The 72089-nt window shown below is 38.0% G+C and overlaps 1 protein-coding gene and 2 long non-coding RNA genes across 5 annotated transcripts; 2 read left to right on the plus strand and 1 right to left on the minus strand.

Annotated features, from left to right (window-relative positions):
* Positions 1–7418: 7418 nt before the first annotated feature.
* Positions 7419–10874, plus strand: LOC121983978. 3 transcript variants are annotated; one of them, XR_006112748.1, is made up of 3 exons: positions 7419–7924; positions 8276–9725; positions 9835–10874. It is a non-coding gene; the product is annotated as an uncharacterized LOC121983978 (long non-coding RNA). The 3 variants fall into 3 exon arrangements; XR_006112747.1 differs by having other exon boundaries at positions 8276–8566; positions 8755–10874; XR_006112749.1 differs by having other exon boundaries at positions 8276–9878; positions 10479–10872.
* A 15875-nt stretch (positions 10875–26749) lies between these two features.
* LOC121987220 lies at positions 26750–27408 on the minus strand. The gene is made up of 3 exons (XR_006113443.1): positions 27208–27408; positions 26911–27114; positions 26750–26833 (listed from the first exon to the last, which is right to left on the minus strand). It is a non-coding gene; the product is annotated as an uncharacterized LOC121987220 (long non-coding RNA).
* Positions 27409–27788: 380 nt separating this feature from the next.
* On the plus strand, positions 27789–28397 carry LOC121987985 (U-box domain-containing protein 4-like). The gene has a single exon (XM_042541686.1). The coding sequence runs from the start codon at positions 27789–27791 to the stop codon at positions 28395–28397; it is 609 nt and encodes a 202-aa protein (XP_042397620.1).
* The last annotated feature ends 43692 nt before the right edge of the window (positions 28398–72089 follow it).

Below are 72089 nucleotides of genomic sequence, written 5' to 3' on the forward strand. Positions count from 1 at the left end.
CCATCAAAACCCAAGGGAGGGGGTGAGTTTCATCCATACCCAAGTTTTTGGATTTCATTCCAAAATCTTGATTTCATTCCCATCAACCAAACACAAGGTTTGGGAATGAATCCATTCCCTCATTTCCAAACCTCTAAACCAAATGTCACCTAAGTGTTGAATATCCATACAACATCTGGATTAAATGAATCCATTACCAAAACCATTCAACACAAAGGCATTAGACAAAAATCATTACTTTAAACAATGGCGAGGAGAAAGCATGTCGGGAGAATTCTACCCAATGTCATCGTGCAAGTTCTGAACTTGCCCATCACAAAAGCCCCAAAAAGTGATTTTTTTAACAGATAAGCGTGCTAACACTACACCAAATAAGTCCTGTTTTCTTTCTTTGACCGGCCCAGTGTCTGGTCGGACGTGGAGCTCGTGCTGAGCCACGCTTGGGGAGATGTCGGGTAACTCATATATCGACCAGGCGAACACACCGTGGTTTTTCCTAAGGCAGACGATCAGCTCTGCCTTCTTCTTCTCTTCTAGGTCGGCAACCATAAAAGTCGTGGCTTCCGATTGGCTGGGGTGGATCTGAACCTCCTTTTTTTCTTTATACATAAAGGTGGGGGATTTCTCGGTAATAGCATTTACCTCTAGCCGTGGAGCCTTCCGCGCTGCTTTGGCCTCGGTTTTGACCATTTCCACATAGCAGCGCCTAACGGCCAGTTGGTCGCCCTTGACTTCGCTCACCTGATCATCCACTGGGAACTTTATTTTCTTGCAGTAATTGGATACTGCCGCCCGAAATTCATTGAGGGTCGGTCGGCCTAAGATGACGTTGTAAGCCGATGGCGCGTCCACAACTATGAAGTTGGTGGTCCGGGTCCTCCTCAACGGCTCCTCTCCCAGTGAGATGGTCAATCTTGCCTGGCCGATCAGCAGGACTTCATTGCCCGTGAATCCGTAAAGCGAGGTCGCCATGGGTAGCAGCTCGTTGCAATCGATTTGCAGCTGGTCGAATGCCTTCTTAAAAATGATGTTCACCGAACTTCCTGTGTCGATGAAGGTTCAATGAATGGTGTAGTTGGCAATTACCGCTCGGATGATCAAAGCATCATCATGAGGGATTTCGACCCCTTCCAGATCTCTAGGGCCAAAGTTGATCTGAAGCCCTTGGGCCTTCTCCTTGCTGCACCCGACGGCGTGAAACTCCAACCGCCGAATGTTTGATTTCCTGGCCTGGTTGGAGTCTCCATCGGTCGGCCCTCCGACAATTATGCCTATCTCTCCCCGGGAAGTGTTGTTTATGTTTTCGTCTTTCCGGGTGGACGACCTATTCCGTTCGGTCGAAATTCTAGAGGGATTGATTTCCTCCCTCTGCAGACGGCGATGGTGCTCGGGCTCCCTTCTCTCTTCTCGTCGCTCGGTCGAGCGGCGACGATCCCGTCGATCAGGAGATGGAGAGCGATGGCGATATCCCTTGGGGGTCATTCGACTGACAATTGGCGTCAGTTCTCGGCAGTCCCATGTGTTGTGCGTTATCGACTGGTGGAACGAACAAAACATAAACGTCCCTACCTTGCCCTTGAGCGCCTTTGGCCGACCAGACACCACGTGCTGTACGACGTGTGCCCTGGTCTCTTGGTGCAGCCGTGCTCCTTCAACCCTCGGTCCTTTGGGCGGCATATAGTTGCTAGTCGGTCGACGCTCGATCGGCGCTGAATGCTCGATCGACGCCTCCTTCCTTCTATATGCTTGGGCCTCTTCCACGTTTATATATTCGTTGGTCTTTTTCTGCATGTGGTCAAAGTCTCGGAGCGGCTTCCGAATGAGCGACCGAAAGAAGTCCCCTTCGGCAAGGCCCTGGGTGAAGACATTCATCATGGTCTCGGACGAGACCGAGGGGATATCCATGACCACCTGGTTGAAGCGCTGGATGTACGCTCGGAGCGCTTCCTTGGGCCCTTGTTTCAAGGTGAAGAGGCTGACGCTTGTCTTCTGGTAGCGTTGACTGCTGGCGAAGTGATGCTGGAATGTGGCTCGAAAGTCTTTGAAACTTCGTATCAAGCTGTCCGGCAACCTTCTGAATCATCGCTGTGCTGATCCGGAGAAAGTCATGAGAAAGACTGTACTTTGCTCCATCTGTGTACTGGTGCAACGTAGCCTCATTGTTGAACTGATCCAGATGATCATCTGGGTCGTCTCCCCGTTGTACATCCCGATCGCCAACGGGGTGTAGTGCCGAGGCAGAGGGTCTTATAAGATCTACTCTAAGAACTGTCTATTGATTCGTTCGGGGGATGCGGTGCTCCAGGGCGCTTTTACTTTCCTTGCATCCCGCACGGATGCCTCGTCAGAAGATGCCCCCACTCCTGATGCGCTTGAGCTATCTTCGAGGGGGTTTGGAACAGAGCCCGATGGAAGGGGATCGGCGTGGGCGGCGCTTCCCCTTGGGTGTCGGTAGGCCTACGGTTCTGTCCCCATACGGAGAGTTGCTCCGCTGGGTCTTCTTACCTCGCTCGCCTATCGGCCACCGAGGTTGCCGGTTGCGGTGCTGGCCGATCGGTTATTGCTTGTTGTTGTTGTTGCTTCATCATTTTTGCTGCCCATGCTTGCACGAGCATCTCAAACTTCTCTTGCTTGAGTGTCATGGAGGTTAGCCGTCCAGCGTCTTCGATTTCCTCGGCTCAGATTCAGGTGACGTTCTCACAGACGGTGCCAAATATGATCCTATCCGAAAGTCGAGGAGACGGGTGTTGGGGACATGGCGCTTCTGCTGACCTCCGATGGACTTCGCTCCCACCTACAAGACAAACAACGTCAGTGTCGAGCCAGGGAAGGGGTCCCCGGCGATGACCCTCTGACGCTTAAGTCAGTCTTTGGTGAGGCAAGAAGCAAAGAACTGTAGCACAACAGTGGAAATCACGAGAAAAGCCTACCTTCGCCGATGCCGGGACCCCCTTTATATAGGACTCCTGTAGCGTGTGCACACGCTTCTCAAAACTGGCACACTATCTATCCCAAGCTTTTCCCTGAAGGAACATGTCAGTAAAGTGTCCCTGACACAGTACCTTAATGGGCCGAGCATATCTTTGAAGTGACAGTGGAAGCTTCCGTCGTACGATCCTCTATCTGACCATGCCACCTATCGACGACACTAACTTTCAAAAGGATGTAGAATGATATCCTGCTGTGTTTATTGCTTGGCCGAACAGAATGACCGCTCGGCTAAAAGTCCCTTGTAGTGTCATCCGTTGTTGGGCCGAGCGAGATGACTGCTCAGCCGGAAGCCCATTGTTGCGCCGATCGGGAAAGTCGCTCGGCTAATTGGCCTTGATCCATATTGTCAGCCGTTGCACTGAGCGGAAGAGCCGCTCGGCTTGGCTTCTATGCGTCCTTTGACCATCAATTTGATTACTACATGTCGGAGATGGTGGGTTGGCGTTTAACCTCCGGTCAGGCTATGTCCCGCCCAACTGGCCAAGACCCTCCGTCCGTCGACCGTCTTGACTCTGACCTTCGCTGACCTCAACCATGGCAGCGGGGCGGGGCGGGGCCCTTCTTTATCACCACATCAGGCAAGATGTCCTTCTTTACTTTCCCCATAGTTGGCCTATGATCATTAAAAATTGATATATTTCATAACTCATCAAAATGTAATAAGCATAAGTGAATTATTTGTATCATCCTATTATCTCACATCTATGTTTAGAAAATAATGTAAGTCATTGTAAGATGAAATAAAGGTAACCCCTACTTAGCCCTCTTTATCATGAATTTCTATCAAGGCTAAGTGCTTCCCCTTAAGGTCTCAAGTCAACCATAAAAAAATTAGAATTATGATTTCCATTGTTGACTTGACCTTAAATCTTCTAACCCTTGAGGATTGACTTTGACACCCAATAAAAATTCTTTCTAATTGGGTTAACCAAATATTGCTTGGGGATTCATTTTCTACCTATGGTCTTAGTTTTTTATTGCCCCCTAGCAAGTAGACAATGATAGGTCTTTTGAGTTTATTGTATCCTAACCCATTTTTTTTAAAATTTGCCCTTTAACTCCCAATGATCATATTTAAGATTTTGGATCCAATTTCAAATTTTCTAAGGGCATTGGTAAGGTATTATACCTTTTCCTTCAATTTCCTATTTTCTTCTTCTAAACATGAATCATTCGAATTAGTAAAAGAAGCATACATATCATTATCCCTAATAGGCATGGATTCTAATTTTTCCTTAAGCATGCAAATATCATTTTTCAAGGACTTATTTTTCCTTTTTACCTTGAACAAATCCTCATTTGTACTTTTAATAATTTTAATTAAAACACGAGAAGGAATATTGTATACCTCACATATCGAGACGCCTGAATCCGATGTTTGATCTCCTCCTTCACTTAAGCTCCCTTTTTCATCTTCACTTGATCTCTTTCCTTCTTCATTTTCGGATGAGGTGGATGCTATATCATCAATTTCCATTAGAGCAAAATGGGACACATGATGCTCTTCTTCCTCCGATGACGATGGATCATCCCATGTTGCTTTTAGGTTTTTGACCTTCTTGCCTTTTTCTTTTGACTTCTTCTTCTTCTCTTCCTTCTTATTTTCTTCTTTCTTCTTCAAGAGTGGGCATTCATCTCTCATATGTCCTTCTCCTTGGTAATTGTAACAAATGACCTTCCTTGTTCTACTCTTGCTTCTTGAATTTTTCCTAGCATGAGATTTGTTAGTAGAAAAAGTTTTAAAAGCTTTTCTCATCTTCCGTACCATATATGCCTCTTGATCGCTATCCATTGAGGCACTTGACTCCTCGAAATTGGATGATGGTGGAGATGGAGATTTCTTCTTCTTCCCCTTTCCCTTGTTTGCCACAAGGACTACTCCTCTTGATCTATTGACTTCTCCATCTAATCCTTCAATCCGAGTCTCATGGAGCTTCATTGTTGAGAAGAATTTATCTAGAGAAGATTTCTCTATATCCTTTGAAATGTAGAACGAGTCTACAATTGAGCTCCATGTCGAGGTTCTTGGAAAAGCATTGATAGCTTTCATTATAATGTCCCGGTTGAAAAGTTTCTCACCTACACTTGTTAGTCCACTTAAAATTTCTTTAATTTTAGCATGAAGTGAAGATACCTCTTCTCCTTTTTCAAGTTTGATGTTGTTGAGTCGAGTTCAGAGAAGATCTTTTCTTGCTAACTTTGCCTCCGATGTGCCTTCATGAAGCTCTATGAGCTTTTCCCACAAATCCTTGGCACTTGTGTAGTTCCCAATCCGAGTTACTTCTTGTTGAAGAAGAACATTTAAGAGATGGTGCATTGTTCTTGAGTTTGCTACGTGTTTTTCTCTTTGCTTCTTGCTCCATCTTACTTTCTCGATTAACTCATTATTTTGATCCCTATGCATCTCAAAACCATTTTCTATGATTAATATAATATTAAAATCGGTTTTGAAGAATACCTTCATTCTCTTCTTCCACCAAGAGAAGTCTCCTTCGAATTTGAGTGGATGGATGCTTGAACCGACCATTTTGATGAAGTGCTCTTCTTGGCGATTAGTCTGTTGAAGGGTGTCCTCGCTCTGATACCACTTGTAGGGGATCGGTGGCCGACTAGAAGGGGGGGTTGAATAGATAGGTCACCCCCAATTCCCTTTCTTCTCTACACGGTTAGTTTGCACAAGTGGAAATGAAACTAAAACAATGAAAGCAATAAGTAAGAACATAAATGCTAAAACGATTCCTTTACGTGGTTCGGAGATTGCTTGCTCCTACTCCACAGCATGCCCTTGAGGTGGATGAACCCTTGATCCTTCGATGGATTAGTCACCGACAATCTCCGACTAGAGCTTACTCCTTTTCGGTGGAGTACAACCTCTCACAAAGCACTCTTCTTCTTTTACAAGATGGAGATTAAGAGTAGGAAGAAGAGTATGACTTGAAAGCTTTGGACAATGACAAAAGAGTGATTCAACAATAATCAGTAATCTCCTTCAAGCCCCAAAGCTTCCTATAAATAAAAGGAGAGAGTTGATCATCATATCAACTCATCTCGGCACTAGTCGACTAATACTTCCATCAGTCGACTGGTGCTGCCGTTGGAGATAGCCAACTGCTACTTACCAGTCAACTGATAAAAGTACCAGTCGACTAGCCGTTTGCTGGCTAAGCGAACAGAATGCTTCTGTTCGCTCCCAGTCGACTGTTACTTCCAGCAGTCGACTGGTCCCGGTTACACATTCACACTCATCCTCTCCGTAGTCGTCCTTGAAGCCCTCTTCCTCGGCTTTCGTCCCTCAGATGCACCCGAGCCTATGACTCCTCTCCGTGCCATCCTTCACGTTGCCTTGAAGTTCGCTTCCTTCGGCTTCATTCCATTGCTCCTCGTCCGTGGTCCCTCGGTTGCACCATCCTTCATCGATCTCATGGACCCGAGCCATAGGATGAACTTCCCAAGCTTAGCCGCACCGAGCTCCTCATGTGTGTTTCACCAAGTTCTGTATGACTCAAACACATATCAAACTAATATGAAATCTAACTTAAACTCTTTGACACACACATCAAAATAATGATAGAACCCGGATCAATCCTAGGTCGATTGCACCAATAATTGTTGTTGCGATCAGTCGACCACCGTCGTCCATAGTGAGCTATTGTCGGTGATGAAACAATCGATTATCAAACCATTTTAATTTGAGTTTAATTAACCATTCTCTAATTAATTAAGATTCAAGATTTGGATAAACCTTGGATTGTTAGTTCACGTCTCATTTGGATAATTGAAGTATATATGTTAATAAATAGGGATTAACCATTTCGTTGATGGGTTAGATTGAATTAAAAAGTTGGTTAAATCTGGTTAGTTCCAATTAGCAGGGTAAATACATGATTAGTAGTTGATGATGATTAATTGTTCAATTAATGAGGGATTAGTGGATGAGTTGATCTATGGTAATGGGTTAATTGATTCATCATGTATAGTTGATTTAAAATATGAATTAAATGATTATTAAATTTGGTTACTTATCAAATTTGGTGGTTAGCAATTTATCATGATATTAATGTACAATAAATATAATTTTCCGTAGCACGTTATCAATAACGCACAGTTAAGGCGTGCCCAATAAAATGTACCACGAAAAGTATTATATTTATACCAATAACTATATATATATATATAAAAAAAAATATATTGTCAATAATTTTTTATATAAAATATAGAGTGTATTGTTAAAATTTAATATTAATGATGGTACATTATTAATATTATATATATATATATATATATATATATAAATAAATGATGACATATAAAAAATAAAATATTAACAGGTACAAAGCGCACTGCTAATAATTTTTAAAAATTTAATAATTTTTAAATTTTCTAAATCCTACCCAAACCTTAGCAGAATTATTTGTTTTCGCCAAAACCTCCGCTAAAAACCTTCCGCGACCTAACCTCCTCCGCCAAAAGCCTCCCTTTGCGAAAACATACCAAAACTTCTTCCGCCGAAACCCTCCTTCGCGTCGCCCGCGCCTAGCCTCCGCTCATTCTACTCACTCACTGCCTCCTCCGCTCATTCTACCCACTCACTGCCTCCTACTCGCTGTCGTACCCACTCGCTCCGCCATCGTTAGTTGCGGCCAAGAAGAAGGAATCTGGAGAAGACCCAATGGAACAGAGAAGTCGGTGTTGCCTCCCCTCTCGCCTCGAGTGATCCTCCCACAGCCAGCGGAGAAACCGACGTTAGTCTCCAAGGATTATGCTACATGCTGGAGAAGTGCTATCCATGACCTTCCCGCTGTGGGTGGGGAAAACGTGTTGTGTTGCCCTTTCATTCCTCTGGGTGGACAAGAACTTGGAAATATTTGGCCCTACCCTCACTCTGCTCGGTCTCTTCATCTCTCTTGGCATTCGTCCGATTACTAACGATTAGGTATTTTTTATTCGAGCTAATTGAGGGCTGCTTCATGTATGGGCATTACACTGACGCTACAAGATATTGTGATGTGTCTATTATTGAGATATCAAATTTAAACAAAGTCAAAGAGAGTTATACAGAAGACTTACTTCTGGTGATTTGTCTGCATAAACTCCTGATAATTTTAGTTATCTTTTGCTAGCACACATAATGATGCCTTTTAGATGTTTATGCTGCTGATAAAAGGAAAATAAACAATATTTTTTTGTATATGCTGGATGGATTCAGATGTTGATATATGATTATTAATTTGTTTCAACGAAAGCTCCTGACTTTAGTTTTTCTTGCCATTTTTGTATATTTTAGGATCCTAAAAGAAAGGTACACAAGCCTGTTAAAGGTGTATTGAAAATGGAGGTTGAAAAGCTTCATACTTCACTTGTTGATGTGGACAATATCTCTGACGGTGGAAGCATAATCATTGACTCAAATGATGATGGTGATCGTTTTACTGAAACTTCTCTAGGAAAGCATCATAGCAATGGTCCTGATATCCCCAGGAGTGGTAGTTTGAAGTTCATCAACATTAATCGAAAAGATATTTATAGGAATGTGTCAATTCCAGTCAGAGAAGATCATCCTGATTTTAGTGACCATGTAAGTAGTATTTTGTCTGCTATTTATCAACATTCAATCTGTAATCTTGCTTTAACACATCCTGAAGTTCAGCAGATTTGTCTATTCACTTTACTTAAAAGCATAATGTTTCTAAATTATAGGTGCTACTTTGCTAGTATTGTTGTCATATTTTCTTTATAAAACATTACTCTTCCTGATTCTTAAAGCTAGCTTCTCTGTGCCATCTCTTGGATTTTATTTGCGGGCACTTGTGAACATTCTCTATTGGCGATTCTGGTGGCTCTCTTAGGTAAAAAACACACTATAAGGTTATTCTTTCATGGATATGTAGTAATTTATAGGAAGTGTATCTTAGTCATTTCAAGTTGTAAGCTTATTATAGTTGTTTTGCATATTTGTTTGTTTGTTATTTTTTTTTTCTGTCACATGTTATTTTGGAAAATTAAATTAAAGTATCTACTATTTCTACTTGCATGCTATTGTTTAGCAGAACAATATATCATTAATTTCTTTTAAAATATCCTCTTGTATCCTTGCTAGGCAAATTGTGGAAACCTATATCTGCTTAGTTACCTCTCACTTATCAGAACTTCATGTACAAAGAAAACTTATCAGAACTTCATGTACAAAGAAAGTTTGTTGATTAGGGCACATAGACAATTAATTAGCCCATTTTGTTTTAGGCTACAAATTTTTTGATCTTTATAGCTCATGATTTTACAGTTTCAAGCTTTTGATTTTTGGAGGATGACTAGAAGCGAGCCATTCTGACAACTTTTCCATTGTCTTTATGTTTATCCTTTAACTGTTAGCTTGGGTCGTAAAAGAAATTTGTTCATAAGGATATAAATGTGAAAGGATGATGCTGACATCCAAAAGCAGCCATTAGAGGTTTGTGTTAATGAGAAGTGGTTAGGTTGTTGTTTATCACTTTCACTTTAGAATTCTTCAATCTGTTGAGTTTCTGGTTGTTTGGTTGCTCAAGCTGAGTTTCCAAAGGAACAAGGTCAAACTCTTGAAAAGTATACTCATACACAAATTGCAGTTGGAGCTAGAATGGCTTGCTACCATGATGAAGTTAAACTTTGCCTCCTTGCTATTTTGACACCCCAACACCATCTCTTGTTTACTTTTTTTTCGTGTCAAACTTCTGATGAAACTTGAAGCTTCCAAGCCTGTAAGTGCTAATCATGCTTTTGATTAGTTTAATAGGTGGATTCTGTATTTATGTTAAATCACACGTGTGGAACATCCTTTCCATTTTTAACTGATAGTTAAATATGTAGGTGATTATTGATTATGCTGCACTTCCTTTGACTTCCCACATTCAGTAAGTGCTGCATATCTAAATATGATGTCTTTTATATATTTCTGATCTTAACTTTGCTTTAAGCTAAATTAATCCTATTCATTTATTTAGTTTCTTTTGAAATTGACATACAATATATTTTTCCTATTACCTCAACATTCTTTTTTCTTTTAGATTTCTCTTGAGCTTTCTCTTTTTATGGTTTCCTAGAAGGAAGGCTTTGAACTTTATTAGTCTATTGTTAAGACACATTTTCCCTATTGTATCACTGATGTTTGTGTCAAGTCATTAAAATATACTGAAAGGTATATCTATAACAAGAATTTGATTATAGATCTCGGTATAAATATTCTCCTTGCTATACAATCATTTTAAAAGCCTATTTCCGTTTTTTACATTTACAAAATTTTAGTTATTTATTCTATGATGTTTTATAGATGTCACATAGGATGGACTGTTATCCTTTACCTTTGTCATTATCAAGTATTCTAGTTATGAGGGAGTTATACTTCAAGTTTATGAAAGCCCACAGTGAAAACCATATACAATATAGTGAATGTGCATTTTCATGTTTAACTTATGTTTTCTTTCCCATTTTCACATCCCTTTGTGGCTTCACAGGTTGTGCTTGCTCCTGTGCTAGTCGGTGCAATTCTGAACCAATATTGCAATAATCTTATTTGTTGTAACTAATAGCTATTACATCTGTAGCAGTACTTTGTGGCAGAGCAATTGCTCAAAATGCCTCGGCAATCCATTGACAGCGGTCCCTTGTGCCGTGTGTAGTGTTTACCAAGCGGTCTATGGCAGTATCTTGGCTGGGATATGGCGACGCATGACCCCCAAAACCAAAGAGAAGGATTGCTACATTTTATTGCCATCAGTCTCCAAGTCAGATTGGTGATAGTCCTTTCATCTATATTTCCGCCGTTCCAATATTATATTTGTATTTGACTTTAAATATAGTAAATTTTGAGTGCCTGAGGCCATGGCATGATTTCTTCCTCTACTGACGTAGAAGTTTTTTTTTCCTTGTGACATGCTTACTTTTTAATTTTAGGAAGAATATAAAAATCAGTTTTGGAGGAAAATATTATGTTATTATTATTAGCTTTTGGAGGAAAGTATAGTAAGTATTATGTTATTATGATATAGTATGCATTGATATTTTTTTATATGTTATTAATCACAGCGCGACCGTGCGGTGCAAATGCTATTAACCGCAGTTTGCGGTCGCGTGCTACGAATGCTATTAACCGCAGCGTGCGTCTACGCTTTGTGAATACTATTAATCACAACGTGCGACCGTGAGCTGCGAATGTCATTAATCACAATGCGTAGCTGTGTGCTATGAATGTTATTAATTGCAACGTGCGATCACGTGCTGTCAATGTGTTAGGACTTTTAACGGTTTTGATTTGTGCAGCATATGATGCGCGTTGTAAATAGAATAATTGTGTGCCGCGGAAAGTCAATTTTGTTGTAGCGTTTGTTGGATCAATTGAAAATGGATTTCTACATAGATCAATTAAGAAGTTGATGATGTTGGGTTGAACCTAACTCAATGGATAGATGAATCAAGGGTTAACCAATAATTGTTTTGATTAGGGTTTCCTAATAGAATTTGGATTTAGTTTAGCTAAATGATACATAATGGGATTTAGCTACTATACATTTTGATGCAGTACTTTGATTTTGGAGATAGACATCTCGATTTAGGATTAGTTTAAGACGATCTATATTTTGAGGCAGGTACTTCTTCCTTGACCTTTATAGTTTATTGAATTTAGTGCATAGTTTTTTTAATTGATGGATTATGTTACTTTACCTTAAATCTACTTGTATTTATCCATGCTTGATGCTTACGTGCTTGACTTTAGAGATGATCTAGCTCTTTTATATATAATCTTGGTTTTGGATATCTATACTCTGTAATGTATACACATGTAGATTATGTACTATAGGGGATATCTTGTTGACTGAGTTAACATACTGATTATTGCATATGATGTTGAGTGTGCACATATTTGGTATGTGCTATGAGAGTTACCATGTTGACTGTCCATTTACATGTTACGTGTGCACACATGTCTGATATGTACTATTAGAGGAATCATGTTGATTATACCTATGTTGTGTGTGCACACATGTCAGATGTGTACTATTAGAGGAATCATATTGATTATACTTATGTTAGGTGAGCACATGTGTTTGGTGTGATTATTGGAGATATCATTATGATTATACCTATGTTGTAGTGTGCATATGTGTATGGTTGTGCTATAGGTGTTGTTATTCACTATATTTGTTCTTTAGTAGACACTTGTTTGACCTATCCATATATATAAATATATGTAATTGATGGATCATGTACTTAGGTTTATTGTGTTGCATTGATGATGACTGTGCCAGTATTATGATTATTTACATCATGTTTATCATTGCATTGCATGTTGATAATCATTGATCCCTTATGGTATGAGCTAGTTGCCAGTCATTTTTAGCTGCCCATTCGACCACTCATGAGGAGTGGTAGCTTGAAATGGAGCTTGTCTTGTCGTGCCCACTCGGTCACTCAGTCATATATGTTGTCCGTCTCGGCCACTCGAGAGTAGTGGTATCTGGAGGGTAGTACATTTGTCAGTGGCGGCTAGAGTTACAGTAGTCAAAGACCCCGCCGTTATGTAGTGAGATCACTACTTAGCGGGTTCGCCTCGGCTACTCGAGAGTAGTGGTATCTGAAGGGTAGTACAGTTGTCATTGTCCTGGCCTCTTGGTTACATAGGGGTTGTGGTGTCTTGAGGGGTGGGAAGGAGTGACCATGTTGCAAGCATATTCATATGCATATAATGCACAGTGTATTTTTCAGAGATATACTTGCATTTTCTTGAGATATGATTGTTGCATTTGCCTGAGATATGATTGTTGCATTTGTCTGAGATATGATTGTTGCATATGGTTGTCATGATTCATATATGTTCGTTTATTATACATGTATATGTTGTCAGTTATATTACTCAGGTGTTACGAGTAATTCTGTTATTGATTCCTAGTGAGTCTACTGATCACTATATCATGCACATTAGATCCAGATTGGGTGTGTGCATTTATTATGTCAGTTATGATTATGTGCATTTATTATGTCATATATAATCATGTTCTTATTTCCCTACATAGAATGTATACTTTGAGCTCCATGTTTATATTGACCATGCATTGCCTATGTCTATTACCCGTTGAGTTACTCGGACTCACCACCCTGTTTGTTGGTTTTCTTTTCGTCAGGGAGTAGGTAGATCATTTATGGAGTTGCCTGGAGATCCTGTCGGCTAGTCCCATGTTACATTGAACGTCTTCTTCCACTATTGCTTTTACTCGTATTATTGATTTTTAGACTGGTTCATGTAGTGAATAATTTGTATGTGGATTTTTAGACTTGTGACATCCTTTTATTTGGTTATGTACTTGTTATATTTAAGCCGTAATCACACACAGTTTGTCATTTTGGTTTGGGTGACTTACCTTTTGTCTTCCACTATGTTTTTTTTTTATTACAGTTGTGTGGACTACTTATTATTCTACGTGGTTGTGTATGATACTAGTCGTGTGGGCTATTTATTATCCTATGTGATTATGTATAATTCTAGTCATGTGGGCTGTAGGTTATTATACTTGTACAGTCATATGATTATGTATCCAGGTTTCATATATTGTCATAAAGGGGGAGATGTTGTCCATTTACCGAATAAGAACTCCCTTGGGGCGTGACACCATGACTAGATCCTAGCCTTAGAAAGACAGAATCTAATTAATAATTCTATTTTATAAGTGTGCTAACTCTATTTTGTAGGTTACTCTTTATTATTGGGCTAACGTAAACTTGCAGAAGTGAAAAACTCAACGAACAGTTTGGGTGAACAGTGCTCGAAGCGCCTCTTATGTTGTTGGAGGCGCCTCGGCTGCCTTGGTCGAAGACCCACGTAGAAAGGCGCGAATGCGCCTCCCATGTGGTTGGAGGTGCCCTGGAGCGTGGCTCGGAGGTGCCTTGGAGCACTTGGAAAGATCCCTCGCACGGATAAATATCGCATGTTGTGCCGCTTATTGAGTTTGAAGCTCAAAGGATAACTTTTGCACTTGGAGGTGCCTTAGATGAGGTTGGAGGCACTCTTAATGCTCAATAAAAAAAGTATTCAACAAGTAGTAACAACTCATATACGTGATCTTTCGAGGTTCTTATTGGGATATGTCCGATGAAGTATGTGTTAAAACACATTTCATAAACATGCATAGTGAAAGACTAAACGTAAATAAATCTAATTTATTACAACACACACCGCACGCATATAGGATATAGTTACACTGGACAAGATCATAAAACAAAACGAAAATGAATAACAATTATTCTAGGTATACCTTACAGATAATCTGTAACGAGAAGAGCATCAACTATAGCGACGTTGTTGAACCTCACTTCTATTCGTATCCACATCGAGCTCCTCAATAAAACTCCTTAAGTACAAGTCTCTCATTCGAAAATTACTAGCTATAAGCGGAGAAGAGGAATCAAGAGGAGAAGAAGCACAACAAGGAAGTTCTCTTCCTTGCTTGGTGGTCACGACAACAAGGGGAGGCCCCTTTGCTGTTGGCGGCGGGAGAAAGAGAGAAGAGAAGGGAGAGAAAAAAAATTGGGCTAAGGTTTTCCAAAAACCTTATCCAGCCAACTAATGATCTCATGTGTATATTTCTCTCTTAACTATATCTTTATATAACTCTTATTAATGAGTTATATTAGAAAACTAAATCCAATCCATTATCCTTTAACCAAAAATTAACTTATTAACCCCTTGATTTAATTCACAACTAAACCAAGTTGGTTCATAGCTAATCCAAATAGGGTCTAACTCTTCCATAAGAGATGTAGTCTATCTACGCTCCCGATTCGATAAATATTTATATATTTGTCTTATGTATGGTCCAACTGAACATTTATCTCTTGATCTAAGAATTCTATTACTTAACTTATTTTACATCTTTTAGAGACTCGTAGTGGGTGTGACCTGGTAGGTTCTCGGTTTATCTTGGTCATTCATAATTAACTACTTAATTATAAAACGATCATGAGTGGTACCTAGTAGTACAACATGATCTCCAATTAGCTGGAAAATCATAGTTGATTTCAGAATTAATTCTGAGTCTTTCAGCAGCTATAGTGGGTCATACTTCGTTCCTTTCACTCGTCTTATACTCACTTAGTTCAGGAAATGATCTATGTGCTAGTTTTCACTAGGTTGACTACATCACACCTAGTCCAAGTAATACTTCCTCATTTTACGAATTCAAATTACTCGTACATGCGCCTAAGAGTTTCATATGCTTAACATGTGATGTTTTGTCTAAAGACCTTGCGTAATAATTCTAACGAGAAGCCATAGGGTATATGTCTCCTCGCAAGGAGCGGTAAATCGTCTGTGGGCTATCCAAACACCTTCGGACACTTCAACTTATACCCAAGCATCTCGGGTCCACACCTCGATGAGATGCTTACTTAAGTTGTCAAAGTATAAGTCTCCATGACCAAGATGACTTGTATACCTCAAGTCGAAGGAAACTTGCACTCGAGCTACAGTAAGAACTTCATAGACATATCCATATATGTAGATAACCATATGAAGTCTTGCAGCGAGTCACTCCAATGAACTAGTTACCATAACTAGCATCTACGTTTAAATCTCGACATCCCAATGTCTCCAGCCAGTGAAAAAATAACTGTTTGGTGAACCAAGGAGTATAACCCATGCCACTCTTACAGAATTGATGATGTCCGAATACATTAATTCGATGACAAGGGAAATTCTAATACGTTCATAATTGCACATGTAGAGATAATCACAAGTTGTGATCCAATCACAAATTATCTCATGCTATGAATTGTATTACGAATATTTAGTAAATTTTTAACATGATTAGCCTAATCGATTAAGATGTAGTAATCAACTAGCCTAGTCGATCATCATTTTTTATTTCTGAAATTGATTTCAACCGAATTTAAGAAATACCTTAAAAATTTTATAAAATTTTAAAAATCATAAAATTTTTTGTAGACATTATTTAAGGTATATACTATCATAGAAAAATAGTTTTACAAGAAAATACATTTTATTTTCAAAGGTAGACATAAAGTTAGAAACTCTTAAAAACTTCAATATTTCTTTCAAATTTGTGTCTAACTATACAATGGTGATTCCTATCAAAAAATAGCCTTCACCAAGGTTTTCCAAAGTATATTTGAAATCATTTTCAAAACTAAATTTTCAACCATGATCTTTGGGCTAAATGCACATAACTTATATATTTATTTTCCCCATGATTGAATAACACATAACTATGTGTTTTGATGAAATTAAAACTCAAAAAGATGCACTGAATAACATCTTGAGTTTTGTTCACCATCCTAACATCTCACTTGTATCTAATATGCACTAAAATACATACAAGTCAACTTATAGTCATTGTGAGATGTAAATATTGGTTTTGGTCATGATCTAAAGGATCATGCATATCTATCTAGGTATTGTAGAATTTGATTATTCTCCTAGGATGTCATTTGTTGATTAATGTCATTGTCCTTAATTATAAGGAATTAAAATAATGCATGATGAACTATAGCATACATCAAAATAAGTATTTTTCAAAAAAAAAACTATTATATCTACATGATGTATGCATGACAGGACATGATATTTTCCTTTTATTTTTCATAACAAAAATAAATACAAAATATGATATTATGACATATGATGAACAAACAATCATGATAATTTAGCATAAATAATTATCCCTAGATTATTTATCTGGGTATCTCTAAGTATTTGCTAAATTAAAATTAATCCTAGATCGCCCTCATCTCCCTAAGAAAATGCTAAAATCCCAACTTGGTATTGTTGGTGCCCCTTGGTGGCCAGCTATCAGAGGGTTGAATATTCCTACACAATATAAAATCAAAATACCTTTTTCAGACTTTAAAAGAACATTTGTGTAAATTAAATAAAGAAAGTAACTAAAAAGACGAGGCTCACGGATTTGACTTGGTTACAACCGGGAAGGTTGTTAATCCAACGAATGGATCGCACTAAGTATCTCCTTCAGGCGGAGAAGCCTCTTATAGCAATGAAAGCATAGAAATGAGAAGCTAACTAAAAGAAGAGCGCACAAGTGTTGTTACAGTGATTGCTTGATTGATTGAAAAGCTTCTGGACCAAGACTGTATTTATAGCCTTGGTCGGGGCGCCTGGAGGGTTCTAGGCGCTTGGAAGGGCATAAAACTTTATCTCCTTCGCAGTGGATCATGGTTAAACGTGATCTGGTCAAAAGTAGCATTCCGGGCGACCGAACCCTTAAAGTCAACTTTGTTGACTTTTTGCTGTCCGGACTCTCTGCTCCGATTCTGCTCACCTCGGTCCAGATCTTCCGCTCCATTCGCTTGGGTGATTTCGTCCAACCAAAATAAGGCTCACCCGAACCCAATTTCGACTTTCTCGAGCAATCTTCCGCTCTAGCTTCTCGTCCCTCGGAAACACCGCGCACTTCCTTCTCGTTCGCCCACGTACTCTTCCGCAGCACCTCGTCCCTCGGACGCACTGAGCCCGTCGGTTCTCTTCCGTGTCGTCCTTCTCGCTAGCTGCGTCTTTTGCTCGACTCCTTGTGTTCCTAAGCTTCTGCACACGACACAAGTTTAAAACACCACATGACTTAACCTAACTTGGTTGATCACATCAAAACAACCTTTAGGTTCTAACAATCTCCCCCTTTTTGATGTGAGAAACCCAAGTTAAGCTAGGGTAAAGAGACATAAAGTTAAAATAATAAATTCAGCAATAAAGTGAAAAGAATAAAAAAATTGAATCTACTCCCCCTAGACTTAATCTTTTCCTTCTCCCCATTTGATCACATAAAAATATGGTACAAAAAAAAAATCTAAGGGTAGAAAATTTTTGAGATAACTTTATCAAATTTTAAAAACTTTAAAAATTTTGATAATACTGAAAAATTTGTAAAAATTTCAAAGTAAAAACTTTCAAGCAAAAAGATATTTTTGACTAACTATTAAAAAAATATTTTTTTTGAGAAAATTTTTCTAAGTTTTTTTGGCCAGCAAAAAAAAATTTTTTTTGAGAATTTCCAAAAAAAATTCAACCCGAGAAGAAAATTTCTAAGTAAAAAAATAAGTTAGACATTTTTGCAAAATATTTTTGAGACATTTCCGAGTAAGAATTTTTTTTAAAGCATTAAGTAATTCCAATTTAATGTTTTATCAGTCAGTCAATTAAATATTTTATTTCAATATTTTGACTTCCAGGCTGTGGTGAGGTACTAGGCCTTCTTGATTATTGGATCATCAACTACTTCTAGACAAAGCCTCATACAGAAATTAAACGTTTAATTTTCTTGCTGAAATCGCTAAATCTAAATTAAGGTTCAAGTTAAACACGATTTCGGAACCCAATATAGGTTCCAGCTAACTAGGTTAATTAAGTATTTCTTAGAGACATATTTCTTTAAAATATTTCTAATTTGTCCCTTGTGATATTTAAAATACCAATTTAGATTATTGAATTTTCTAAAACTTGTATTAGATGAGCATGAAAGATTTTTTAAGTTATTTATTTCTTTTATCAAATGATCATTTTCTAATTTTACTTTGTCAAATCTTCTAACGGGCAAGATTTAACTAGAATTAATTTTAAAATTTTAATCTCTTTTTCTAATTTGCAGCAATCTTTAGTTAATATTTTAACAAACTTAAATAATTTATCGGGAGGAAGAGATCATACCTGACTTACCTTGTCGATATTGTTATCCGTGGCTCCCCCTGAACTGTTACTTTCTTTCGACGTAGCTCCCCCTTCATCGATGCTCTCAATGCTCATTTTGGATGAGCTTGAATCGTAGTTCTCGTCTTGATTACTTGCCATTAATGCAAGTCCGGAGAAGGCCTCGATTTCCAATTCGGAGGACATATCGTCCCACATCGCTTTTAGTGTCTTGAACCTTTTTGTTTGGACAGACTTCTTTCCTTTATCCTTGTCCTTGTTCCTTAGCTTGGGACAGTTGTCTTTGACGTGTCCTTCTTCGTTGCAGTGGTAGCACCTAATTGTCCTTTTCTTTCTACCCTGCGGATGGTTAGTTTTACTTGAATTAAACAACTTTTTAAAGCGTCTTACCATCATTACCATTTCCTCATCGTCGAGAGAAGATTCTGACTCATGTTCGTCTTTCGTTGCCTTGAGGGCAATGTTGTGCTTCGGCTCCTTCATACCTGCACATCTCGATTCATGCACTTCAAATGTAGAAAAAAATTTCTTCTAAGGTAATAGTTTCTAAGTCCTTAGAGATATAAAAAACATCTACTAGTGAAGCCCATTTCGTATTCCTAGGGAATGCATTTAATGCGTACCTTAGCAAATTTTAGTTACTTATCTTTTCTCCGAGATTCGATAGTCCGGTGATGAGCTCCTTAATTCTCGAGTGAAGATGCGCAATTATTTCGTCTTCTGCAAGACGTAGGTTGGTCAGCTGGTTGTGAAGTAAGTCCCATCTCGCGAGCTTGGCTTCAGACGTCCCTTCGTGTAGCTCAAGGAACTTCTCCCAAAGCTCCTTTGATGAATCGTAGTTGCTGATTCGGTTGACTTCTTGTGGCAGAAGAACACTCAACAGATGAAACTCTATTTTGTCGTTTGCCACGTACGTAGTCGGACTGCTCCTTTTTTGTCCACTGATATTTTTCCTTACCTTCCGGTACTATAAAATCAAATTTCATTATTAGAAGTAAATCGAAATTAGTTTTTTAAAAAAAATACCTGCATTCGCTTTTTCCAATTATCGAACTCCCCCTCGAACTTTGGCGGGTATATGCTTGGTCTGGCCATTGTCTTTGCTTCGATCGGTGGTTAATCCTCCTGAAGCATCCTTGCTATGATACCATTTGTTGGTGCCCCTTGGTGGTCGGCTATCGGAGGGTTGAATAACCCTACATAATATAAAACCAAAATACCCTTCTCGAACTTTAAAAGAACACTTGCGTAAATTAAATAAAGAAAGTAACTAAAAAGACGAGGCTCACGGATTTGACTTGGTTACAACCGGGGAGGCTGTTAATCCAAGAAATGGATTGCACTAAGTATCTCCTTTAGGAGGAGAAGCCTCTTACAGCAGTGAAAGCACAGAAATGAGAAGCTAAACTAATAGAAGAGTGCATAAGTGTTGTTACAGTGATTGATTGAAAAGCTTCTGGATCAAGACTGTATTTATAATATTGGTCGGGGCGCCTGGAGGGTTCTAGGCGCATGGAAGGGGATAAAACTTTATCCCCTTCGGAGCGGATCATGGTCAAATGTGAGCTGGTCAAAAGTCGCATTCCGGGCACTCGGATTGATTCTGGGCGCCCGGACCCTTAAAGTCAACTTTGTTGACTTTTTGTGGTCCGGGCTCTCTGCTCCGGTTATGCTCGCCTTGGTCTAGATCTTCCGCTCCGCTCGCTTGGATGATTTCGACCAACCGAAATAAGGCTCACCCGAACCCAATGTCGGCCTTCTCGAGCAACCTTTCGCTCCGACTTCTCGTCCCTCGGAAATGTTGCGTGCTTCCTTCTCGTCCACCCGCGTACTCTTCTGCAGCACCTCGTCCCTCAGACGTACCGAGCCCGTCAGCTCTCTCCCGCGTCGTCCTTCACGATAGCTGCGTCTTTTGCTCGACTCCTTGTGTTCCTAAGCTCCTGCACACTTAGACGCAAGGTTAAAACACCATAGGACCTAACCTAGCTTGGTTGATCACATCAAAACAATCTTGGGGTTCCAACAAGTATTTCTTTTGCTTTTCCTATTTGTGCCAATTTTAATTTAGTCCAATTTTTCAAATTTTGGCACATTTTACTCTTCCAAAGAGTAAGTACTTAATCCTTCTCATTTTCAAGGAGTACAACTACCTTGAAAATGTCCTCCAAGTGTCAACTTTTTCAAGATTGGGTTAACTACCTTTCCAATTAGAGTTGACACTCTCTAGACCCATCTAGGGTGTAGAGAACATACTCCTAAGAACCCAAAATCGATTGGTGTTCCTTAGGTGTTCTAGATACTCACTAGGGATAGCTTCCCTAGTTACCTTTCTAATGACCTTTATAGGCTTCTTAGAAACCTTAGTCATACTTGACTCCTCTAGGTCAACTATAGGGATAACTTCCCTTGTAACCTTCCTAGTGACTTTCTTAGGCTTTTTTGAAGCCTTAGTCACACTAGTCTTTGTAAGGTTAATTTTAGAAATGGTCTCCCTTGTAACCTTAGTTTGACCTCTAGACCTAGGATTAGTTCCATAACTATATGGAACCCTATGGTATGAGCCCACATACTTCTTGCTTTTTGGTTTGTACCCTAAACCTCTATGACCATTGAATGACTCTTGCCTATCTAAACGTATGTTATGCTCATTTTGCCCCTTAAAGATTTTTTCCATTCTTTTTAGGATATTTTTCAATTTATCAAATCTTGACCTCAAGACTTGATTTTTCTTCCATAAATCCATAGTTTTGGAATTTTCTTGATTCCCATGAGCATTTTTATTTTTAGGCATATATATAAAATTCTTAGAGTTCTTGCCTAATTTATTATCTACCTTCCTAACCTTAGGTGAGGTAGTTTTTGCATGATATGCTACATATTTTTCTTTAACATTATCATGCTTTCTATTTTCATGGTAAGTTGCATTAAAATAAAATAAATTATTTCTAACATGCTTTTTATCATTACTTAAAAGAATTACATTAATAAAAGATACTGTTGGAACCCCGTGGTAGTTTTGATGTGATCAACTAGGTTAAGTTAGGTCCTGTTATGTTTGATTCTTGTGTCTAAGTGTGCAAGAGCTTAGGAACACAAGAAGTCGAGCAGAAGACGTAGCTAGCGAGAAGAATGGCACGGGAAGGGAGCCGACGGGCTCGGTGCATCCGAGGGACGAGATGCTGCGGAAGAGTACACTAGTGGACGAGAAGGACATGCATGACGTTCCGAGGGACAAGAAGCCGGAGCGGAAGCCTGCTCGAGGAGAAAACTGGGAAATGGATTCGGGTGAGCCCTATCCTAGATGGCCACGATCACCCAGGTGATCGGAGCAGCCGAAGAGCAAAAGGTGGCAGTGAGTGTTGCTGGAGGCACCTTCAAAGGGAGTTGAAGATGAAGGCGCTGAAATTTCGTTCTGTTTAAATTTCCCTGTACAAAAATTGTACAAGAACAGAACTTTTCCTAGCAACCCGCATGTTCGATCAAACATGTGTTTGATCAATCAAGCAAGTTCTTGAATGATCAAAGCACACCTTGATCGAAGTACAAGATCGTCGGCCTCTTGTGTTGGTATTCAAAATTGATACAAAGAAAACTAAACTAATTATGCAGCGGAATTAAAGAACTAGTTGTACCTTTTCTTTGTAGCTAAAGACCTCTTGATCTTCTGCTGTATTCCTCTCCTCTTCCTGGACGTTGTGTGGGCAACGATCTACCAAGACAACAACCACCCTTCCTCTCGTTTCTCCAAACTGCCGGTTACAAAAGGAGGCTCTAGTATGAGGCACCTTCTAATCTTCTTCCTTCTCTTCTTCTTCTTCTCCAATTCGCCGGCCACCAAGGAGGATGGGGCGCCGACCACCAAGGAGGAGGGGGCACCGACCACCAAGGAGGAGAGGGGGCGCCGACCACCAAGGAAGAGGTGGGATGCCGCCAGCCCTAGGTAAGGAGAAGAGGAGGCTTGTGGGAAAATTAAGTTTTAGGGGGCACCACCTACTCCTTTTTATAACCTTTTCCGTCGGTTACAAAGAAAGAAAAATAGCAGAATTCTATTTAGAAAAAATCTCCCTTTCTATAACTTTGTCGCCGACCCTAGGAGGATGGAGAAAACCAAACCAAAACCTCAAGTTAAACCAAACCAAGTTAAATCAAACCAAGTTATGGATGAGTAAATACAAGGCTTTATATAGAGACTACAATAGGGACCTAGAGGAAGAATTGGTTTATGCCTCCTGATGGGCTTGTGCTTCCTGTGTTTGGCCCGAACACTCAACTCAAGTCCATCAATAATAACTCATACCACTAAAGAGTTATTATTGAACTACCGCACCAATCTCATATTACAATATGGACTCCTTATCATGAGTGCGTTAATCTCCTTGTGTTTAAGATATCATATGTCCGTTAATTAATTGGCCTAGCTTTTGTATGAATATCTATTTTGAAATATTTTGAAATGAGAATCACTTTGGTCAAATGTGTGCATTTTATATTTATATATATGTTAATGCAGTTGTCCATTTAATTTATATTGTAGATAACATGGTGTGTGGTGTCACATAGAAGATCATGTTGTCGGTTCCTTATAAATTATAAATAGTAGCTCACAACCAAGATGAATTGGGACAAACCATTAGAATGGTTGTAGTGTAATTTGGTATTAGTTTGTCTTGACTATAAAATTACACTAGCACACTATGTGTGTATTGAGCAGGATCATTTGAGGTTGTTTGATTTATACTGACTATATAAAAGAACAGAACCTCTGTTATTATGGATGTGCATCCTCTTAATCCCTATATAATAACAAGCATATATACTTAGTATTTATTTCTTTAACTTATCAATGAGTGAGATTTATTCGTTAAATCAATAGGCTCGAAGAGTTGAGAAATAGTACTATTTATATGGTTACTATTTATATGGTGTGTTGTTGATTATAGAAGGAATCTGTGTCCTAATTATTTAGGTTGATGATGCCCCCTTGAGGAGCTTATAAGGATTATCCTGTAAACCCTGTAGGTGGACTTAGTCCGACATGATAATAAAGTCGAGTGGTACTACTCTTGGAATTAGATGTTAATTAATTGAGTTGTCAGTAACTCATTTAATTAATGAGCATACGATATCTTAAACATAAGGAGTTTAACGCACTCATGATAAGAAGAAGCACATATTGTAATATGGGATTGGTGCGATAGTTCAATAATAACCCTTTAGTGGTATGAGTTATTATTAATGGACTTGGGTTGGGTGTTCAGACCGAACATATGAAGCCCAAGCCCATCAGGAGTCCTAAACCAATTCCTCCTCTAGGTCCCTGTTATAGCCTCTATATAAAGCCTTGCGTCCACCCATCCATAACTTGGTTTGGTTTAACTTGATTTGGTTTAACTTAGTTTTGGTTTAGTTTTCTCCATCCTCCTAGGGTCGACGACAAGGTTATAGAAAGGGAGATTTTTTTTTCTAAACAGAATTCTATTATTTTTCTTTCTTTGTAACCGATGGCAAAGATTATAAAAAGGAGTAGGTGGTGCCCCCTAAAACCTAATTTTCCCACAAGTCTCCTCTTCTCCTTACCTAGGGTCGGCGACATCCCACCTCTTCCTTGGTGGTCGGCACCCCCTTCTCCTTGGTGGCCGGCGCCCCCCCCGGCACCCCATCCTCCTTGGTGGCTGGCGGATTGGAGAAGAAGAAGAAGAAGAGAAGGAAGAAGATTAGAAGGTGCCTCATCCTAGAGCCTCCTTTTGTAACCGGCAGTTTGGAGAAACGAGAGGAAGGGTGGTTGTTGTCTTGGTAGATCGTCGCTCACACGACGTCCAAGAAGAGGAGAGGAATACAGCAGAAGATCAAGAGGTCTTTAGCTACAAAGGAAAGGTACAACTAGTTTTTTAATTCCGCTGCATAATTAGTTTAGTTTTCTTTGTATCGATTTTGAATACCAACACAAGAGGCCAGCGATCTTGTACTTTGATCAAGGTGTGTTTTGATCATTCAAGAACTTGCTTGATTGATCAAACACATGTTTAATCGAACATGTGGGTTGCTAGGAAAAGTTCTGTTCTTGTACAATTTTTGTACAGGGAAATTTAAACAGAACAGAATTCCAGCGCCTTCAAGTGGTATCAGAGCTAGGTTTTCTGATTCTGTGTGATTGGTTTTCGGTTAAATTATGCACTGCTTGTATATAAGTTTAGGCCAGATAATAGTAGGATGTGCAAGAAAGATTAACTCTGTGGTTGCAGACATCCTAAGTCCAACTATTATGACTTTGTGTGTTTGTGTATGATTTGAACCCTCGGGCATGTCGAGGTTGTTTGTGTGTGCATGATTGTAATAATTAAATACGGCCGGTTGTCGTATTTTTTTTACATTCTGTTCGATCTAGATTACATGTAAATTCCTTTATGGAATATATGATCGATAAATGTAAATTTTTATTTCTTTTTGTTACGGCTTGTATCCTTGCTATGCGTGGTGCTATTTTCACTACAACAAAAACCCTCATAGACATCGGTTTTCCACCGGTGTCTATTTCATTTTCGACCGATGTCTATGAAGCCGATGTTAAAAGTCTGCCATTTTAGACATCGGGTTAAAACCGGTGTAGTATCACTTAACGACACCGGTCTTCGAATCGGTTATTAACCGGTGTAGTGTCACTTAACGACACCGTTTCATCAACAGTGTAAAACCGATGTAATATTGTATGTTAATAACACCAGTTTTGGCAGTGGTAAATGACCGATGTAATATTAGTTAATAACACCGGTTTTGCAGCGGTGGAAAACCGATGTAATATGTATATTTTTTAACAGCACAAATTTGATTTCCGAAACAATGAAAAACCGACAATAATAAAAAAAAAATACACAAATATTCACAAATTATACAAATATTCTTCATTCAACAATATCCATAAAATACACAAATATTCACAAATTATATAAATAATCTTCTTACAACAGTATCCATAAAATACCCAAACATTCTTTTTACATCAAAAGCTAGCTAATAGATATCAAAATCAAGGTAGAACATTCTTTTAACACATCAAGGTAGAACCACACTTCAAATGTAATCTAGCATACATTCAGCCCACTTGAACCGTACTTCATCAATTTCAACTCTGGAGTACTTGAGATTTGTAAACTGTAAAAACACATAAATAATATATTAGTAAATCAAGACCAAAAATCATAGTTGAAAAAGCAGTAAGAGCACCAGGTAACAAGATGAGTAATTGGAATGCTTAAAAAGAGAAACATTCATCAATTATCTCAACCACAAATAAATAGAAAGAAGAATCATAGATGTAAGATACTGATATAGTCCAACACCGACACAAATTCAAAGAAGAAATTACCTATCTTTGTAAGCTGAAGCCAAATTTGCATGGGCTTCAGGCATAGTTGGTCTGATATTCACAGCACGTATATAATCCTAAATTGCTTCAGTAACTCTACCAATCTCCTTAAATGTGTTCCCTCTATTGACAAGACCATCAGCAGCAGTCTGCGAAGAACTAGCAGAAAGCAGCAATTCTCATGATTGAATATCCACACAGGAAGCAAAGGTTGAACTAGCAGTGTAGCTGTATAGGTGCTGCCTAGTATCTACCAAATTAACAAAATTAGCCGAAGTATCTTGCCAATATAAACAGACAAAAATCTCATGATTGAATAAGGAAGAAATAAAAGCGAGAAGTGATTTTTACAAAAATTCCACATAGTAAACTGGAATTCATATCCCTAAGAAAAGTTTGATCCAATAAAATATTTTAAACTGTATTTGTCAAAGCCAATGCAGATGCTTCCCCACTAAAATGAGAGGTAGTTGCACTAAATGGTCAATGACCATCCATCACTGATGATCCTTCTCACTTCAATCTCATAGCAGTCTAGATGGCATTCTAACTGTATCCTGTTAAAACATAAACGTGCTGTAGCCAACTGTTTGACAAAAAACCAAGCATGATTGCGAGGGTGTGATGGCAATGAACATGTTGTTAGTACATGATTGCAATGAAAAAGGTAGTACTCTACCTGTTGCTTTTATATAATAGCCAAGTTGTTGAAGGGCTCATATATCCCTGTTGTAACTGCTAAAGTTGCCTTATAGAATGATGCAGGAACACTCATCATGTTGCTGCATGAAGAGAAGTTTCATTAAGGAACAAAAATAAACTATCCAGACAGTTGCCATCAAACATTACTAAAGCTTACCAATCCATGTATATGCTGCTAAGGCTTGACAATGCTTGTGGATGGTTAGGTTGTAAAGCAAAGCATGACTTGGGAAAAATTATTAAAATGAAGTTATTCAACAAGGAAAAAAAACTTAAGAGAATAAAAATATCCAAATTAAAAAGTCATCCTATAATGTCCAGCGTCTTTGAGAGCATGCCCAGCGTCTTTGAGAGCATTCCCCTTTTAATGTGCAAGAAAGTCGATCATTAACTAACCTGGCTCACCATCAAGAAGGATACCACATTTTGACATATTAGACCATTATCAACTTACCAGATTATTGTAAGCTTCAATAAAGGTAGAATCACAGTTGATAGCTTGCTTGTAATGCAGAATTGCCATGTCAAGTTGACTTTGTTCATAATAGATGCCAGCAAGGTTTCCTGCGTCCAGATATCCCCAATGCATAGTTGACATAATAAACTCTCTTCAGAGCATAGTTTGCAGCAAAGTTATCCACAAAACCAAAAAGAGATTAACAGTCCAGTGAAAAAATAGGAGTTATTGAATCACGTAGCATATTCCAGTGAAAGTATTCTGCAACAGTAATGTTATGAAGAACCTGAAATAAATAGAAAATGATTAAGAGTTCACACAAACAAGAACTACACATAGTAAATAAACTTCTCTTCTTTTGTATGCAAGTCAATAACAAATCATCATGTACTTCAAAAATCTACAATATCCACAGTTAGCAACAAATTAACCATGCTTTTTTAGCGCTTAACTTGTGGCAGAGAACAATACCACACAGCATCCTACCAAAAACTATTATATGATTCCTCAAGTCAAAGATGTCACAATAGTTCATATTTATACTCTATCAACCTGCATCCACAAGACCTACTAAAACAATGAAGAATGGCAATAAACCATTTGTCTTCCAAAAAAGAAGCAACTCAATCAAGACTTCAAACATCGAGGCCTTGTTCAGACTCCCAACATCATTAGCAGCTAACCGAATCACAGCAATCAAAGCTAACCGAATCACAGTGTTAATGCTAGTAGAACAATTATCAGCTGGTTCACAGGAAGTGAAGGCTGTTGCAGCTCGTGAACTCGGATTAATGGCAAAAACCGGGAAGGAGAATAGGTCTTTCATTGCAGAGGGTGGAACAATCCCAGCTCTCTACCGGCTTTTCCGGTCTACAAATCCAGTTGCTCAAGAGAATGCCCTGACTACAATATTGAACATATCTATTCATGATGAAAACAAGAGAAAGATTATGGAGGAGAATGGTTGTTTGGAATTAATAGTATATGTTATGAGATATGGGTTAACTACTGAGGCAAGGGAGAATGCAGCTGCTACATTGTTCAGCCTCTCTGCTGTCCATGACTTCAAGAAGATGATTGTGGATGAGCATGGTGCTGTTGCAGCACTAGCTGATTTGCTGATGCAGGGAAGCCTAAGGGGAAAGAAATGGGCTGATTGTCTCAAGCAAGAGAGCAGTGCATCCTAGGTAATTCTCCAACCAAAAGTAAGATTAATTCACAAATTGTGCATAACACACAAAAAAAAAGTATTGCAGAACACCTGGAAGCTCACTACTCTGAAAGTTATGTAGTGTGGTCAATAATAATGAAAATTCAGTGGCATCTCCAAATACTCGTTGTGCTGCATTATTTGCTCCAAGGATACACCAAAGTGAACCTAACATATCACATTTCGCATCATTTTGAAGTTTGTATTGAGATCCAGAAAAACTTGTTATCATATCACTCTTGAAAATCTCAATTAGTGCGCCTAGCTCTTCTGGATGAACCTGGTAAGATATAAACTTCAACTTATGAGATGAAAGAATCAATTTGGGTAATATTCCAAACTTCTGTAAAGAATAGGGTAATTAAGTTCCACATGGAAACATTCATCCTTTTAAGAAGAATCAGATACTAATACATACCTGAAGAACATCTTCAATGATCAAACAAGATAACAGCCGAAGAACACCAGCTCGGTGGTGATCAGATATCAGGAATGGTAGAATGATGCTGCCCCCATTAGATGCTCGAAATGCTTGTTGGTTGGCTTCAGCTTTCCTCAACAAAGAAAAAAGACAATCCCATGCTATCAATATCGTACTCTCATCTTCAAATACAGAATATTTTCCTGAAGCAGAACTTACCGGTTTTGGTGAAGAAAGAATAAGATCTTTGTTGTCAACGTGTTTCTTGAAGTTTGCAGTATTTGAGTTGGTCCCTAAGCCACTAGAAACCGTGTTTTGCTGCTCTGGACCAGAAAAATACCTATCCTTGATGAGCTGGATCACGGGGAAGAAGAGGAGGTTCTCGTAGACTCCGTCGAAGATGACGCAGCAGCAGAGGCGCACGTCGCCGCAGACCTTGGAGGCGAGCGAGGCGAGCTCGATGTTGAATCCCATGGGAAACTTGAGGAAGCCGTAGGGGTTGGAGGGGTTGTCGGGAGGGCGAGGGTCCTCCTCCTGCTTTCCGTCGGCGAAGAGGGATCCGTACTCGATGTCAGGGTCCTCTCCGCAGTCGAAGGGGTCGAGCCAAGGGTTCTTCTTCTTCTTCGCGGCGGTGGCGACGAATCAGAGCCGTCCTCGCTGAGGATGGTACGCCGAGGAAGAGGATAGGGCATGGGTGTGGATTGGGGAAGGGAATGTGTGGGAGATGGGGAAGGAAAAGCTACAGAATGAGAAGAAGGTCTCCTCTTCTCACCGGAGTTGGAAGAGATGCGGTGTGGTTGGATGGAGAAGGAAGGGGCGTTGATCTAGGAAGGGGAAGAGGGAGATGAGGTTGAGAGAGATGGTCAGTTTAGGTTTAGGTTTAGGCTGAGAGAGATGGTCAGAGGAAGGGGCGCGATATAGGTTTAGGTTTGGAGGGAACTTTGTGTAGTGTTGTAAATTTTGGCTAGTGGAAAAATTAAAATATTTTATTTTGGTTCATTAACACCGGATTTTAAAAACCGCTGTTAAAACTGGTGTCTATTAATGAAAAAAATGGCGCTCATAGACATCGGCTAAAAAACCGATGTCTATGAGCGAAAATCTGCGCTCATAGACACCGGTTTTTGGAAAACCCGATGTAAAATACTCAAAGACATCGGTTTTTGCTAAAACTGTTGTTGTTCCACCGATGTCTATGAGGGTTTTTCTTGTAGTGTTTGAGGACCAGAGGCGCGACGAAGAAAGAAGTAAGATAGACGCAACGGCTTGATTCATTGGCGGCATATTGGAGGACAAAGATGGATGAGGCCATAATAGTTGAAAATTTTATTTGCATACTTATTGCCTTTACATGTTGTTTTGTGTGTTGTGATGATGTTGTTATGTGCTGTGATGTGTGTGTATGTTAAAATTTCTCAATTTAAATAACTAAGTAGGAGAGAGATTATTTAAATAAATTTCACGGTCTCGATTACTAGTTTGTAAGTAATGTATTCAAACTTGCGTGTTGACTTTAAGTGTCTTCCTCCATATCGGATGAGTTTATTTGCGGATCACTAGATCAAACTTCCTCTATGGATGATTATAGGAAATTATTTAAGTATGTGTGATCTTCTTCATATGAAGGGACACAATCCTAATTAATGGATTAAGTATCAAGTAATGGTATATACTTAGGCGCATTTAATAGTATCCTCCCCATCGGAGTCACTGCTATTATTTGTGTGGCCGAAGATGAACCAACTATTAATTTTATTTGTCATAAAGTTAGGTTGACAAGATAATAAAATTAATGGGTAAAACCTCCTCTTACAAATGTTTGAATTAGTATATGTCCACACTATCGTGACATACGAAATTCACAGTGTTTTGAGGTGTTGGTGAATTTAAATTATATTGTTTGAGGAATCAATATTAATTTAAATTCTAAAGTTTTGACTAAATATTTTATTTTGTGATTCTCAGGATTTCAAAATGGCTTTCAATCCTCTTGTTGTTATTTTAAAAGAAAACAAACTTACTAGTCCAAATTATATTGATTGGAAACGAAATTTGGACATTGTCTTAACTGCTGAATAATACAAGTTCGTACTTCTTGAGGTCTGTCCTAGCGTGCTTGATAAGGATTCTAATGAAAAGGAGATAGAGAGACATAGGAAATGGGTCAAGGCAGATGAGATGACGCGGTGTTACATTTTGGCTTCTATGTCAAATGTGCTGCAACATCAGCATCAGGCCATACCCACTGTCTATGACATGATGCTCAATCTCAAGGAACTCTTCGGACACCAGAATCAGGCTGCCAGGCAGAAGGCCATAAGAAACTTAATGGCGACCACCATGGCTGAAGGGACACCTGTGAGGGATCATATCCTCAAGATGATGGCTCATTTGAATAAGATGGAAGTCCTTGGAGCTAAAATCGATGGGGAAACCCAGGTCGATATCATTCTCCAAACACTGTCCAAAAGTTTTGAGCAGTTCCGCCTGAATTACAACATGAACAAAAGGGTTTATTCGTTGGCGGAACTTCTGACATAACTCCAAGCGACAGAAGGGCTATTTCATCAAAGTTCTCAAGTTCACATTGCTGAAAACGTTTCTGCCTCTAAGCCGAAAGACGGAAAGAAGAAGAAGAAACAAGTTGGTTCGGCAAAGAAAGTGATTCAACCTCAAGGGACTGGGCCGCAGGCAGGTGTGAAGAAGCCGAAAGGCAAGTGCTTCACATGCAAGCAGTCTTCACATTGGAAGGTGGGCTGTCCTCGCAGAAAGGAGAACAATAAAGGTATATCTTATTCATTAGTTGTTGAAACATGTTTAGCGGTGTTATCTACCGGTACCTGGTGTGTAGATACGGGAGCCACTGATCATGTCTGCAATTCATTACAGGGGTTCCAGGAAATCAAACGACTATATGAAGGGGAGATCACCGTCTACATGGGCAATGCAACGAGAGTGACGGCTGTTGCAGTGGGAGATGTTTATTTATCTTTTGATAGGAATAAAACTTTGATTTTAAAAAATTGTCTTTACGTACCATGTTTTAGAAAGAATTGATTTCAGTTTCTAAATTATTTATGGATGGATATTCTATTTCTTTTGATGACAAAGTGGTTGTCAAGAAAAATAGGGTGGTTATCTGTTCTGGTGCGTTGGTTGGAAATTTGTATACTCTTAATCCAATAACTCTCATGATGCAACAAATAAAAATTAATAACATATCTACTAATTCTAATAAGAGAAAGCAATCTTCGGAAATGAACCAAATATATCTTTGACATCTAACGTTGGGTCATATTAACTTGAGTATGATTCAAAGGTTAATAGCCGATAGACCTTTGAGTTCATTAGTAGTGGAAAACTTTCCGACCTGCGAGTTTTGCTTGGAAGAAAAAATGACCAAAAGACCTTTTAAGGCAAAGGGGTATAGAGCTAAAGAAGTGTTGGAATTGATTCATTCTGATTTGTGTGGGCCTATGACTATCCAGGCAAGAGGTAATTTCGAATATTTTGTCTCTTTTATAGATGACTATTCGAGATATGAGTACATTTACTTGATGCGCCGCAAGTCTGAGTGCTTTGATAAGTTCAAAGAGTACAAGGCTGATGTGGAGAAGCGTCATGGTAAAAGTATCAAGACACTATGGTCTGATCGTGGTGGAGAGTACCTCTTAGGAGAGTTTAGGAGTTACTTATCAGAGGTCAGGATTCAATCCCAATTGTCTGCACCTGGTACACCCCAACAAAATGGTGTGGCGGAACGAAGGAATATGACTCTTATGGAAATGGTTAGATCAATGATGAGTTATTCAGAATTATCAAATTCATTTTTGGGATATGCTCTGGAAATGGCGGCGTACATTCTGAACTTTGTACCTTCTAAGTCAGTACCCTCTACTCCCACAGAATTATGGAATGGGCGTAAGCCTAGTTTGAACCACATTCGGATTTGGGGTAGTCAAGCACATTTGCTGAAGGGAGACGCTGATAAGTTGGAATCACGCCGAGAAGTTCTCTTGTTCGTGGGATATCCTAGAGGAACGAAAGGTGGTTTATTTTATAGTCCTAAAGATCAGAAGGTCATTGTTAGCACCAATGCCTGATTTTTAGAAGAGAACTATGTAATGAACCACAAGCCCATGAGTAAAATTGTTCTTGAGGAAATAAGAGAGAACACTTCTACTTTAGTACCAACGGTACAAGATGAGATACCACAAGTAACTGCAACACGTATCACAAATGATGCACAATTACAGGTAGTGCCTCGTCGTAGTGGGAGGGTTGTTAGGGAACTTGATAGATTCATGCTTTTGGGAGAGTCTTCGGACTTGATCCCTGGTGAACATGAAGCTGATCCCTAGACATATGATGAAGCACTCCAAGATAAAGATGCAGCATCTTTGCAAAGTGCAATGAACTCTAAAATAGAATCTATGCATTCTAATCAGGTCTGAGAGCTTGTAGAACTACCAAATGATGTAATAGTCATTGAATGTAAATGAGTCTACAAAAGAAAAAGAGGAGAAGATGGGAAGGTGAAAACCTTTAAAGCGAGGCTTGTTGCGAAGTGGTATACTCAGAAAGAGGGAATTGATTATGAGAAAACTTTTTCACCGGTAGCCATGCTCAAGTCTATCCGGATTCTTTTATCTATTGCTGCTCATATGGATTATGAGGTTTGGAAAATGGATGTCAAGACAGCTTTCCTTAACGGAAGTCTTGAAGAAAACATCTATATGAAGCAACCAGAGGGATTCATTGCGAAGGGCAAAGAGCATCTTGTATGTAAGCTCAATCGACCCATTTATGGACTGAAGCAAGTTTCGAGATCTTGGAACATCTGGTTTGATGAAGTGATCCAGTCTTATGGATTCATTCAGTTTCCAGATGAGTCTTGTATATACAAGAAAAGTGATGGAAACGTGGTGGTATTTCTTGTACTATACGTAGATGACATTTTGCTCATTGGCAACAATATCAATGTATTGTCAGACGTAAGGGTATGGATGTCCAAGCAGTTTGATATGAAGAACTTGGGAGAATGTGGACATATTCTTGGGATCAAAGTAATAAGGGATCGTAAGAAAAAGATGTTGTGCTTATCCCAAGTTTCATACATCGATACTATCCTAGCTTGTTTTAGCATGCAAAACTCCAAGAAAGGTTTCTACCTTTTCAGCATGGAGTACCTTTATCTAAAGAGATGTGTCCTAAGACACCAAAGGAGATAGAGGAGATGAAGGCAGTTCCTTATGCTTCGGCTGTAGGAAGCCTAATGTATGCGATGCTATGTATGAGATCGAATATCTGTTTTGCCGTGGGCATAGTTAGCAGATATCAAAGTAACCCAGGACCAGGATATTGGACTGCCGTAAAGCATATATTAAAGTACCTAAAAAGGACTAGAGATTATATGCTGGTTTACCAGGCAGATGATTTGCTCCCTGTGGTTACACGGATTCAGACTTTCAATTAGATAAGGACAACAGTAAATCAACCTTGGGGTATGTGTTTACTTTGGGAGGTGGAGCCATAGTATGGAGGAGTGTTAAGCAGAAATACGTTTCAGACTCTACCATAGAAGTTGAGTATGTGGCAGCCTCTGAGGTAGCTAAAGAAGTTGTATGACTCAGAAACTTCTTGATGGACTTAGATGTGATTCCTGGTTTGCTCAAAGTTATCACAATTTATTATGATAACAGTGGTGCAGTAGCAAACTCGAAGGAACCACGAGCCCATAAGGCAAGTAAACACATTGAGTGCAAGTACCACCTGTTACGAGACATCGTAAAACGAGGAGAGGTTATTGTCGCCAAGATTACATCAGCAGATAACCTGGCAGATCTTTTCACTAAGGCCCTTCTGGTGAGTGCTTTTGATAGACATGTTGAGGGGATGAGAATCAGATGTATGACAGTATTTATGGCAGCATAGTCTTTTAGTATAAGTGGGAGATTGTTGGGATGTATACTATAAGTCTAACTTTTGTATGAACATCTGTTTTGAAATATTTTGAATGAGAATCACTTTAGTCAAATGTTTGCATTTTATATTTATATATATGTCAATGCAGTTGTTCATGTAATTTATATTGTAGATAACATGGTGTGTGGTGCCATATAGAAGATCATGTTATCGGTTCCTTATAAATTATAAATAGTAGCTCACAACCAAGATGGATTAGGACAAACCATTGGAATGGTTGTAGTGTAATTTGATATTAGTCTGTCTTGACTATAAAATTACACTAGTACACTATGTGTGTATTGAGCAGGACCGTCTGACGTTGTTCAATTTGTACTGACTATATAAAAGAATAGAACCTCTGTTATTATGGATGCGCGTCCTCTTAATCCCTATATAATAATAAGCATGTATACTTAGTATTTATTTCTTTAACTTATCAATGGGTGAGATTTATTCGTTAAATCAATAGGCCCGATGAGTTGGGAGATAGTATTATTTATATGGTGTGTTGTTAATTATAGAAGGAATCTGTGTCCTAATTATTTAGGATGATGATGCCCCCTTGAGGAGCTCATAAGGATTATCATGTAAACCCTGTAGGTGGACTTAGTCCGACATGATAATAAAGTTGAGTGTACTACTCTTGGAATTAGATGTTAATTAATTGAGTTGTCAGTAACTCAATTAATTAACGGACATACGATATCTTAAATACAAGGGGATTAACGCACTCATGATAAGAAGGAGCTCATATTGTAATATGGGATTGGTACGGTAGTTCAATAATAACCCTTTAGTGATATGAGTTATTATTGATGGACTTGAGTTGGGTGTTCGGGCTGAACACAGGAAGCCCAAACCCATCAGAAGGCCTAAACCAATTAGGACACAGATTCCTTCTATAATTAACAACACCCCATATAAATAATACTATCTCCCAACTTATCGGGCCTATTGATTTAACGAATAAATCTCACCCATTGATAAGTTAAAGAAATAAATACTAAGTATACGTGCTTGTTATTATATAGGGATTAAGAGGACGCACATCCATAATAACAGAGATTCTGTTATTTTATATAGTCAGTACAAATCGAACAACCTCAGACGATCCTGCTCAATACACACATAGTGTACTAGTGTAATTTTATAGTCAAGACAAACTAATACCAAATTACATTACAACTGTTCTAATGGTTTGTCCCAATTCATCTTCGTTGTGAAATACTATTTATAATTTATAAAGAACCGATAACATGATCTTCTGTGTGGCACCACACACCATGTTATCTACAATATAAATTAAATGGACAATTGCATTGACATATATATAAATATAAAATACAAACATTTGACCAAAGTGATTCTCATTTCAAAATATTTCAAAACAGATGTTCATACAAAAGCTAGGCTTATTGTATACATCCCAACAGAAGGCACCTCCGAGGTACCTCCGCGTGCCTCCGCGCCTTCACTGTGGAAGGAGCCTTCCATGGCTGGAAGGCCCTATGGAAGGCGCCTTCAACCAAGCTGAGTTTATCTGTTGCCAAAGGATAAAGCTTTATCCTTTGGCACCCGTTGGAGGCGCCTTCCAACCTATTGGAGGCACCTTTCAGACACGGATAACTTTTCTCTGGGGCTATAAAAAAACCCCTGAACCTAGGAAATGAAATATTAACTCTTGTTTTAATTTCTTAGCAACTTTCTAAGCTTTCAACGAGTGTAAGAGACTTCTCTGCCTTCAATGAAAGAGATTTTCTTTTAGTGCTCTCATTGGTTTTGGATTAAGAACCACTTAGGTTGTAACCAAGTAAGTCTTGTGCCTCATCTTTTAAGTTGTTATTTTTATTTATTATTATAGTTGCTTTTAATTAGATTTAAAAGAACGGAAAAGGTGTTTGTTTTATTTCGACAGGCAATTCACCCTCCTCTTGCAGGCCCCGCTGCGCCAACAGATACCTTGGGTTTGCTCTTAAGAGCTCCCCCTTGACTTTTGCTTCCTCCTTTAAGCTTGGCCGATTTCTTCGCTTTTGGACATTGACTCCGATAATGCCCACTTTGATTACAAGAGAAGTACACAATGTGCTCCTTGCCTTTGCGTATCGAGGGACTGACCTTCTTGGGCTTTTCCTTGCTCTTTGGTGTCGGTTGACTCTTCTTCTTAGTCAATTTTGGACACTTACTCTTGTAGTGTCCTATTTCCCTACACTTAAAGCAAATGATATGATTTTTATTTTTACAAATTAAAATATCTATATCTTTACTTGTAGGGGTGACACATGATCCTCCACTAGATTTTTCTTGATTTATGGAGGTGACACTATCTTCCTCTTCATTTGACTCGGACGAGGAAGCCTCTTTTTCCTCCAGTGTCACCAAATGACGCTCCCCCTGAATCCTAGAGGTGGAGGCCTCTTCATTTTCATCCTTATGTATATGGAACAAAGAATATGCTCCCTCTTTACCTTTAACGTTGCACTCTCCCGAGGATGACTCTTCTTGAATTTATTCTTTCAATGTTGAGCACCTCTCAACTTCAAATTCCTTTTCTTCTTGATCCAATGAGTTGCCCTCTTTAGATTCTTTTTAATTTTGTATAGTTGAGGGATCTTCATGGATGCTTGCCAATTTACTCTAAAGTTCCTTGGCATCCTCAAATTCTCCTATCTTGCTCAAGATGTTGCTAAGGAATAAATTGACCAATAGCTTGGTCACTTGATCATTGGCCTCACATCTTTAGATTTGCTCTTGACTCCATTTGCTCCTTTTGATGATCTTGCCCTTGTCATTTGTTGGAGCTTGAAAACCCTCCATTAGAGCAAACCATTGCTCTATCTCCATCATGAAGAAGTTTTCAATTTTTGATTTCCAAGAATCGAAGTTTGTCATTGTAAATGGTGGATGCACCCTAGTGTCGAATCTAAGTCTATCTCGGAATTCCATCTTGAAGTTGAGCTTTTGAAATCTTTGACTTATTGGCTTTTGTGCTTCAACTTCTTTTTCCTTTAGCTCGTTGGCCTTCCAGCGATGAGTCCGGTGAAGAGCGACTTCGCTCTGATACCACTTGTTGGGTTACTTCAGAGCTAGAGGGGGTGAATAGCTTCTCATGCTTTGTCGATAATGACGTGCAGCGGATAAACTCGACGCAAGGCTCCCTAATGCTAACAAGATGGATTTACTTGGTATTCACCTTAAACGAGGTGACTAATCCAAGGATTCGACCCTCTCACACATCTACTATCAAATACACTCCTTCTCGGAAATAATCCAGAGGCGTTGAAGCCTCGTATAAGCTCTCAATACAGAAAAACAAGAAGAAGAACAAAAGAAGCTAATACAATAATAAATCTGACAAGATTTACAACATGAAACCCTAGCTTGTTTCTTCTTATTTGGGAACGCCTTTTGACCTTGGAAGTGCAGCAACACTTGTCTCCAAGAAGCCTCAAGAATCGGCGGTTATGTCTTCGTGAGCTCAATGAAGAAGATCATAGAGCAGTTATGTCGAGCGCAATGAAATAATACATGCAAACACCTTTTATTGGGTTGGTAACGACTAATTTTTCAAGCTTAATCGATTACCCTAATTGATTAAGCCTTTCTAATCAATTAGACCAATCGATTAGGAAGCCTTATGTTCACACGAGTATAGCCCGTAAGAGATTAAACTTCCCTACTTAATTGCTTACCAAACTCTGTACATTCGTGAAATCCAAGCTTAATCGATTGTCGTAATCGATTAAGAATTCGTAATCGATTGACCTAATCGATTACGAACCTCTCTGTGCATTTCGTAAAAACTATTTAATCGATTATCTCAATCGATTAAGCTTCAGTAATCGACTAACCTAGACGATTACCAAACCACAACTTTCAAACTGAAGTCTAGGGTTCCTTTACCCAATATTTGGTCAACTGTGATTTGTTGGGACTTTTCATTGCTTAGCATCTGGTCAATCTTGACATGCTGGGACTTCTTCGCCTAGTGCCCGGTCAATTCTTTGACCCACTTGGACTTTTCTCCTTGTGCCAAGTATCCGGTCAATCCTTTGACCTACTTGGACTTTCATTTGCCTAGCTTCACTCACCATAACTTTCATTTGCCTAGCTTCACTCACTAAGGCTTTTCCTACTGCCCGACTTCACTCACTGGAACTTTCATCTGCCTAACTTCACTCACTAGGATTTTTCATCTGGCTTCACTCGTTAGGATTTTCCCATTGCCCGGCTTCACTCACTAGGAATTTCATCTGTCTAGCTTCACTCACTAGGGCTTTTCACTTGGCTTCATTCATCAGGATTTTTCCACTTCCTGGATTCACTCATCAGGACTTTCCCATTCCCAGCTTCACTCACAGGGACTTTTCACACCAAGTGTCCGATAAACACTGACCCACTTAGATTTTCATCTTTTGTCAACTTTCCTGTTGGATTTCCCAGTTAGTATATGATTAATCTTGACCTACTTGATTCTTCTTCACATCAAACTGGTGACCAAAGGAGAATTACATCAATAATCTCCCCAAACGGATAATTGCAACTACAATCTCCATATATTGTCAAACATCAAAACTCAAACATCAAGACTCAAGCTCTAGTCAACTCAAGTTTAGTCAAACTGGTCAACATTGACCTAGGAAAACTGCACCAACAAATTAAACCTTAATCAAGTTTAATTAAACTTAACTAAACAAACTCTATGATGCAAGGGAGGTTCCAAATTAATTTACACCTAAAGAACAGAGCCTACCTATCTAGGTAGTTAGGACTAAACTAAAAAGAAACTTTGATTCTTGTCTAACATAGTACCAGGATGGGGTGAGATGATAGTATATTAGGAAAACTTGATCTATGGAGTCAAGTAGGGTAAGACGTACCTTGCTTGTACTACTTAGCTAGGTGAAACTAATTGAAGTAACCTCGTCACATCCTAAATTAATTAGACCAAGATTTATCAATAGAAAAAATTAAATGTCCAATTTCTTAAAAAGATTTTGTCTAGAAGTGGTTGTTGCTCTGATATCCAAGAAGGCTCCTATGCCTAGCCACAACCTGAAAGTTGATTTTTGAAATATATATTTAATTGACTGACAGTTAGACTTGAATATAACTCAAGATCAAGTTATCTTCAAAATAAAATTTGAAATTAATCATCGCACAAAATTATAAAAAATCTTTGGTTAAAAATATAAACCGGGAGAAATGAATAAGGATATCTTCAAATTAAAATAATATTAATTCAATTATAAATATTAATTAAACGCTAATTACATTACATCTTAAATATTAATTTAATCAAATGTTAATATAATTAAACTTTAAATCTTAATCCAATTAAAGTTTAAAATTAAATTAATTACACATTAAAAATTTAATTAAAATTTAAAATTAAAATTTAATTAAACGTAAAGATAATTAACATATTACGTTAAAATATTTAAAAATAATTAAAATGCCTTTTAAAATCTTTTAAATAATATTTTTACAAAAGTCTTTTAAAATCTTTTATAGTATTTTAAAAAATTATTTTAAAATATTATAAAAAATTTTCTAGAAATCTAGAAAAATATTTTAAAAATACTTTATAATTCATTTATAAATTATTTGAATATTTTGTTCAAAATTTTTGAAATATTTTAAAAATTATTTTTTGAATTATTTTAAAAATCTTTTTTAAATTATTTTAAAATTCATTTAAAATTATTTTAAAAATACTCTAAAAATATTTTTAATTATTTAAAAAAAATATATTCAAAATATTTTAAAAATTATATAATTTAAAAAAAATCTTTTAATAATTATTTTAAAATTTTTTAAAAAAAAATTTGTTAAAAATTCTTTTGAAATTCCTTTAAAAATTCTTTTAAAAATAAATTAAAATTATTTAAAAAATTATTTTTAAATTTTAAATTATTTAAACAATTCTTATAAAATTTATTTCAAAATATTTTAAAAACCATTTTAAAATATCTTTTAAAAATTATTTTAAAATTTCTTTTTTCTAGAAGTGGTTGTTGCTCTGATATCCAAGAAGGCTCCTATGCCTAGCCACAACCTGGAAGTTGATTTTTGAAATATGTATTTAATTGACTGACAGTTAGACTTGAATATAACTCAAGATCAAGTTATCTTCGAAATAAAATTTGAAATTAATCATCGCACAAAATTAAAAAAAATCTTTGGTTAAAAATATAAACCGGGTGAAATGAATAAGGATCTTCAAATTAAAATAATATTAATTCAATTATAAATATTAATTAAACGCTAATTTCATTACATCTTAAATATTAATTTAATCAAATGTTAATTTAATTAAAAAATATTTCAATAATTATTTTAAAATTCTTTTAAAAAAAATTTGTTAAAAATTCTTTTGAAATTCCTTTAAAAGTTCTTTTAAAAATAAATTAAAATTATTTTTAAATTTTAAATTATTTAAAAAATTCTTATAAAATTTATTTCAAAATATTTTAAAATCTATTTTAAAATATCTTTTAAAAATTATTTTAAAATTTCTTTTGAAAATTATTTTAAAAATTCTTTTCAAATTTTTTTAAAAATCATTTAAATTTTATTTTAAAATATTTTAAAAATAATTATAAAATTTATTTTTAAAAATTATTTAATAATTGATTTTAAAAACATAGTGAAAATTATTTTAGAAAAAGCATTTTAAAATAATTTTAAAAAGTCCTTTAAAAATATTTTCAAAAAATTATTTTAACAATCTATTAAATATATTTTAAAGTTATTTTAATAATACTTTTAAAATTCTTTTCAAATCCTTTAAAAATTATTTTCAAAATTATTTAAAAATGTATTTTTAAAACATAGTGAAAATTATTTTAGAAAAGTGTTTTAAAAATATTTTAAAAAGTCTTTTAAAATCTTTGAAAAAGTATTTTAAAAAATTCTTTTAATAGTCTTTTGTAAATTATTTTAAAAATCTATTAAAGATTCTTTTAAAATCCTTTTGGAATTATTTTTAAAATTCTTTAAAAAATAATTTTTAATATCTTTCAAAAATTCAATATTATATTTTTGATAAATATTATAAAATTTGATTTATTTTTTTTAAAATTATTTTATAAATATTTTATTTTTTTAAAAAAATTATTATTAATTTTTAAAAATTAAATTTTAATTATTTAAATAAATTTTATTAAATCTTTAAAATTACTTGTTAAAATAAAATTCAAATTATTTTAAAAATGTTTTAAAAATTATTTTAAAATTCTTTAAATAAAATTCTTTTAAATTATTTGAAATGTTATTTTTAAAATTCTATTAGAATATTTTAAAAATTATTTTAAAATCTTTTTGAAAATTTTCTTGAAATTATTTTAAGAATTCTTTTAAATTTAAGAATTCTTTTAAAATCTTTTTGAATTTCTTTTAAAAATATTTTGAAAATCTTGTATAGTTTGTTTTAATAAATTATATTAAAAATCGTTTTAAACTTCAATTAAAACTTAAAATGAGTTAAATTAAAATTAAATTAAATTAAAACTAATCCTAATTAATTAATCTAAAATTTAATAATTATTAATATTAATGCATGCAACCAACTAATTCGAAATCTATCTTAATTAAATCTGAGCATTTTAATTAAATTCCTAATTAATGATGATTTAACCTAAATCTCAGTTAATTACTAAATATTATTAGTCAAAAATGAAGAAATAATTATTCTGGAAATTATTTAATGAAATCATAAATTAATTACATCCTAATCTTTATTTTAACTTAAATTAAAAAGTAATTACACTTTATTTAATACAATTAACATTAATATAAACTTAAATTAATTCAATTAGATTTAAATAAAGCCTAATTAATCCAAATTTATGTTAATTTGAAATTTAATTTAATTAAATCTAATTTATTTAATTAAAAATTATAGAATTGAGTTAAGTAAATAATAGTTAATCAATATTGATAATAATCATCCTGATTTAGTTTTAAGTATACTATCAATCTAAAAATAAACTTATCTATTAATCCAAATTAAATGCACTTAATTCGAACTTAAAAATTTGAATTTAAGAATTTGAACTTAATTCGAAGTTAAAAAACATGAACTTAACTTATTCTTGACTTAATTAAGAAAAACCAATTTTTTAATTTAACCTGAAATTTAATTTTAACTTAATCCAAGTGTAGTTTTCCAGGAATAATTTATTAATAATTTTATTTTCATTAAACTTAATTAATGATTAGAATGGTATAATAATAATAATAATAATAATAATAATAAGCTAGTTGTAAAATAGTCCCTTAGACACTTAGGCAGAGCTCCTTATAGCTAACAAGGATAACCAGAGGTGCCAGGTTAAACTGGAGTTCAACTTAAGGGGAAGATCTATTTTGAAAACTACTTTAAAAATAACTTCATCTATATTGAAACTGCTTTAAAAATATTTGAAAACTTTTGCAGAGTCATTTTTTTTGGAAATATTTTGAAAGATGTTTTTGAAAATACTTCAAAAATTATTTTCAAAAGTTATTTTGATACATTGAAAACTTTGAATAAATATTCTGAAAATATTTTTGCCATATTGTGTTAAGTATTAGAATCCTTGAATCCCCTCCCTAAAATAGACCTGAAAACCTTTAGAATTTTATAAGTTTACTTATTTTATTTACATGTTTTATACTTTTTGTGGAACTTATTTATATGTCCATTTTTTATGAATGTCAAATGAGGAGGGTTAGAGTTTAAGTAAGAAAAAGTAAAATTCCATAAAAATCTTAACCCTAAAATGATCAAGAGAACAAACAAAAAATTAAACTAAGTTTGTTCTCTTAAAATCATAAACATATTCTTTTATTCTTGCATATTTTTTCTAACTTTAACAATGTTGCTATTACATCAAAAAGTGAAAGATTGTTGGTGCAATTAGCATCAATAGTCAAACCTAAGTTTTGATGAATGATAAATGAATTAAAGTTAGGTGTTCTGTGATCTAATTGTTTTACCATGTGTGTAAGATTTGACAGGTCTGTTAGACCTGATAGCTGGTGAATGAACCAAATGTTCATGAACCAAATTTCACTTAGTAGGAATTTGTTTATATTTATTTAATATACATAAAATCAATTAAATGAATAAACTTAAATACATATATGTTTAATTCGTCAATGTTCATGAGTAAGAATTGTAAACCTTTAATATAATGAACAATATTTACAAAGAAAGTTGGTGAATAATATTCATAAATAAAACTTATGAATCATGTTCATCAATAAAGCAAATAAATAAAATTTTAAAATAAATAGAAAAATTTATATTATCAAGTTAAATAATCAATCAAACAAATTTAAAATTGTAAACTTTCTAAACAATTAAACATGTTTGAACTGAAAGATCGATAATATCTAAATGAATCAAACTCAGACTCATAAAAAATAAATCAAACCAAGCTTGAACAACCTATTTTTAATGACTTGGTTCATTTTAGATTTAGCTTGATTTGATTTGACTCGGTTACCTTATCAAATTAGCTTGAACACTATAAAATTTGACTCACGCTACTGATTGGAATTTGATGTGTTTGAATTTTGTTATGATATGAAGACCCTTACCTGCCAAATTCACAGTCATTGTGGGATGCAGAGAAACTTGCTTTGAGTTTGTCCCACAAAGTAAAACATGCAACTTGCTTTGACTTGGTTCAAGCTAGAGCAAAAGGAAAGGAGATCTCACTTGTGTATCAACTGTACAAGAAGTTCTTGCAGGTTAGAAGGTAAGTGAAGCTCAAGAAAGTCGAGGACCAAATTCTTTGCAAGAGAAGAAAAACCCGAGCATGCGCAGGTGGATGAAGTCCTTGCAGGTTAGAAGGTCGGATGCTAGGTAAGTGAAGTCCAAGAAGATCGAGGATCAGATTTTTGGCAAGAGAAGAAAAACCCAAGTAGACATGGGATCGGATGCACGGATGGATGAAGACTCAAAGGTAAAGATGAGTCAAAAGTCTAGAGAACAGGAGGTTCATCTGTCATGAGGTAATGGGGGCATGAGGATAGAAGATTCAGAGGTAAACTCAATTATTAGAATGATTGAATACTACCATCAGTCGATTGATCATGAGATTCATTCGACTTATATTGGTATCAATCGAATGGAAATAAATATCAATCAACTAATACACTGCAAAACCTCTATTCAGGTTCAATTCTGCATATTAGTTGACTAATACTTAGATACAATCATATTGATTTAGTTTAAAAGCAAATCAATTCAACTGATCTGAGTAATCGATTAGACTGGTGTTGATTCTGGAGTGATTAGAAGCGAATCGATTCAATTGATCTGAATAATCAATTCTACTAGAATAAATTGATTCAATTGATCAGGGTAATCAGTCGACCAACATTGTTTATGAAGAGAATAGAAGCACATCGATTCAACTAATCTGAGTAATCCATTTGTCTGGAACAAATTGTTTTGACTGATTAGGGTAATCAGTTGACTGTGTTGTTTCTGAAGAGAACAAAAGTGCATCGATTCAACTGATTTGAGTAATCGATCCGACTAGAATGAATCAATTTAACTTATCACAAATTGATTGACTAGTTCATAAATTGATTTCACTAATATTTGAAACTTTGATAAAATCATACAGATTTCAGAAAATTTAGAAGTCATTATTTGGTCGGCAACCAAATTAATCAATTGAGAGAGAAAATCAGTCAAACAAATATAAAAAAGCAGAACATATATAAAAGGGAAAAGTTAGCCATTGTGGGAATATTGTTCATGCACTAAGCTTCAAGTTTTTATGGCCAAGTGCTCCACAAGCCCTCTCTGGTGCTTTACTACTCAACTTGAGCAATCTTTTGAAGAAGAGGAAGCAAACTTTCAACGTGACGTCATTGTAAAAGTTCTCTTCTTCCCTATTTTGTTTTCTATTATTGTTGTAATCCTGTTGTTAGAAGGTTTCTCTGCCTTCAAATTTGGTCTAAGAAGGAGAAGGTTTAGTGGAAGTGGATAGCTCAAAGTGGACCCTTGGATTAATCGTCTTAAAGAGGCAGATACCAAGTAAATCAAAGGAGTTAGCATCTTGTGTGTGCTTTACTTCAAGTCTTAGCTGTAAATTTCAAATCAAAGAAGCTAAGCACGTTATTCATATAAGTATCCTCTGGTTGTTTTGATATGGTCAACCAAGTTAAGTTAGGTCTTGTGTGTGTTTGATCCTTGTGTTGGTCGCTACTCAAAATTCCGTTCTGCTTCCCCTGTATAAAAATTTGTACAAGCACAGAACTTTCCTAACAACCTATGTGTTCCTCATGAGTTAAACTTGAATTGGAAACAGAATTTAACATTTTTTACTTCAAGTTCAACTCATGTGTTCTTCAGTAGTTAAAACTTGGATTGTAAATGATACTTAACATTATTAATCCAAGTTCATCCCATGTTACAGAAGTAGATTAAACATCTATTTCAAGGATTGACTTCCAAGTTAAATATAGCGAGACGCTTGACCTTCTTGGGTATGAGATCATTCACCACTTCCTAGACAAAGTCTTTCAAAGAAATTGGATATTCAAACTTCTTACAGTAACCCTAGGTTTAATTACAGAGACCTCAATAGAAGCACAAGATCAAAACACTATATAAAAATGAAATCGCTAGCCTCTTGTGTTGGTATTTCAGGATCCATACAAAGAACATAAACTAATTAATTTGAAGTGGAAACAATTAATTAGGTATACCTTTCTTTGTAGCTAAAGACCTCTTGATCTTCTGTTGTATTCCTCTCCTTCTCTTGGACGTCGTGTGGGCGACGATCTACCAAGATGAAATCCACCCAAACAACTTCTTCTCCTCCAAGAAATTCGTGTTGGTCCCGTTGGAGGCCGGCAAGAGGGGAGGGGTGAATTGCCCTACAAAATAAACTCGAACCTTTATCGGATTTCAACTATATAACATAAATACTTGTAATAAAAAGTAGAGACTAAGTAAAGAAATCATACACCAGAGATTTACTTGGTTTGCAATCAGAGGATTGCTAATCCAAGGAAAGTAAGCGCACTATGATCTCCTCTAGACGGAGAAGCCTCTTTACAACGTTCACAACACAAATGAAAAGAACACAACTGAAAGCACAGAAAGAATTGATTACAAGTGAGTTATTCTGAATGTGCAAACCAGTACTATATTTATAGTACTGGTCCGGGCACCTGGAAGGAGTTCACGGCCCCCTAGAGGGGATAAAATTCTATCCCCAATTATCAGATCGCGTTTGACGCGATCCTGGTCAAAATCCAGCTCCGGGCGCCCGGACCCTCAATAGCGCCCAGGGCGCTCGGAATGATTCCGGGCGCCCGGACCTCTTAAGTCAACTTTGTTGACTTTTTGTGGTCCGGTTCCACTGCTCCGGTTTAGCTCGTTTCGGTCCGGGTCTGTTCGCTCCGACTCCGTTAGCTTGGGTGATCTCGGCCTTCCGGAATAGGGCTCACCTGAACCCATGTTCCGGCCTTCTCCTCGAGCAGCCTTCCTTCCCGGTTTCTCGTCCCTCGAACGCCGCGCACGTTCTTCTCGTCCACCGGTGTACTCTTCCGCGGACACCTCGTCCCTCAGACGCACCGAGCCCGTCGACTCTCTCCCGTGCCGTCCTTCTCGCTAGCCGCGTCTTCCGCTCGACTTCCTGTGTTCCTAAGCTCCTGCACACTTAGACACAAGGGTTAAACAAACGCAGGACCTAACTTAGCTTGCTTGATCACATCAAAACACCTTGGGGTTCCAACAATTCGGCCACCAAGGGAAAGCAAAATAGGAAACTTCCTACTCTTCTTCTTCCTCTCCAAGCAACCGGCCACAAGAAGATGCCACTTGATGTGCTGTCGACCCTAAGGAAGAAAACAAGGTGAAGAGGCCTCCTTCTTCTTCTTCTTCTTCTTCTTCTCCACCAAACAACCGGCCACCAAGGATGAAGAGAGGTGTCGCCAGCCTCAAGGGAGAAAGGGAGAAGAAGGGCCGACCACCAAGGAATAGAAGAGGAGACTTAGGTTGTGTACATGTTACCCCATAAGACACCATCTACCTCTCTTTTATAATACTTGGTCATGGCAAAAAAGGAAATTTTAATAACAATTAAAATCTCTCTTTTAAATTTCCTATTGTGATGGTTACAAAAGGAAAATTTTAAAATTAATCTCTCTCTTTTAAACATTGTAGATGACTACAAAAAAAGAAAGATTAAAATTGAAACTTTTCTTTTAAATCATGGTTACAAAAAAAGGAAAGTTTTATCAAAATTACAACACACCATATAAATAATATTATTTTCCAACTTATCGGGTCATTGATTTAATGAATAAATCTCACTCATTGATAAATTAAAGAAAAAAAAAATACTAAGTATATATGATTGTTATTATATCGGAATTAAGAGTACACACATCCATAATAACAGAGGTTACGTTCTTTTATGCAGTCAGTATAAAAGAAACAACCTCAAATGATCTTGCTCAATACACACATAGTGTACTAGTGTAATTTTATAGTCAAGATAAACTAATACCAAATTACACTAAAACTATTCCAATGGTTTGTCCCAATCCATCTTGGTTGTGAGATACTATTTATAATTTATAAGGAACTGATAACATTATCTTATGTGTGACACCACACATCATGTTATCTATAATATAAATTAAATGGACAACTATATTTTACTAAATATAGACATTTGACCAATGCGATTCTTATTGTTGGATCGAGAAGCGCTAGAGGGGGGGTGAATAGCGCTCGTGGCTATTTCGTTCGATTATCGAAAAACTATCGGAGTTAAAACGTGCAGCGGAATAAGCGGAAATAAAATAAAGAAACAACACAAAGAGACAGGTCGATTTTACTTCGTTCGGAGCCTAAGTCGACTCCTACTCGAAGGCCCGCGATCCTTGATCGCTTCCGGTGGACAACAACTATAAGCTCGTTAAAGGATTACAATTATGAGTACAAATAAAAGCTATAAAAAATTATACCGACAACAAGAAATGCTAATTCTGAAGCTTCGGGTCGTCGGGCACTTGTAGTAGCACTTCGGAGCGTCTTTTGGAGCAGCGTGTTGATGAAAGATCACTTAGAATTCATTGTACTTTGAAGCTGCACCTCAACCCTCCTTTTATATGTGGTTCCGGGCGCCTGGATCCCTTCCGGGCGCCTGGAGTGTGACGTGGCCAACCAACCAGGATGCTCCACGTGGCGAAGTCGCGGCAGGGATAAAGTTTGGTCCCGGGCGCCCGGACCTGTTCCGGGCGCCCGGACCTCCGAGCGCCCGGATCCATCCCGGGCGCCCGGACAGCCTTTTTCCAGCAGGCTCCTCACCTACAAACAAAGGTTAGTCCGAGCAAAATACCCTGCAACACAGTGTTAGAATCTGATAAAACATAGTAAATAATAATTGACAGTCTTCGGACTGTCCGAGTCTAACTTTGGATTTCCAGCCGGAAGCCCTAGGTCGACCCGACGCCTACTGTTCCCTCTGCGGGGAACGCGTCCTCACCTACTCCACTCAGGAGATTTACCTGTTGCCAGTCGATCCTTCAGATCGACTGGACTTTTGCTCAGCACTCGATGCTTCCGGACTTTCTGCTGGACATCCGCTTCCCCGGCTAGTCCAGTCTTTCACCTGGTTCGCGACACCAGGACTTTTCACCTAGGGTTACCACCCCCTAGGACTTTTGCCTGAAGCCATCGACCTGCCAAGACTTTCCGCATAGGGTTACCACCCCCTATGACCTAGGGTTACCGCCCCCTAGGGTTTTCCCTTTGCCTAACCGCAGCTAGGACTTTCCTGAAATCCTCAAGTAGACTTGTTAGACTAAAAAACATCTTAACTTTGAATTCTTTGCCGTTATCAAAACACGAGTTCGATCGTCGGATGCTTCCCGCACCAACAATCTCCCCCTTTTTGATTATGGCAACATGAATTCGAAGTTAAGTAAACAAGCGAATAGATAGTCATTTTAAACACAGGCAAAATTTGTTAAGTATAGATGAACAAGGTAACTAAAGTAAATTTTGCCCTATATACTTCCCCTTAACTTTGGCTCCCCCTTAATTTTTGCTCCCCCTTAATTTTTAACTTGAATTTTTTTTATGTTTACATTTTTGCTACTCTCCCCCTTCGCCATAATTAAAAAAATGGGCAATGTGTAAAGATTTGTACATGATTAAAGTTAGCAATATTCAACAGAGTTTGGGAGTTTTAAGGTCAATTAAAATTTAAGTTTTTAGAACAAGATTATTCTTTTAAGTTCAGTTGGTTCTTAAGTCCAAGCACAAGTTATGTTTATATATTAGGTATCAGAGCCATAGAGAACAAAACATTCTTTAAAAAAGAAATTGAGTATCCTTTGCCAACTGTCTAACCTTTAGCTACTTGCTGATTGTCTATAGGACAATAGCTTTTACCAGGTTAGTCAAGTTAAGTTATTTAGGTCCAGATAGACTTGACTAGAGCTGGAGAACTTTAACTTGATTAATGTTTATTGCATATTTAACGCCCAGACTCATATTGATGCACAGATATAAGCATTCTTGAGTCCAGGCTATACCCTATGCATCTCACGCCATTCTATGTTTTTCAACCACAATCAAGGTAAACCTAGGTGTTTTGTGAGATGCTCTGGCTTAATTCTAGGGGAACATGATATCTAGGGGAAATCCTAGACTAAACCCAACTTTTAAAAGTCTAGTAAAATTGGAGTTTTGAAAACCTATAGTGGTTTATAGTCTCGGAGACTGGAATACAAGAGCGTAAAAAGAACGATCTGTCTATACATTTGGTTCTAATGGCCATGTAATTTGTTGACAAAAACTTAATCCTAAGTTCGTCGGTGGGAAACCTAGGGTCAATGCTAGGGGTAGAGGGCCCAGCACCAGATTTAGTACGCTTCCTAAATTTGAAACTAATATTATACTAAGGAAAAAAAATAAAATAAAAATGAATTTTAGGAGGGGATAGAAGTTTTACCGAGGAGCCATTGTAAGAAATTTTAGAACTGACGACCTCGGTTGAGTCACGACTTCGTATCAACCACGGAAGAAAAATTTTAATTTTGACAGTCTTCGCAGAGAAGCTAAGAAGAAGCTTAGGAAGACTTGGGTGCAAGTGTAGGGGGCGCCTCCTGCCCCCTATATATAAGGGAGTCCGGGCGCCCGGGGTCTGAATACCGGGGGCGCCTGCCCCCGGTTTTTGACCTTGGTATATATATATTATTATTTTTATTTTTATTATTAATGTTTTAATTTTCAATTTTTTAATTTAATTTCGATTTTTAAATTTTGAAATAATTTTGAAATAATTTAAAATAATTTTGAAATAATTTAAGTTTAAAATAATTTTGAGATTTAAAATAATTTTGAAATTTAAGTTTAAAATAATTTTTAAATTTAAGTTTAAAATAATTTTGAAATTTAAGTTTTTAAAATAATTTTGAAATTTAAGTTTAAAATAATTTTGAAATTTAAGTTTTTAAAATAATTTTGAAATTTAAGTTTTTAAAATAATTTTGAAATTTAAGTTTTTAAAATAATTTTGAAATTTAAGTTTTTAAAATAATTTTGAAATTTAAGTTTTAAAATAATTTTGAAATTTAAGTTTAAAATAATTTTGAAATTTAAGTTTAAAATAATTTTGAATTTTAAGTTTAAAATAATTTTGAATTTTAAGTTTAAAATAATTTTGAATTTTAAGTTTAAAATAATTTTGAATTTTAAGTTTTTAAAATAATTTTGAAATTTAAGTTTTTAAAATAATTTTAAAATAATTTTGAAATTTAAGTTTTTAAAATAATTTTGAATTTTAAGTTTTAAATTACTTAGTCATCTCACCCGATCTAATTTCTCAATCAGGGAATCCTATAATTTTTGTGAGATGAATTGAGGTTCAATTTAAGGGTTTTGTTTAGTCTTGTGTTAGATTCAGGTTTAGCTTTGGATTCAACAAGTAGGCATTCTTTGGATAAACTTCTGGGCTATGGTGAGTCACAAGGAGCTCATTAAAGTAACCATGCCTTCGAGGTTTTCCAAATAGTCCTACCCATTGAACTTAATACTAAAACTTGGTCTAACTAGTTAGGATCCATTTAAGGGTAGCTTCGGTCAGTTCCACTTGGCCAAATGCACCAGGTCGAAGCCATATCTTCCTAGACATGCGATGCCCAAGTTTCTCTAACGTACTATCATCCAAAAACTTCACCAGTACTGTGGTTCAAGTTAAACTTATCCCGTTTTAATCTAACCTTAACTACCCTGCCGGGTAATCCATTCTTGTTTTACCCATTCCGGGTAAATTAGGTTCAGTTACCCTGTCGGGTAGTTCAGTTGGAGGTGCCAGCTAGTTTGGACCCTCCTTCTATTTTTCATTTATAATTTTGATTTGTTTAAAAAAATTTAATTTTGAATTTTGAATTTGATTTTAGATTTTAAATTTTTAATTTCGAATTTTGAATTTTGAATTTGATTTTAGATTTTTAATTTAATTTCGAATTTTGAATTTTGAATTTGATTTTAGATTTTTAATTTAATTTCGAATTTTAAATTACGATCGTTTTCATTTTAGCTTTCCCTGGATCACGGCCTCGATATGGTCTGTCGAGGAAGTATATTTGATCCTTCGGAACCCAGTATTGGCCAAGTCCAATTTGATTTATCAATTTGGACTTGGGGACCCATGCTTGGACTGATTTACTACTTTGTTTGTTTATTAAGGATGAATACGATTTATATTTGTTTTTACTTTTATATCCTAGCCCAGTCTTATTGTAGACGGCTCTTTGTGTCCCAAGAATTAGATCCAAATTCTTGGAGCCCAGAGAGAACTTTTCTAAAGTAATTTTTAAATCATTTAACTGATTTTTTAGATTTGAATTTTCTTTCTCAAGTTGTTGTACTTGAGTTGAATCTTCAGTTAAAGATTTTGAGTTAGTTACTCCTTTAAGAATGGTTACTTCTTTTAAAAGTGACTTAATTTTCAAATTTGACTTGGCTAATTTGCGAAGTAAATAATTGACTAAATTATTAAGCCTAGAAATACTTACAGCGGAGTCTGGCCCTTCGGAAACGGATGCGGATCCGTGGCTTTGCTCGGAGTCGGCTTCTGACTCGCTTTCGGATTCGATGATCTGGTCCCGGGCCATCAATGCGAGTAAACTCGTTTGGTCGAGTTCGTCGTCTTCGTCCTCCGAAGAAGATTCGTCCCAGGTTGCCTTTAGGGCCTTCTTTCTTCTTTGCTTTTTGGCCTCCTTTTGGTTGGGACAGTTGGCCTTGATATGCCCTTTCTGATTGCACCCGTAACATGTGACTTCGAACTTCACCTTTGAGTTTTGTTGGACCTCCCTGGATTGGACTGCCTTCTTTAGATCTTTCTTGTTGAAGCCCTTCTTCTTCTTGTAGAGCTTCTTTACAAGATTCACAAGTTCGCTGGTCAGTTCATCTTTTGAATCTTCTGTGTCAGGTTCATCTTCTGATTCCGATTTAATTTTTCGTCGTCCTCTTGATTCCCGAGTTCAATTCGTTCCTGCAACCAAAGCAATCACTTTCTCGGATGGTTGTGCATTAGTTTGTTCATGGAGTTCGAATTCACTAAATAATTCGTCTAATTTCAAGGAGGACAAATCCTTAGAGACTTTATAGGCATCTACCATTGATGCCCATAGTGTACTCCTAGGGAATGAGTTAAGGGCATACCTTATTATATCTCTGTTTTCTACCTTCTGTCCGATTCCATGTAGAGAATTCAGGATATCTTGAATTCGGGCGTGCAAAGAGCTTGCCGTCTCGCCTTCCTGCATTTTCAAATTATATAGCTTATTTAGTAACAAATCACGTTTACTCACCTTGGTTTCTGAGGTGCCCTCGTGTAGTTCGATCAGTTTCTCCCATAGTTCCTTTGCGGAGGAGAATGGACCGACTCTGTTGAGCTCTTCTTTGGTAAGGCCGCATTGGAGGGCTTTGGCGTCTGCTTCCACCTTTTGATAAATGTTGGCTCCCTCACAGGATGTAGGCTTACCGTCTGCATCAGTTGCAATCCTGTTTTTACGATCATCTAGGTGTCGAATCGATCTTTAGATAATTTCGATTCGCCTTCCAATATCCAAGTCTTCTTCGAAAATAATGGGGACTAACGGTCTGAATCCTTCTTGTTGGGCCATTTAGATCTAAAAAAATAGAAACAACAAGATCTATTCCAAGACTAAATCTTGGATTAGTAGTGCGGGAGGAAAAATAACGAGCTCAAGTGGTATTGACCACTTTTGAGCAAAATCGATTCGTGAAAAGAGATTAGAATATAGCTATGAGGCTAAATTCTAATCGACTTCGAACAAAACCACGAAAAACTTGTCTCGAATAGTGGTTGCACTGATTCAAGACTACCCCGCTCTGATACCAATTGTTGGATCGAGAAGCGCTAGAGGGGGGGGTGAATAGCGCTCGTGGCTATTTCGTTCGATTATCGGAAAACTATCGGAGTTAAAACGTGCAGCGGAATAAGCGGAAATAAAATAAAGAAACAACACAAAGAGACAGGTCGATTTTACTTCGTTCGGAGCCTAAGTCGACTCCTACTCGAAGGCCCGCGATCCTTGATCGCTTCCGGTGGGCAACAACTATAAGCTCGTTAAAGGATTACAATTATGAGTACAAATAAAAGCTATAAAAAATTATACCGACAACAAGAAATGCTAATTCTGAAGTTTCGGGTCGTCGGGCACTTGTAGTAGCACTTCGGAGCGTCTTTTGGAGCAACGTGTTGATGAAAGATCACTTAGAATTCGTTGTACTTTGAAGCTGCACCTCAACCCTCCTTTTATATGCGGTTCCGGGCGCCTGGATCCCTTCCGGGCGCCTAGAGTGTGACGTGGCCAACCAACCAGGATGCTCCACGTGGCGAAGTCGCGGTAGGGATAAAGTTTGGTCCCGGGCGCCCGGATCCATCCCGGGCGCCCGGACAGCCTTTTTCCAGCAGGCTCCTCACCTGCAAACAAAGGTTAGTCCGAGCAAAATACCCTGCAACACAGTGTTAGAATCTGATAAAACATAGTAAATAATAATTGACAGTCTTCGGACTGTCCGAGTCTGACTTTGGATTTCCAGCCGGAAGCACTAGGTCGACCCGACGCCTACTGTTCCCTCTGCGAGGAACGCGTCCTCACCTACTCCACTCAGGAGATTTACCTGTTGCAAGTCGATCCTCCAGATCGACTGGACTTTTGCTCAGCACTCGATGCTTCCGGACTTTCTGCTGGACATTCGCTTCCCCGGCTAGTCCAGTCTTTCACCTGGTTCGCGACACCAGGACTTTTCACCTAGGGTTACCACTGTTAGGACCAAAAGTAGCTAGAGGGGGGGGGTGAATAGCTCGTCGCGTGCTCGTTGCTCGGTGTTGCTTGTTTCTTCAAGAATGCGCAGCGGAAAATACATAAACAAACACAAACACGCTAACACTAGGAGTTTACTTGGTATCCACCTCCAATGGAGATGACTAATCCAAGGATCCACACCAACGCACACACCCTCCACTATGAATAACACTCCTTTATGGTAATTACCAAGGGCGGAGAAGCCCTACAATACTCTCAGTACAAGAAGAAGAAAGGGAAATACAAGATAAGCAAAAGCTTACAAGATGTGCAGTAAAAACCCTAACCCTAACTTCTTCCTCTTGGCTTTGATCCGCCTCTTGACTTGGAAAGCTCCCAAGAACCTTCAAGAACTGGCGATCACGAGCTTGGAGAGTGCTGGGGAGGAGCTGTGTTGAATCTGGAATGAATCGGTGAAGTTCTGCTGAAGAAATCGCACGCCAACAGCTATAAACGACGCCAACGGTCGAATCCCAATCGATTGGATTGCTCCCAATCGATTGGGGAGGCTTTGGATCGATCCACGGATCGATCCAGAGCGCCTCTGTGCTCTGGAAAAACTTCTGGATCGATCCACGGATCGATCCAGCACTTATCGCGACAAGAAGCCCCCAATCGATCCATCGATCGATTGACCTCGATCGATCCACGGATCGATCCAAAGAGGTTCTGTTGGGATCTCCCGATCGATCGGTGGATCGATCCAGATCTTCTGATCGATCCACCGATCGATCCAAACTGCCGGATCAATCCACGGATCAATCCAAACTCGCTGGATCAATCCACGGATCAATCCAAACCTTGGTTTTGCCCAAAACCAAGCCCAAAGCCCCTAAACCAACATCTAGTCAACCATGACTTGTTGGTACATAAGACCTAGCATCCGGTCACCCTTGGCCACTAGGACTCTCTCACCAAGTGTCCGGTCAATCCCTTGACCCACTTGGACTTTTCTCTTCTTGCCAAATATCCGGTCACTCCCTAAGACCTACTTGGACTTTTCTTCCTCGTGCCAAGTATCCGGTCAATCCCTTTGACCTACTTGGACTCTCACCAAATGTCTGGTCAACCTTGACCCATCTGGATTTCTCTTGCCTGGCTTCACTCACCAGGACTTTCCCAATTGCCTAGATTCACTCACTAGGTCTTTCACCTGGCTTCACTCACCAGGATTTTTCTCCTACCTAGCTTCACTCACTAGGACTTCCCAATTGCCTAGCTTCACTCACTAGGTCTTTCACCTGGCTTCACTCACCAGGATTTTCTTCCTGCCTAACATCCCAGTTAGGACTTCCCAGTCAAGTATCCGGTCATCCTTGACCTACTTAACTCTTCTTCAATCAATATCTTATTGTCAAACATCTAAACCCAAACCAAGACTCAGCTTGGTCAACCAGGTCAACCTTGACCTGAGGGATGTTGCACCAACAATCTCCCCCTTTTTGATGTTTGACAATAACACAATAACACTTACAATGCCACATGTAAGTTTGGCTAATCCCATAGCCTCATTCTTCATGCCACTAGGTAATGAAAGCATAAGTTAAGCTTTTCATTCTCCCCCTAAGAGGGAAAACTCCCTCTTAGATAATGAAAGCCTAACTTACTCCCTTTCACACGTCCTTTCATTCTCCCCCTATTGGCACACATCAACCTATGCCCTTTCACCTGGCTCCACTCACCAGGATTTTCTTCCTGCCTAACATCCCAGTTAGGACTTCCCAGTCAAGTATCCGGTCATCCTTGACCTACTTGACTCTTCTTAAATCAATATCTTATTGTCAAACATCTAAACCCAAACCAAGACTCAGCTTGGTCAACCAGGTCAACCTTGACCTGAGGGATGTTGCACCAACAATCTCCCCCTTTTTGATGTTTGACAATACCACAATAACACTTACAATGCCACATGTAAGTTTGGCTAATCCCATAGCCTCATTCTTCATGCCACTAGGTAATGAAAGCATAAGTTAAGCTTTTCATTCTCCCCCTAAGAGGGAAAACTCCCTCTTAGATAATGAAAGCCTAACTTACTCCCTTTCACACGTCCTTTCATTCTCCCCCTATTGGCACACATCAACCTATGCCCCCTCTTTGGGCACACTTCAACAAATCCATTTGTTGAAAACTCTCCCCCTGAAGAGTTGCTCATCATTGGTTACAACTTCACTCATTGAACCAACATGATAATGAAGGTCCCATACCCTTCATTTATCCTTAACTTCTTCCTCAATGTAGACAAATACCCAACCTTGAGCATTTTCTAACATCTTGAGTTCCCACTTGAAATAATGAGGATATCCACTCCCCATTTCAAGTTCAAAAGCTCGTCCATGAGCATTTTCTTTAAAGAAGGTTAACCACCTTCCAAGGTTCATGAAAAATAATTTTCATGCCTTTAAAGAGTCCCTCCCCCTAAAGACATGGTGGTAACTTCTGTCATTGCACCAACAATGACTTGGAATCCCTAAACCTTTAGGAAACCCAGATTTAGAAGTTTTGAGGTTCAAATGTTCAAAATTTGAAACAAACCTCAACCTAAACTTCAATGAAGTCTTCCTTAACCATTCCATCCTTGTTTTCAACACGAAAACACTCTTTTTATGTATACAAATGTATTTTAAGGGTTTGGAATGGTTACATAGACTAACCATGGTTCAAAGATGCTAAAGTCAGGCCTTCCCAGCCAAAATCAGCAACTTGGATCGATTGGAGTTGGGATCCAATCGATTGAACCAACCGAATCGATCCACTGATCGATTCAGTATGTGTGGATCGATCCACTGATCGATCCAGCGAGCTTCTGCTCGTGAGATTTACCTTCTGAATCGATCCACGGATCGATTCAGGAACTCCAATCGATCCATGGATCGATCGGAGTTCTGATAGTTGCTGAAATTCCATTTCAATCAACTTCAGAAACCCCTAGAAAATTCTACAAAAATCCAAAAATCATGAAATTTCGTATAGACATTATTTAGGGCATACTTAATCATGGAAAAATAGCTTTCTATGAAAATACTTTATATTTTCAAAGATTGACACAAACTTGAAAACTTGCAAAAACTTTAGCGTTTTCTTCAAGTTTGTGTCTAACTATTCAATGGTGATTACTATCAAAAGATAGCCTTCACCAAAGTTTTTCAAAAACATTTTAAAAACATTTTCAAAACCAATATCCCATCATGTTCCTTGGGCATAATGCACATGACTTGTACATTAGCTTTCCCAATGATGGGAAAACACATAACTATGTGTTTTGATGAACTTAATGTTGGTGCAACCTTAGGTCAAGGTTGACCTGATTGACCTGACTCGAGTTGTATTTTGATGTTTGACTTAGGAAGATTATTGGTGCAACCTTAGGTCAAGGTTGACCTAGTTGAGTTGTATTTTGATGTTTGACACTCGTGGAAGAGTTGTATTCTTGATATGGGACAAGAATAGATGTTTGGGAGATTATTGGTGCAACCGTAGGTCAAGGTTGACCTGGTTGACCTGATTCGGGAAAAAGTCCAAGTATGGAGACTTGGCAACGGAAAAGTCCAAGCAGGGAGCTTGGCACTGGAAAAGTCCAAGTATGGAGACTTGGCAACGGAAAAGTCCAAGCAGGGAGCTTGGCACTGGAAAAGTCCAAGTATGGAGACTTGGCACTGGAAAAGTCCAAGCAGGGAGCTTGGCACGCGAAAAGTCCAAGTATGGAGACTTGGCACGGAGAAGTCCAAGCAGGGAGCTTGGCACGAGGGAAAGTCCTAACTGGGATGTTAGGCAGTTGGAAAGTCCTGGTGAGTGAAGCCAGGCAGTGAGAAAGTCCTAACTGGGATGTTAGGCAGTGTGGAAAGTCCTGGTGAGTGAAGCCGGGCAAGGGAAAAATCCAGATGGATCAAGGGTGATCGGACATCTAACTGGGATGTTAGGCAGTTGGAAAGTCCTGGTGAGTGAAGCCAGGCAGTGAGAAAGTCCTAACTGGGATGTTAGGCAGTGTGGAAAGTCCTGGTGAGTGAAGCCGGGCAAGGGAAAAATCCAGATGGATCAAGGGTGATCGGACATCTGGTGTGGAGAAGTCTAAGTGGGTCAAAAGGATTGACCGGACACTTAGCGGGGAGTGCTAGCAGGTCAAGGGAGTGACCAGATGCTAGGTATGATGTACCAACAGGTCAAGGTTGACCGGATGTTGGTGTGGAAGCCTTAGGTTTAGGGCTAAGAAGTTTGGATCGGTCTGGTGACCGATCCAGTGATACTGCGTTTGCCCTGATCGGTCTGGTGACCGATCAGAATCAGATCAGTGGCTCACTGATTGTAATCTGATCGGTCTGGAGACCGATCAGGAGGCAACGCAACCTCGCGAGAAGAAAGCCGTGGATCGGTCTGCTGACCGATCCACCCATGGCCTGATCGGTCGGCAGACCGATCAGGCATAGATCAGTGGCTGAGGAACCGAAGCCTGATCGGTCTATGGACCGATCAGGAGGTTCCCTGATCGGTCCACAGACCGATCAGGAGACGCCGATCAGATGAGGGACCGAAGCCTGATCGGTCTGTGGACCGATCAGGAGGTTCCCTGATCGGTCCATGGACCGATCAGGAATCTAGCCGTTGCGACGCAACGGCTAGTTCTCTGCTCTTCTTCTTCGCAGGTATAAAAGAGGGCTACAGGACTTCGGTGAATTCTCTCCTTCCTCTTCTCTTCTGCTACCGAGCTGCTGGTGTGCTCTTGAGCTTTGCTGAGCTCTCATCGCTGCTGAAGCTCTGCGTGAGTTTCCTGCTGGTGTTCTAGCTGCTGGATCTGAGAAGCTGCTGCTTCATCAAGGTTCCAGTCGACAACAAGAGGCAAGCAAGTGTTTTACAATTTCTGTTGTTCTTGTTTGTTGTCTCTATTGTTGTACTCCTTTGTTTGCTGTTGCAAAAGACTGTGGCGAGGTTTCTCCACCCATAAGGAGTATTTATTAGCCGGGTTTCCGGGGATTCATCCACCGACGGATTGACAGGGCTCGTCCACCTTACGGACACGCCGAGGAGTAGGAGCCCTAATCTCCGAACCTCGTTACATCCTTGTGTTAAGGTTTGGTTTTTCTTCTCTTTCGTTTCTTTGTTGTATTTTCCGCTGCGCTAACCTGATTTGTAGAAAGAAACGAGCGATTTGGGGCGGCTATTCACACCCCCCCTCTCTAGCCGAGTACGAACGATCCTAACACTTAAAACTCAAAAGAATGCACTAAATAAACATCTTGAGTTTTGTTCATCATCCTAACATCTCACTTTTATCTAATGTGCACTGAAACACATACAAGTCATCTTATAGGTCTTTGTGAGATGTAAGATTTTGGTTTTGCCCTATTCTAGGGATCATGCATATCTATCTAGGCATTTTGAGAGGTAGACATCCACAAAGGATGTTACTTGTTGATTTACTTGTTAAACAAATGTCACTTGTTTACAACAAATGCCACTTGTTTAACTAATGCCATATGTCCTTAATTTTTAAGGAAATAAACATAATGCATGATAATGTTATGGCATACATCAAAATAAAATAGCTTTCAAAAGAAAGATTCCTATAACTACATGATGTATGTATGTCATGACATGGTATTTTTGTATTTTTCATGATAAGTCATGAATGCAAAATACAAATAAGATAAAATATGATGTCATGGCATATTATGAGCAAACAATCATGGCAAGGTTTAGCATAAATAAAATATACCTAGATTACCTATCTAAGTATCGTTAATCTTAGCTAATCCTAAAACTTAAACCCTAGATTGCCCAAAGTGCTTCAAGAGAGTGCCAAAACCTAAATGGGCATTTCTAATTCTCTTGATTAATTTATGCCAATTGAAATTAAGCTTATCCTCAAATGTTGGCATATTCCATTTTTCCTCAAGAGTAATCACATAAATCAAGGCCCGGAGTGCCTTAAAATTTATAAGAGAATACCAAAATCCCAACTTGGGATTTCTCTAGGTTTTCCCAATTTATGCCTTTTTAAGATAAAATCAATTTTCCACCATTAGGCACATTTTACTCTTTCAAGGAGTAAATAATAATTCCATTTCATTTTCAAAGGTTAACAAAACCTTGAAAATGCTCCTTGAGTGTCAATTTCCTCAAAGTTGGGTTAACTACCCTTCTAATCAGAGTTGACACTCTAACCCATCTATGGGTAGAGAAGATGCTCCTAGGAACCCAACACCTATTGGTGCTCCTTGGATGCTCTAGGTACTCACTAGGATAACTTCCTAGATACCTTCCTAGTAACCTTGTTGAGCTTCTTAGAAGCCTTGGTCACATTTTCTAGGTCAACTCTAGGGATAGCCTCTCTTGTGACCTTGTTAGTGACTTTCTTAGACTTCTTAGAAGTCTTAGTCACTTTGGTTGCAAAGATACTTCTAGGATATCTTCCTTGTATCTTGGACTTGACCTCTAGACTCAGGGTTTGTTCCATAGCTATATGGAACCCTATGATAACTAGGCACATCCTTTTTAGCTTTGGGTTTGTATCCCAAACCTCTATGACCATTGGATGACCTTTGTGCTCCTAGACCTAGGCTATGCTCATTTTGGCCTAATAAGATATTTTCCATCCTTCTTAGGGTCTTTTCCATTTTATCAAGTCTTGACCTCAAGACTTGATTTTCCATCACTAAGTCCTTAGTCTTTGGTTTTCCATTAAGTCCATGAGCATTTTTGTTTCTAGGCTTGTAGCTACAATCCTTAGAGTTCTTGCCTAGACTTTTACCTACATTCCTAGCCTTAGGTGTAGTAGTTTTGGCATGTAGGGCCACATGCTTTTCCTTAAAGCCCTCATGCTTCCTATTCTTATGATAAATCGCATTAAAATGATAAAAATTAGAACTATCATGCTTTTTACCATAATGTAAAGGAGTAGGCTCAATAAATGTTACCTTCTTCTTTACCTTGGAGGCTCCCCCTTGACTAATGCCTCCTTGAGCCTTGACCATCTTCTTCCCCTTGAGGCATTGACTCCGGTAATGTCCCTTTTGATTGCAAGAGAAGCATATGATATGCTCCTTGCTCTTCTTTGTTCCGGGAATGGTCTCCTCGGGCTTCTCCTTGCCCTTTTGCGTCACTTGACCCTTCTTCTTGGCCAAGTTGGGACACTTGCTCTTGTAGTGCCCACTTTCCTTACACTCAAAACATATTATATGATTTTTATTTTTAATTGAAACATTTATACCTTCTTGTGTAGGGATGGCACTTGCTCCTCCATTTGCTATTTCTTGAATTTCGGAGGTGGCACCATCTTCTTCTTCTTCACTTGACCCGGATGTAGAAGCTTCTCCTTCTTCTTGATCCGGCGTCACGGATTGCTCCCCTCAATCCTAGAGGTGGAGGCTTCATCATCTTGAACATGAAACAAGGAGTATGCTCCCTCCTTGTTCCCTTCGTTGCATTCCCTTGAGGATGAAGCTTCTTGGATTTCCTCTTCTTCGGAGGTTGAGCATCTCTCAACCTCGGAGTCCTCCTCTTGGTCTTGCTCCAAAGAGTCACCCTCTCTGGATTCTTCATGATCTTGTACAGTGGAGGGGATCTCTTCATGAAGCTTGGCCAATTTGCTCCATAGCTCCTTTGCATCTTCAAACTCTCCAATTTTGCAAAGGATGGTGCTTGGCAATAAATTGACCAAAAGCTTGGTCACTTTGTCATTTGCCTCACACCTTTGGACTTGCTCCGGGCTCCATTTGCTTTTCTTTAGAACTTTGCCCTTTGAATTTCTTGGAGCCTTGAAGCCTTCCATTAGAGCAAACCATTGCTCTATCTCCATCATAAGAAAATTTTCGATTCTTGATTTCCAAGAATCGAAACTCGTAGAAGTGTATGGTGGAGCCACCCTTGTGTCAAATCCAAGCCCATCTTGGAATTGCATCTTGAAGTTGAGCTTGATAAAGTCTTGAACTTGAAGAATTTGCTCCAACTTCTTCACCCTCTAGCTTTTCTTGATATGCTTGACCCTTCCGGCGATGATTCCGGTGAAGAGCGGCCTCGCTCTGATACCACTTGTTAGGACCAAAAGTAGCTAGAGGGGGGGGGGGGGGTGAATAGCTCGTCGCGTGCTCGTTGCTCGGTGTTGCTTGTTTCTTCAAGAATGCGCAGCGGAAAATACATAAACAAACACAAACACGCTAACACTAGGAGTTTACTTGGTATCCACCTCCAATGGAGATGACTAATCCAAGGATCCACACCAACGCACACACCCTCCACTATGAATAACACTCCTTTATGGTAATTACCAAGGGCGGAGAAGCCCTACAATACTCTCAGTACAAGAAGAAGAAAGGGAAATACAAGATAAGCAAAAGCTTACAAGATGTGCAGTAAAAACCCTAACCCTAACTTCTTCCTCTTGGCTTTGATCCGCCTCTTGACTTGGAAAGCTCCCAAGAACCTTCAAGAACTGGCGATCACGAGCTTGGAGAGTGCTGGGGAGGAGCTGTGTTGAATCTGGAATGAATCGGTGAAGTTCTGCTGAAGAAATCGCACGCCAACAGCTATAAACGACGCCAACGGTCGAATCCCAATCGATTGGATTGCTCCCAATCGATTGGGGAGGCTTTGGATCGATCCACGGATCGATCCAGCACTTATCGCGCGAAGCAGCAGCGTCCCAATCGATCCACTGATCGATTGGGACCTCTGGATCGATCCACGGATCGATCCAAAGAGGTTCTGTTCGTGGGGACTCACCGGATCGATCGGTGGATCGATCCAGATCTTCTGGATCGATCCACTGATCGATCCAAACCTGCTGGATCAATCCACGGATCAATCCAAACCTGCTGGATCAATCCACGGATCAATCCAAACCTGCTGGATCAATCCACGGATCAATCCAAACCTGCTGGATCAATCCACGGATCAATCCAAACCTTGGTTTTTGCCCAAAACCAAGCCCAAAGCCCCCTAAACCAACATCTAGTCAACCATGACTTGTTGGTACATAAGACCTAGCATCCGGTCACCCTTGACCAGCTAGGACTCTCTCACCAAGTGTCTGGTCAATCCCTTTGACCCACTTGGACTTTTCTCTTCTTGCCAAGTATCCGGTCACTCCCTAAGACCTACTTGGACTTTTCTTCCTCGTGCCAAGTATCCGGTCAATTCCTTTGACCTACTTGGACTCTCACCAGATGTCTGGTCAACCTTGACCCATCTGGATTTCTCTTGCCTGGCTTCACTCACCAGGACTTTCCCAATTGCCTAGATTCACTCACTAGGTCTTTCACCTGGCTTCACTCACCAGGATTTTTCTCCTGCCTAGCTTCACTCACTAGGACTTCCCAATTGCCTAGCTTCACTCACTAGGTCTTTCACCTGGCTTCACTCACCAGGATTTTCTTCCTGCCTAACATCCCAGTTAGGACTTCCCAGTCAAGTATCCGGTCATCCTTGACCTACTTGACTCTTCTTCAATCAATATCTTATTGTCAAACATCTAAACCCAAACCAAGACTCAGCTTGGTCAACCAGGTCAACCTTGACCTGAGGGATGTTGCACCAACAACCACCCCCTAGGACTTTTGCCTGAAGCCATCGACCTGCCAAGACTTTCCGCATAGGGTTACCACCCCCTATGACCTAGGGTTACCGCCCCCTAGGGTTTTCCCTTTGCCTAACCACAGCTAGGACTTTCCTGAAATCCTCAAGTAGACTTGTTAGACTAAAAAACATCTTAACTTTGAATTCTTTGCCGTTATCAAAACACAAGTTCGATCGTCGGATGCTTCCCGCACCAACACTTATTACAAAATAAATGTTCATACAAAAAGCTAGGGTTTTAGTATATATCCTAACACCTTGTGTCTAAGTGTGTAGGAGCTTAGAAATACAAGAAGTCGAATGAAAGACGCAGCTAGCGAGAAAGATGACACGGGAAAGGAGCCAATAGGCTTGGTGCATCCGAGGGATGAGATATCGAGGAAGAGTACACTGATAAACGAGAAGAACGTGCATAACTTTCGAGGGATGAGAAGCCGGGGAGGAAATATGCTTAAGGAGAAGGTCTGAGTTGGGTTCAGGTGAGCTTAACTCCGGGTAGCCGGAGCATCACCCACACAAGAAGAGATCAACGTATGAGAGTTGATTTGCCTTCTACTGTATGGAAGACGCCTTCCTTAGCTTGGAAGGCACCTTTGATGAATAGTACGAAGACACCTTCCAGCTATAGAAGGCGCCTTCTAGTAGCCGTTAGCCATAGATAGAGTTTTATTCTCATCGAACAAAACTTATCTAATGGAAGGTTCTTTGGACCATCTTGAAGGCGCCTTCAAGCTGCGGATAGAGTTTTCCAGGGGCTATAAAAATACCCCTGGAGTTAGGAAATATTAACAACTATTGTATTCATTTCCTAGAATTTTCTGAGTATCCAACGAGTGTAAGATGCTTCTCCACCTTCAAAGAAGGAGTTTTTTAGTATTTTCTTTTTAATTAGATTAACAACCACCTAAGTTGTAACCAAGTAACTTTTTAGCCTCTTTTATTTTTAGTTGTTCAATTGCTTTATTATAATTTTGCTACTAATTTGAGTTAAAAGATCGGGAAAGGTTTAGTTTTTATTTTATAGGCAATTCACCCCCCCCTCTTGTCGGTCCCGCTACATCAACAATTAGTATCAAGGCCAGAACGCCTCAGAACAACTAACCGCCAACTAAAGTATTGAGACAATGGTCGAATCGAGCATTTATCCACCAAAATTTGAAGGAGACTTTGTGCAATGAAAACACCAGATGGAGGTATCTTTTAAAGTGGATTTTGAGATTCTTGTAATTATAAAATATGATTTTATAGCCCCCAAAGACCAACAAGGAGATGAAAAAGAAGAGTATTCATGGACAAAGAAAGAGCAAGCAGACTTCATAGTAAATGGATGAGCCAAATTCTATTTGCTAAGCGTGCTACCTCCGCAAAAAGTTAGTAGAATCGGCGCCTATAAATCAACAAAGGAACTTTAGAAGAAGTTCCTGGAACTATACAAATGTGCATCTAAATCCAAGATCGCAAAATGGGATCTGCTCCAGAACCAACTGACCAACCTACAACTAAAAGAAGGAGTAGCACAACTGCACGCCAAGATGACAGAGTTAATAACCAGACTTATGAATCTCGGAGAACAGGTAACAAACTGAGATTCTTTTATGTATGCTTTAAATATTTTTCCTAAGGCACATGAATGGATGCCTATAGTAGATTCCTATTATATTTCAAAGGATCGAGAGATAAGTTCTTTAGAGAGATTATTTTCTACTTTAGAACTTCACGAATCTAGATGTGCAAAAGTAAAGAAGCCAAGTCAGACAATTGTCCTGAAGGCAAGAATAAAATATCAAGACTCCGAAGCATCCATTAATGAAGATGAAGTATCATTATTGGTAAGAAAATTTAATAAATTTATTAAATCTAATAAATTAAGTCACAGACGAAAAAACACTTATGGAGCAAACGAAAAATCCAATCATACAATTGTAACGAAGAAAGGCACATCAAGGATGATTGCCCAGAGTTGAGAACGAAAGAGAAGAAGAAAGAGCCAGCCAAATCAAGGCACAAAAACTTAAAAGAAACATGAGATAAGTCATCATCGGAGTTAAAAATTAAAGAATATGCTGGACTAGCACTATTGGTGAACCACTAAGGAGAAGATGAAAGCAGCTCAGAGATGAACATTAATGAAAGGGAAGGATCCTCAGAAGAAAGCTGCGATAAATGGGGAGCGTCAGAACACAAGGTAAGTGAGGTACATGCACTATCTCCCAAACAATCTTTTGAATTTATCAAGATGTTATCCAAAAATATAGTACAACTAGAAAAAGATAATACTAGGTTAAAATTGAACTGAGCAAATTCATGGCCATTAGATATATTTGATAACTTAAAATTAGAAAATAAAAAATTTAAAGTGCAAATAGAAAGATTGAAAAATGACCATGCATGTTCAAACAATTTACAAAAATCAATATTTAGAAATTGTGGTAGAGTCAATTAGTACATAAGAAATCACCAAGGATAAATTAGAAAAATTTCTAAAAATTATGTTTCACCAAAATTCCTGATTAATCCAGTAGGAAATAACTTATATTGGATTACCAAATCATGTCTAGTATAATTGAAGTTAATCTTATGCATACTTTAGATTTTCATGTATTTTATCTTTGACCTTATTTAAACAAATTATTTAAATGCCTACTCTTCCTATTTTAAGTTTAAAATTTTTTCTATGCTGATAATTTAATCAACAAACAAAAATTTTTAATTTTTTTTGTTAAATTATTTTTCTATGAATCTTTTTTCCAAAACAATATTTTGAAAATTAAAAAAATACTTTGTAGACTTATTTTTGAAATTTTTTATTTTTTTATAATAAAACATGATGTTTTCTATCATAATAATTTTTTTTTGATATTTTTGAAATTTTATCTTAATTATTATGAATTATTTTCTAAAAAGTTAAATTACAATATAAAAAATTCAGCAATTAGAAAATTTGGGAACTTGATTTTTTTAGTATTAGACAATTTGTTTTCAATATCCAAGAAAATTAGCAGAATTTTTTAGAGTTGAAAAAAATATTTTTTTGGGGATTTATTTTTGAAAATTAGTTGCGTTTGTAAAATAAATTATTTTTGTTAATTATTAAAATAGAATATATTTGAAAATTATTTCTAACAAAAATATTATCTTACTGCTGTGAATATATTAGTTGCGTAAGTTTTATTGTTCCCAATTCTTTTTGATATGATCAAAATGGGAGAAATAAGTTCAAGTTAAGGGAGAGTTAAGGAAAAATTTAGGGATAAAATTTTGAAACTTAGACTTTTTATCCTTGTACTTAAATTCAGTGTATTGTAATATTTTACTCTAATTACAACTTCTTTACATAATTATGTTATCACTATTTTGTTTAACCCTAACTTTAACTTAGGTTGATACACATCAAAAAGGAAGAGATTGTAAGTACCCCATGATAGTTTTGAAGTGGTCAACCAAGTTAAGTTAGGTCCCGTGTGTGTTGATCCTTATGTCTAAGTGTATAGGAGTTTAGGAGCACAAGAAGTCGAGTGAAAGACGTAGCTAGTGAGAATGATGGCACGGGAAAAGAGCTAAAGAGCTTGGTGCATCTGAGGGACGAAATGCTGCGGAAGAGTATACTGTTAAATGAGAAGGACGTGTGCGACATTCGAGGGTTGAGAAGTCAGGGAGGAAGCCTGCTCAAGGAAAAGGTCAGAGTTGGGTTTGGGTGAGCTCAACTCCAGGTAGCTGGAGCATCACCCACACAAGAAGAGATCAGCGTATGAGAGCTGATATGCCTTCTGTTGTATGGAAGGTGTCTTTCAGAGCTTAGAAGGCGCCTTCGATGAACAGTGCGAAGGTGCCTTCCAGCTATAGAAGGTACCTTCTAGTAGCCGTTAGCCGTAGATAGAGTTTTATCCTCAATGGATAAAACTTATCCAATGGAAGGTGCCTTGAACCATCTTGAAGGTACCTTCAAGCTGCAAATAGAGTTTTCCAATGACTATAAAAAGACCCCTGAAGTTAGAAAATATTTAATAACTCTTGTATTCATTTCCTAGTATTTTTCTGAACGTCCAATGAGTGTAAGAGACTTCTCCACCTTCAAAGAAGGAGTTTTTTTAGTGCTTTCTTTTACCTTGGATTAACACCCGCCTAGGTTGTAACCATGTAATTTTTTAGTCTCTTTTATTTTTAGTTGTTCAATTTCTTTATTATAATTTTGCTACTAATTTGAGTTAAAAGATTAGAAAAGGTTTAATTTTTATTTTACAAGCAATTCACCCTCCTCTTGCCGGCTCCATTGCACTAACAATTCACTCCCCCTCCCCCTCTAACTCTCATGGTCCTAACAAGTGGTAGGGAACACAATTAAAGTCTCACATTAGAAATAAATAGAAAAGATCATGTGTTTAAAAGATTAAAGATATCTCTATTGACATGAGTCCTTTTGGTTAGATCCCAAAAATAAATTCATGAGGGCCTAGGCCTAAAGTGGATAATATCATACCATTTGGAGTGATCGAATGCTTGAGGAGGGCCCCGTGCAGGTCAAGCGTGACTAAATACTTTAAGGGAGGCCTAAAGTAAGTCAAGAGTGACTAGATACTTATGAAAAGGTCTAGAGCAAGTCAATAATGACTAGATCCTTGAGAAGAGGCCTAAAGCAAGTCAAGAGTGACTGGATACTAGCAGGGAGGCCCGGAGCAGGTTAAGAGTGAATGATGCTTGCAGGGAGACTCAGAGCAGATCAAGAGTGACCGTGTTGGGGTGTTTCTTTACGTGTTTAAAATTTATTTTCCAAAAACATACAGTGGAAGTATAATAATTTCCTAAATTATTACAACATGCATCACACACATCCACAAGAACATACATGTATAGACATAATCGTAGAATAAAATATTTGTTTAGGAGTTATACCTTCGCATTCGTAATCAAACGTTGAAGAGAGCATTTAGCTAGCCTCATAAGGCTAGCCTCTATTAGTATCAATGTCAAGATACCTTTAAGACAACTCCGTGAGCAATGAAGCATGACTCCGCTTCAGTACTAGCCAAAGGAAGAAGACGACGTGATCTAAGAGAGAACCTCACGACATGATTTGGTGGGCAGCAGCACCAAAATCTACAGCAAGGGGAGCTATTGTCCAGAGCACAGACGACTACTGGTGGCTAGGGTGTCTACACTAAAATCAAGGGTAAGGGGCATTGACACCAAAATTGGCGAAAAGGGGTGTTAGTGTCGAAATTGACAGCAAGGAGCGTCGATGCCAAAATCAGCAACATGGGAGGGAGAGAGAGAGAGAGAGAGAGAGAGAGAGAGAGAGAGAGAGAGGAGGAGGAGGAGGAGACCTAAATCCCAAAAGATTGATATGTAATTCTCTCCCATGGAAGGATATTAATACATCTCCATATGGGTTTGATAAACAAGATCAAAATCGTACTCATTAAGCCAACCTGATCCATTGCAATAAGCTTGGTTCAAAAACCAAACCAATTTTGATTCTTAACTAAACCAAACCAATTTTGGTTTATTATTAAACCAAAGTGCATCCAACTCTCCTACAAGAGTTGTGCTCCACTTCTACTTTCATCCCAACAAATATCTTTCATATTTGCCCTTTGTCTGGTTGTACATACTTAATCTCTCTTAATATGAGAATCCAATTCTCAAATTTATTTTATATTTTTCAAATATTCGCATAGTGCGTGTGAATCAATAGATTCTTGGTTTATATTGACTATCCATAATTAACTATTAATTATAGATTGATTATGAATGACACCTAATAGTACATCATGATCTCGAATTAATAAAAAAATTACAGTTGATACCAGAACAATTTTGAACCCTTTAGCAACTATAGTTATTAGTGTCTCTATTTCTTTCACTCATCTTATACCTACTTGATTCAGGATATGATTTATGTGTCAGTTCCTTGTTATTCCCCACTAGGCTGATTACATCATGTTGGTGCAGCGGAGACCGGCAAGAGGGGGGGTGAATTGCTGAAAACAAGAGAACAAAAACTACCCTCCTCGGATTTCAACTCAGAAATAAAATCAGCAAAGTAATAGCAACTAAATTAATGAAACAGAAAAAGAAACAGAACAGACTCAGAGATTTAACCTGATTACAACCAAGGAGGTTGTTAATCCAGGACAGTAGAAAAAGCGCAATAAGAAAATCTCCTTCTCTGAAGGCGGAGAAGCCTTTTACACTTTGGAAGCTCACTAGTTACTTAGGAATTGCTTACAGATTGGATGCTTGTGTTGTGTTCTAATTCCTAGCTCCAGGGGCCTTTATATAGGCCATGGAAATCTTATCCCGAGAGTCCAAGGCGCCTCCAACTGGGTTCAAGGCGCCTCCAGCTCGGTCAGCGGATAAAACTTTATCCGCTGCGCAAACGGTCAATTTTGACTGTTCAAGGCGCCTTGAACTAGCCTTGAAGGCGCCTTCAAGTTGAAGGCGCCTTCAAGACTGTTGAAGGCGCCTTGAGCTGGATTTTCCAGCACAGCTCCTTTTTCAGCTCTTTTGCGTGGACTTCCGATGCTCCGATCTTTTGGGTGATTGTGGTCAACCGGAATAGGGCTCACTCGAACCCAGTTTCCGGCCTTCTCCTCGAGCAGCCTTCCGTCCTGGCTTAACGTCCCTCGAACGCCGCGCACGCTCTTCACGCCCACCGGAGTACTCTTCCGCAGCTCTCTCTTCCTTCGGACGCACCGAGCCCGTCGGCTCCCTTCCCGTGCCGTCCTTCTCGCTAGCTGCGTCTTCCGCTCGACTTCCTGTGCTTCTAAGCTCCTGCACACTCAGACACAGGGATCAAACACAGCAGGACCTAATTAACTTGGTTGATCCCATCAAAACTATCACGGGGTTCAACAATCTCCCCCTTTTTGATGTGCATCAACCCAAGTTCAAGTTAGGGTTTAACATAGACATAAACAGTAATTTTAAAGAAGAAATTACTAAACTGACAAGTTAAGCATAATTTTTGCAATTAGTAAAATTGCAACACTTGTTATAAAAATAATAACAGAAATTTTAAGTTTTTCTAACTCCCCTTAAACTTGTACTTTTCTCTCCCCCTTTGATTACAGCAAAAATGGGGTTCTAATTAGAGGGGGGAAAAAAAATTCTAAGTTAAAAGACTTTTTGAATTTTTCCAGGAAAAACTATTTCTAAAAATGAATTTATAAACAATATTTTCAAAAGTGTTTGATTAAACTTTCAAAGCATTATTTAATTCTAATTTTTTAAATGTTTTTTCAGAAAGTTAATTAAACATTTTCTTTCAATATTTTAGCTTCCAGGTCGTGGCGAGGCACTAGGCCTTCTTGGTTATTGGAGCAACAACCACTTCCTTAGACAAAGCTT

This window comes from Zingiber officinale, chromosome 5B (assembly GCF_018446385.1).
Source record: "Zingiber officinale cultivar Zhangliang chromosome 5B, Zo_v1.1, whole genome shotgun sequence".
Taxonomy (NCBI): Eukaryota; Viridiplantae; Streptophyta; class Magnoliopsida; order Zingiberales; family Zingiberaceae; genus Zingiber; species Zingiber officinale.

Excerpts from the sequence above, each read along its gene's own strand:
- LOC121987985 (XM_042541686.1), top strand. The coding sequence starts at position 27,789 with ATGAAGAATGGCAATAAACCATTTGTCTTCCAAAAAAGAAGCAACTCA.